General features: G+C 40.8%; 3 long non-coding RNA genes across 3 annotated transcripts; 2 read left to right on the forward strand and 1 right to left on the reverse strand.

Annotated features, from left to right (window-relative positions):
- Positions 1-23,220: 23,220 nt before the first annotated feature.
- On the reverse strand, positions 23,221-35,037 carry LOC104860711. Its single transcript, XR_002025269.2, has 5 exons — positions 34,963-35,037; positions 32,606-32,714; positions 29,268-29,430; positions 23,622-23,722; positions 23,221-23,408 (listed from the first exon to the last, which is right to left on the reverse strand). It is a non-coding gene; the product is annotated as an uncharacterized LOC104860711 (long non-coding RNA).
- A 99-nt stretch (positions 35,038-35,136) lies between these two features.
- LOC104860707 lies at positions 35,137-48,378 on the forward strand. The gene is made up of 4 exons (XR_779774.1): positions 35,137-35,231; positions 35,659-35,802; positions 45,773-46,140; positions 48,278-48,378. It is a non-coding gene; the product is annotated as an uncharacterized LOC104860707 (long non-coding RNA).
- Positions 48,379-49,170: 792 nt separating this feature from the next.
- On the forward strand, positions 49,171-51,895 carry LOC104860703. Its single transcript, XR_779773.1, has 3 exons — positions 49,171-49,306; positions 49,891-49,995; positions 51,791-51,895. It is a non-coding gene; the product is annotated as an uncharacterized LOC104860703 (long non-coding RNA).
- The last annotated feature ends 20,194 nt before the right edge of the window (positions 51,896-72,089 follow it).

Here is a 72,089-nt window from a genome sequence, read left to right on the forward strand (position 1 = left end):
TTTAATGTATTCCCTCACCCAATCCTGCTGACTATAACACCAGCCAAATACCGTGGAAAGAACTGTAGGCCCTGCCAACACCCATGCTAGCAAAAGTCAAGCAGGGAGCTGGATATCCAGCTTGGCGAAGATAGAATGAGGCACCCCAAAGCCGCAGTGAGTGGTATCAGAGAATCAGAGACCAAGTAGGGAGCTATCTGGGTCTTTTATCTCTGCCCTACCACAGCAGTATCAAGGGAGACCCCATGGGAAGCCTGGATTTGCATCCTAATTTGACAGTAATAAGTCACCCCCCCACACACACACTCACGCTCAAATGTGTCAGAAGAAGGTCAGAACTTCACCACCAGCCGGCAGTAATGAGGTTACCCCCATCTCAAGGTGTCAACTAAGGTGCATGGAGAATAGTTATTAGGTACTACTCTTCCTCACCACCAGAGAGGTATCACTGAGGCCCAGTGTAGGCTATAATTCCTAGAGCAATATCTAAAAACTAAACAAACATGCTATAAAAACTAAAGATAAAGTGAAATGGAATTTTAAAAAACTCCCAGTAACCCACAGGCAGCTTGAAAAGGCAAATGTAAAGTCAAAAACAGGAAAAAAAATAGCAAACATAAGCACTAATATGTCAATAATTACATGAAATGTAAATTATCTAGAAGCACCGAAGACAAAGGTTGGCAAAATGAATTTTAAAACACAATTTTTATATATAAAAAACTCACTTTCTATAAATAGGAACATTTAAAATAAGATAAAAAATTTAAAATGTTTAAGATTTAAAATATGATATACCTTTAAAATAAAAGATACTGCATGCAAATAATACAAAAAGTGTCTGTTTTACTATTCCATAAAAAGAAATTTGAAATAAAGAAAATTACTAGAGACATACAGAGCAATCCTAAGTATGTGCAACAAATAACATAGGTGCAAAATATTTCTTAACAATTAAACAATTTTTCTTAACAATTAACAATTATTAAACCAAACTAAGAATGCCGCAATTATAGTTGGAGACTTCAATTAAAATAAGACAGAAAATCTTCAAAGAGAGAGAACTCAACAATACCAGTAAGCAGAATCTAATCAACACTTACAGAAGATTGCACCAAACAGCAGAATACATACTTTTTCAAGTTCCAAAGAACAGGTGCTAAGATAGATCATATCTTGGGTCATAAAACACCTCAGTGAATTTAAAAGAATGGAATCACACAGAGAGTGTTCACTGACATTAATGGATTCAAACTAGCAACCAACAGCAGAAGGATAACTGGAACATGTCCTAACTTGGAAATTCAACGTTCTTTTATTTAAAAGGATTACTTCATTCAAGAATTAGTTTCTTTTTTACTTTTACATACACAAACATACATACACACATTTTACCTCTCAGATCCAGCTAATGTTGTTATCTCAGTATTTGTTATATCAGTATCAGAATCAGTATATCAGTATTAAATTCAATTAATTTTCAGACTCTACATGTTATTCTGGTCATGAGAGACTTCCCCTGGTGTATGGTAGAGTATATACACCACGATGACTTTGTCTTTTTCTGTATAGCCTCCCACTTTTCCTGAAGTGAAAATAGTTTGTTTTCTAAATACTTGCCACTAATTCACACCAACTCTGCCTCAGTTGTGTAAATTTACTGATTGTGTGTTCAGAACTTTTGGCATTATGTCAGTTTTTACTTTTTGAGGGGGAAAAAAACACCTCCAAAGCCATTTGATCTGCTTGAATCTCAACTGACTCCTTTCTAAGCCTACTGTTTTGAAATCTTTTCATCATTGTCTTAAGGATTTCCTTTATGTCTTTTGTGTTGGTGTACTTTCTAACCTGGATCCTATTGTTTCTGCTTTATTCCTTTATTTTGCTAGAGTACTACATTTGAGAGATTTCCTATTGTTATTTTCCAAACTTTCTCTTAGGTAATATTTCTTTCTATTTTCAGCTTTCAAGAGTTTTTTTTTTTCTTTTTCTTTTCTGGTACTGGGGATTGAACTCAGTAAGACAGGTGTGCAAGACAGGTATGGTGCCACTGAACTGAAACCCCAGTCCAAGAGTTTTTTTCAATAATCTGATTTCTTTCTTTTTAAAAATTAACTTTATTGGTACATTTAAGGTATACAATATAATGACATTTATCATTGGAAACTTTCACCTTTGCATAATTCATCTTGGTTCTTATTTTTTCCCCATTTCCCTGTCCTCCCTTCAACCCCTCCACCCCCCATCTACAAAGACTTTGCTTCCATTTTTTCTTTTTCTCATATTAATTCCATTTCCTTCTTTCTTTTCCCCTACCTCTCCCACTTCCCATTCCCCTTTGCACTTTTATTTCTATTTCACATTATCTATTATACCTTTTAGTTTTTATTTACACTCAGTTGCTCACACTAGAGAAACTATTCGGTATTTACACATATGTGTCCTATTTATTTCACTTAAGAGTATCGCCTCAATGTGCATACATTTAGCTATAAATGTCTCTGGTTTCTCATTCTTTGTGGCTAACAACCCACAGTGTAGGAAAAACTTTTTACCAGTTTCTCCTCAGACAAAAGTCTACTATCTAGAATATATAAAGAACTTTAAAAAATTAGACCTCCCAAATTTAAAGACCCAATCCAAAAATGGGCATGTGAAATGAACAGACATTTCTCAAAGAAGTAGAAATAGCAAATAAACATATGAAAGAATGTTCAACATCACTGGTCATTCAAGAGATGGCAAATGAAAACAACACTGAGATTCCACCTCACCCCACAAAGAATGGCTGTTATCATGAAATAACAAATGCTGATGGAGCTGTGGGGAAAGGGGAAGCCTGCTGCACTGCTAGTGGGAGTGTAGACTGGTGCAACCACTGTGGAAATCAGTATGGAGATACCTCAAAGAACTAGGATTGGAGGTCCCATTTGACCCAGCTATCCCTTTCCTGTGTATCTTCCCCAAAGAATTAAACAAATCATACCATGGTGATATATGTGCACCCATGTTCATAGCAGCACAATTCATGTTAAAACTTGGAAGCAACTCAATTACTCATCAATCAGAGGCTGGATAAAGAAAATGTGGTGCTTTTTTTTTTTTTCCTTTTTAAGAAAAAAATTCCATCTTGATTGTTTCAAAGATGCTTTTCCCTGTGAAGATATTAGTAAAAGTTATCTTTATATTTTCTTCTGCTGTATTTTCTGTTTATTTTTTTCTTTGAAATTCACTTCAGAGATTTTCTTTATATGTGCAGGAATCATTGGTTGCTCACTCAACTCTAAAAGCTGATTGGAAGTTCAATGCCTATGGATGGGCTTTCATCTACAGTGTACCCTTTTCTGATCACCTGTCCCATTTCAGCATATGGTTGTCTGTGTCCCACCAAAATTCATATGCTGAAATCTAGTCACAACATATGGTATTAGAATGTGGAGACTTGATGGGTGATTATGTCATGGAGGTTCAGCCATTGTGAAGAGCATATTAATGCTCTTTAAAAAAAGACTCCCAGCAGCAACCTTACTCTTACTCTGAAGACACACAGATATTCTAGGAAGAAGGGGCCAGATGAAGATCTGGGAGACCCAATATGTAATCAAAGAACTTGTACCCTGTCAGACAGGATAGCTAAAATGAAACTTCTTGTAAAAGCACAATTCAAACAGTTAGTTAAGAGTTTAATAAGAGCAGTTACGCTCAGAGAAGACATTAGTAAAACCAACTGTCTTTGAAGAGGAAGGACTTTGAGTCTTTCATTATTGCAACTATAGAAATGAATACCTGTGTGTGTCAGTAGGTAGGGACAATCCTCCTGACTGTGCAAAGCCCCCCATGTTTCTTTTCCTGGTCTTAGATGTCTAGTGAGAAGTTCCTTTTACTTCTCTAACATGGTAATCTAAGTTCCTACAATTTGCCTAAGACCCCAGATCATGAAGCTAAGGATCCTTAAACTCCAGGCAGTTTTAAAATTGAGTGGATGAGTAGAGGGGATGAGTAAATAAAATCCATAGTGTTATTATTCATGGTAAGTTTAAGAAAATTCACATAATCTTTGTGTGTATATTGTTTATAATGTTTAAGATTCCTTGAAATTTATCAGGCTAGAAGGTTCATTTGTTAAATTTATAAGACCTGAAGAAAATCTTGGCTAAAATGCAGACATTTGAAGGGCTTATAAAAAGAAATTGAATATGGTAAATGCATAAACAGAATTCAGGTGTTTAATGGGGTTTTGTTTCAACTTCAGTTGATTAAATATTAATCTAAAGCCACTTTGAAAGTGATTGCTCAAATTTGTTATCTTTGGATAAAGAATTATAAGACTTCTAAGTTGGATTGAAATAATAAGAAAAATTTGTTTCTTAGATATATAAACACTCCTCTTGATACGGGTATAAGCTATTGTTTCAGTGCAGCTTAGTATATCTCAATTGTGAAAAGAAAAGTACAAGCAATTCCAGGAGGTGATATTGTGTATGTTTTGCTTGTATTGAACATTATGTACTCCTTAGGGATAACATTTAACCATGGGTAGGTATTGCTGGAAAATTAACTTAATTTAGATGTAACATATATAGGGTATAATGATAGCACTTGGAGAGCAGGGCCCAGCCGAAACTTTAGTGCAGGTGAATGCAAGTGTGGATGGAGGAACAATTAGAACGTTCATTAACTGTTCCTATTTATGCTACTACCCTCAAAGCTTAATATTTAAGCGAAAGCTTTTTCTTTGATTATAGTAGCAATAAACGAAAGTATGTTTGGAATTCCCAACTAGGTTTAAATCTGAGTCTTGCATCTTACACCATGTAGCTGGAGAGAACAACCTCTTTCATGAATTAAAAATACTCGTGGGAGCTTGGCTAGGAAAAGAAGATGGACTTTCAGTTCTTGAATTCCTAGTTTAAAAAACTGGCTTTAAAAAATTGTTTTTTAAAGTACGTGACCCTGAGTTTTAATCTCTTTTGCACTCAGTATTGCGAAATGAGAATAAAAGTGCCTCTCCTTCAGAACTACAAGGAATAGAGATGGTTTAGTAAACCAGCTAGCTCAAGGCTTGAGCAAGCGAAGAATACTGTAAATAATAGCCTTGGCTTTTATTAACTCAAGAATGTAGGCCTCAACTAATTAGCCTGATAATCAGAAGAAAATACAAAATTAAGACAATGCAGTCATTGTGTAATATTCTGTACAGCATTGGACATGTATCTATTGCAAAATGTCTGTTAATGTAGAAAATAACTTTTTAATGTTTGAGATGCATATTTGGAGGAATTCATTTATCAAGAAATTAAATCAAACTAAAAAAATTTAGTTCAGCATTCTGCATAATAGGAGCCAGATTCTGATAGGCAAGAGGAAAGAATGTTTCCATTTGAATCACATAAGAAACTATAAGTCTTGAGGCCTTATCTCATCTCAGATAGGCATCCCAGCCAATGGCTATGCCTTTTTTTTTTAAAGAACATCAGGAAGTCTGTGCATTCTTGCTTTTCAATCTGTCAGCCAGTTGTGAGAAAGTGATGTCTTGGCTTATGGTATTACTTTGAAAGTTTTTCAGCTGTACACTGTGTGATTACCAATGCTTGGAAATTTAATTACAGGAGCAATGCCTTCATGGGTTTTTGCAAAGGCTAACCAGTCTTGTCAGGACAAAAAAGACTCACATGTGAGCTCAAAACTTGTATGAACATGTGGCATTTCTCTCGACCTTATTGTTAGCTCACCAGTCATTTTCTCTGCCCATATCACCCATTCCTCAACTTTAGGATGACCATAGCACTTTTTCCCAACAGCCTCTAAGGACCAAATAACTGAACACAGTTCATTAATCAGTGTGATAATATAGAGCTTTATTTAAAAATCTTTACATGACTATCACAGATCTTGTTAGCCAGCTTTCTGTCACAAATACCTGTCAACCAATTTATAAAGAAAAAAAAAGATTATTTTGGCTCACACTCCAAGACTGATTAGGCCTGTTGCTTTGGGCCTAGGGAGAGGCATTACTTCATTGTAACAACACTTGATAGACCAAAAACACTGGGGAGGTTGGGTCCTTCAATCCTCTTCAGAGGCACACCTCCCAATAACCTACAAACCTCCCACTAGGCCACACTTCTCAAAGGTTTCACTTACTCCCAATATCACCGCCATGGGAACTGAGCCTTTAATTCATGGGTGTTTGGACAACATTTAAGATACAAACTATAGCTACTATCTATAAACTATGATGTGTAATGTAAGTCTGTGTATTATAGTATCGTTATTAAAATTAGAGAAAAAGGAAACTAACAGATCTATGAATTTTTAAAGGTAACAAATGTGCATATAGTTGAAGGTTTAAGAGCAATAAATCTGAGTATAGTCCTTCATTTGTTCTGTTGTAACTGATCACGTGCTGAGTCCCAGAGACTTTGCTAAACATTTCAGGTAAAACAATAAAACATAAGTACTATTTTCATTTCCTGAGCTGGAGGAACTCATAATCCATGGCAAAAGTCAGGAGTGTAAGTAAACTAATCCATATGGCACGCACATTGATGATGATGAAGTAGACCAGTTCTCCACAGGGTTTGACAGCTGAACTGAGTGGCAGAGAATGAATAGTGGTTGACTAAGGGGAGGTAGGTTAAGAGTATACTCCAGGCCCAGAAGGAGTAAGGAAAAGCACAGGGCAAGACAAAAATGGTGCGTGCGGAGGAAGCATCAATCAATTTGTGTTGCAGAAGAGTAGGGCAGACAGTTGGGAGTGATGAGAAATGGCAGTAGGGTGTTGTCTGCTCTTGTGAGAAACATAAATTTTGTCTTAAAAATACTGAAGCATTTGGGAGAATGGGAGCAACTGTTTTTCTCCTGAGACTCTCTTCTACAAAAAATACACATTTGTACAAGGACATTTATTAAAGCGTTGTCTCAAACAACAAAATTTGAGAACTATCTGCCTATTGGTTAAAAATAGTTGAACTGTGTGACATTCCAACTGTTATTTATTGGAGAGACATTGAAAAGAACAAAGTACTTTTGTAAAGAAGGAAATGGAATGATCTCAAAGATACATTGTTAAATGAAGGGAGAAAAAAATGTAAAAACAATTTGTATGGCGTGATCTCATTTGTATAAAAAAAAAAAACCACAGGATCTTCTCTCTCCATTTCACTTATCTGTTTCTCCATGTACATCTACTTCATTATTCCTTTTTAAAAATTCTGGTTGGAAGCCTTCACTTCTCTCATCAGGACAAGAAGTCTGGCTACCAAATTTAGCAAATGTCACGTCTACATCTCTAGCCATGGAGAGAAGTTAATTCCTTTCTGGAACATTGAGCCCAAAAGCCACAGGAGAAGACTTTCAATGTGAACCAATTAACCGTCCCTGAATGGAGCGACCAAAGAAGAGAAGAGTGTATCTTGGGGGTGAAGGAGATATGTTTTTCATTTAGTATAATTTATAGGAGGCCATTGATTTAGACTGAGCTCCTACACTAGGCCCAACTTGCTGGACCAAAATGGAGTCATTCATGAGAAGGTCTGAATCACTAAGTTGCAAGTAAAGTGTTTATATTAGTATCTCAGATGTCAAGAGTGAGAGATAATAGCCAAATTCCTCAACAGCCTAGGTTTAGCTAGTGTGATAAGAAAGTTTAACCTTGGCTTTAACCTTTACAAGGAAAGTTACTCTGAAATAAGTAATGTGCTTTTTGTTCTCTGTCTCTGCTTTCCTCAGATTATGTATCCCACCTTCTCTGCTCATACCATTGGAAACATTCATTTTATTCTATATAATGAGATATTGCCTAATTCTAGAATCACAAATAACAGCCATGTAGGATCTTTAAAGTGAATTTGTTGTAATTTTGTCTATTTATATTAAGGAGTTGAAGGATGGGACACTTTTCGGGAGAAAGGAGAAGGGAGGAGGTGTTGAATAAAAGGGAGGAAATGACAGAGATTTCTATTACTAAGTACATCTCTGTGTCACTTAGCTTTCTATAGACAGAATTTGTTATTTTATTTTATTTTATTTTTAATTTTGTTTACAGTACTAGAGATTGAACCCAGGGCTATTGCCCTGGCTTACATCCCCCAACTCTTTTATATTTTATTTTGAGACAGGGTCCCACTGTCTTAGTGACTTTTCTTGTGGCTGAGATAATACCTAATACCCAAAAGTAAAAGAAGGAAAGGTTTATTTTAGCTCAAGGTTGGAGAGGTTTCAGTCCATAGTCAGCTGGCTCCAAGGCAGGGTGGCATGGCAGAGGGGCATCGCAGAGAAGAAACAGTCCACAGCAAAGCAGTGCAGGCAGAAAGCAGCCAGAAGTGAAGTAGCTACCAGCAATTGGTAACAGTAGCTTCTTTTTGTCCCTTTTATATTCTATCTAGGCTACCTGGCTTAGTGTAGGTGCCAAACCAATCAGTTGACTAATTAGTAACCACACACCCTTAATCCTAGTGTCCTCAATCCCAGCATTGCAACATGAATCAAGCCCAGCATCACACCCTCTAGATCTAGCCACCTTTGGATCTGTTTGTACCTGTGGCTGCATGAAGCTTTGGGGGGACATCTAGACACAAGCTACAACTCTAAGTTACTAACTTGCCTAGGCTGGCCTCGAACTTGTGATCCTCATTCACTCAGAGTATCTAGGATTACAGATGTGCTCTACCACACCAGCCTAGTTTATAATATTTTAATGGAAAAAATAGGGGTGCATAGGCCCTAAGTAAGTGGGATTCCAGGCACATGCCATTGTGCCTGGCTTTTGTTCTTATTTCAGAATGTACTCTTTCTACTCATTAATATTTTTTTTGCAAGACTCCGTTGTGTGACATCAGCAGCAGCTCATCTAGCTTGTGTTTACTGAGGCTCTTGATGGCACTGACACAAAACAGTCAAGTGATTGACCTTGACCATCTAAGTTTGTGCAAGTACATGTTACGATGTTCGCACAGCAATGAAATCACCTAGTGGTGCATGCCTTTCTCCTGCACGTCCTAGTCATTAAGCAATGTGTGCCAGTACTTGGTAGCTAAAAATAATCAACTGGAGACCATCGCAGGCCCAAGAGCTGTTCTGAGTAGCAAGCATTTCCAAGCTAGAATGCCACCACTGTGCTGTCAGCCCTGGTAACAGCACAGGTATTAGACTGGGTTATATGGGTAGAACCAACCCACTGAAGGCTGAGCTGGTAGGTTCCCTCCTTTCCACTGCATACAACACATCAGGAATTGATCACTCACATTTCCTAAAATCACTGATTGCAACAACTCTGTCTTAGGCCAGATTTCCTGGAAGTAGACCCCAAGACAGATTTTTGTGCCAAAGTTTTATTAACGAGTTGTATGATAAAGAATTTGCCTGGACTTTGTCCTGGGTTACTGACCAGAGCTTTAGAAAATTTTGGAATTTCCTGGGTACTAGGAGTATCTTGGTTATGCTAATGAGATGACTCAGGATAATCACCAGAAAGACCAACCAGGAGATTAGATTTAGAACTGGTCTGGACTGCAGGGAGAGGAAGAAGGCTAGAGATTGAGTTTAATTGTGTGCCCTGCAATTTAATCATTCTTGTCTAGTAATGACCACCCCCCCAGCCCTGGACTGCCGCACCCAAGTACTCTGGGATGGAAGTTCATGGAGCTTTTCTGGTTTTTAATCACTAATTGGAATGTTGGGAGAAAGAGGCACACCCTGATTTCACAGGGAGGAAGCACAGATCTTGCCTTGTGCATCTCTTTGGCTGGTCCTCCCTTCCTGTATCTTTTACAATAAAACTGCAGTAATGTGTAGCATGATTCTCTGAATCCCGAAAGTCATTTTAATGAACTGTCAAACCCAAAGGAGGCATAGGAACTCTCAAAGCTGTGTCCAGTGTTCAGAAGTGCAAGTGACCTAGAGATCTCTGAGAGCTGGCATCTGAAATGAGGGGAGTCTTGTCTTTAACTAGGCACATACTCTTTTGAAATAAAACTTTTCCAGTTATTTGCATGCTACTGTACTTCATTTGTTCTGACTGCCACAGTTTTTCTCTTTGTGTGATTATGCCACAGTTCATTCATCTCTTCTCTTACTGTTAACAGTTGGGGTTATTTCTATGTTTTTGCTAAATCATGCTGTGATGAACATCGTTGATGTCCCCTGTACCTGTGCAAGAATTGTTCTTCTGTGTAAATCTAGGATGGATTGTTGGCTTATAAATAGATTAACATTCACCTTCGGAGATAATGCCAAACTGTTTTCACATTTACAGTCCCACCAGCAATGTAAAAGCAAGCCTGTGGATAGTGCCTTTAGTTACACTGTCATGGATATCTTTGTGTCCTGAATGATTAAAAATGTTTACCTTTCATGATCTTTTGGAGATCCAGTGAATAAGGTGGATGAGGACACACTGTAATGTTTTACAATCCTGCCTTTCTGCTGGGTGGCCCTTGGCAACAGCACCCACAATATTTTTGATCACACTGTGTAAAGACACTCATAAAAGAGGACTCCAGAACTGCTCTAGGAAGTGTCAAGCACAATGGGGTGTGTGTCCAAAACAAGGGGGGATATTTCGAAGATGAATAGCAATCTGTCTTTTACTGTAATAAATTTAAACATACAATATATATATTTTGATTTTGGTACTGGGGATCAAACTCAGGACCTTGCGCTTGCAAGGCAGGTGGTGGAACCACTGGGCTTTCCCTGTCTCTACACCATATGTTTTCATCAATCTTTCTATATAGCCTTCTTTTTTTCCTGGTTATGGAGACTGAACTCAGGGCCTTTGTACTGAGCTATATCTGCAGTCAGTTTTTATTTTTTATTTGAGACTAGGCTCACTGAGTTGCTAAGTTGCCCAGGCTGGGCTCAAACAAGGATTCCCCTGCCCGTCTCCCAGAGTGCTAGAATTGCAGGTGTCTGTTACCCTTCCCAGTTATATGTATATCTTCTTAAATATGTATCTCGGTTCATGAACTCAATTCTCTCTATGATTCTGGTCGCAAACTGAAATGGACAAGAACCGAGTCAAATTTCCTATAAGGTCAATATTGAATGTAACTATTGAAATTGACACATTTCTCATCCAACTTGCTTTGTGACCAGAAAGGTGAAAGGAATTAAATTTGTGAACAGAGGTATTGCTCTGTGTGTGTGTGTGTGTGTGTGTGTGTGTGTGTGTGTGTGTGTATCTTTCTGGGTAATATTTTCTGATCTTGAATGCCAGTTAATTTTCTCTTCAACTGATTCTAATCTGCTCTTAATTATATTCATTAAACTTTGTATTTTAATTATTACAGTTTAATTTCTAGGATTTCTCTTTGGTTAATTTTCAAAACTTCTTGAGTAGTCTTTGTGAATTCTGTTCCCTGAAGACATGTACAAGTTGGACTTTTACTTTCTGAATATACTAACATATTTATTGTCTATAATGTCTAATAAATACAATACCTAACTGTTGGTCTATTTGGGTAATTTGTTATGTCTGAAAGTTCTTGCTCCTGGTAATTTCCCTCCTGGTGTACATTGTAATTCTTAGCTTTGAAATGTTCATATCCTTTGGAAATTTGGAGACAATTTTTTAAATTTTAAAATATTTTATTAGTATATATTTGTGATATATAATGAATATATTCACTGTGGGGAATCGGTATATAGGCCACAGCCTGCTGGCTGAATTGTCCATGGAGTGAGAAATGAAGGTGGGAGATTAAGAAAGACAAAGACAAAGAGATATAGGTATGGTCGGGTGAGGCTCTAACTCCTGATGGGAGAAAAAGACCACCAAGCATAGTGGTAGAGATGAGGGAAGCACAGGGAGAGGTGAAAAGGGCTGGTCTGTAACCGCAGCCAGGAGAGTAGCTAAGGCCTGCTAAGGCCTGCGGGACATCTTGCTTGATGGTTCTCTGGGGAATGGGCGGGGAGGAAGACAGTCCTCTTCTCCACCAGGAAGAGAGCCCTCTTGCTCCACCACGCCCTCTTGTCGCCTGTTCTCCCCCGGGGTCCTGCCTCATCAGTCAGTCTGTCAGAGGGAGGAAGCCCACAAGATGTGTGTTCTTGGTTCCGTGCGGGGGCCCTGCCTCATCCTCCGGAGGAGAAAAGTTAGGCCTGGCCATAGTGATCTACAGCGCAGCACTCCCAGCACCCGTAGGGTACCCTAATGCTTTTCACTTCCCCTTTCCCAGCACTGCCTCCCATCTTCCTGCATCCCTAGATCCCTTAAGCCTAGGATGACGGTGCATTCCTCCAGAAAATTAATATGCAAAAACCCATAAAATCATATGCAAAAAAAGCTTTTTTTCTTACTAGAGATTAAAACTAGGGGTGCTTTACTATTGAGCTATACCCTCAATTGATCCGTTTTCTTGGAAACAGTCTCACTAATCTGCCCAAGCTGGCCCCAGATTTGTGATCCTTCTGCCTCAGCCTTTTTAGTACCTCCAATAATCTTCATATAAATAAACAGAACAAGTAAAAAGATAGGATCCATAGATTGTCAATAGATTCTAAAGTGAAAAAGTTAATTATCTATGATAGTAATATAACCAAGAAAAGAAAAATATTTAGGGGTAAAAACCAAGAATCATGCAGGCACTATAAGAAGGTACATGTTCAAATGCTTTTTTTTTTTTTTTTTTTTTTTTGGTACCAGGGATTGAACTCAGGTCCTTGTGCTTGCAAGGCAGGCCACCAAACCGCTGAGCTAAATCCTCAGCCCATGTTCAAAAGCTTTTGAGAGAAAAAATTGTTTAAAGGCTTGAACAGTAATAAAGCATAGTATATGTAGACTGGGAAGATTAGTGTCATAAGAGATGGTACCTCAAATCAGTGAGGACAAGATGGATTATTAATAAATAGCATTGAGACATCTGGGTAGACATGTGCAAGAAAAATGAATTCATTACATGCCTTACACTTTACACTAAAATAAATTCAATATCACTCAAACACTTCAAGGTAAACAGTGAAGTCATGAAATTGCTATAAGAAACAAATTAATTTTCCACCTTGGAACAGGGAAGTCATTATAAACATAATGTGAAAATCTGACATTTAATATATTTGACAACATAAAAAGGGAATATTATTTTATGTGAATCAAAAAGACAATGATTACATGAAAAAAATTACAATTCATATAAGAGCCAAAGAAGTAACTTCTTGCATATATTAAAAAGTTCTTGGGCTGGGGATTTAGCTCAGCGGTTCGGTGGCCTGCCTTGAAAGTGCAAGGACCCGAGTTCAATCCCTGGTACAAAAAAAAAAAAAAAAAAAAAGGTCTTGGCCAGGCACGGTGGTGCACACCTGTAATCTCAGCATTTGGGCAGGCTGAGGCAGGAGGAGCACAAGTTCAAGTTCTACATGGGCAGTTTAGAGAGATTCTATCTCCAAATAAAAAATAAAAACAGCCAGGAATGCAGCCCTGGGTTCAATCTCCAGTACAACGAAAAGAAGGGAAGGAAGGAAAGTGGCATTTAAACAAGGAGAATGGAAGGGAAAGAATGGAAACAAAGCTTTTCTAAACGGAAGAAATAAAGGGCGAAGGGAGAGGAGGGCAATGGGAAAAACAGAGAAATGAAGACATTTTGCACAGGTACAAATTCCCTGTGATGAAGGTGATCAACATGTGTGGCAAATATGTACTAATAAAAAAAAAAAGCTGACAAAATTTATTTATTGTTTAAAAGCTCTTCCAAATAAAAAGGAAAAATATGATAACCAAAATGAAAATAGAACTATATTAAACACACAGTTCATACAAAAAGGAAATACAGATGATAGTTGGACCTAAGAATGGGTGATCATTTCGCTCATGATAAGAGACATTTAAAAACACATTAAAATAATACTTTCACCTTATTAAATAGAGGAAAAGTTTTTTTAAAAAAGGAAAAATATTAGCAAGGGTCAAATACAGATTATCTGTGGATGAGTAAATCACTGTAACACCTCTGTGTGGCAATTTGGCAATATCTATCAGTAGTTTCACTTTTTGATATAGAAATTCAACTCTAGGAATTTATCCCACAGGTAAACTCACACCTGTATGAAATGATGCACATACACTTTTAGTCACTGTGTCTTCCAGGTTTGGATGTGGTTGGCCCCCAAGGGTTCATGTGTTGGAGGTGTGGTCCTCAGTATGGCCACGTGAGAGGTGGAGGGACCTCTAAGAAATGAGGCTGAGTGAGAGGGTGCTAGGTTTTGCTGGTGGTGCTGCCTTGGAACGGATTACACTAGTTGCATGAGTTAGTTCTCAGGAAAGCAGGTTGCTAAAACTACAAGTCTGACTGCTGGGAGGCAGCTCAGGTCTCCTGTCCTACAGTGCGATCCCTTCCTCCGAGGTAGCATCTGCCAATAAACATTCAGCAGCAGCCTAACCAATGGAACTGAGTGGTCTCAGGCATTCAGGGACTTAAATAAACCACTTTCTGCCTAAGTATCCTTCTTCAGGAATTTCATTATAGTGAAGAAAAAGACTAATTAATGTAGTATCCTTGTTAATTGTAGTAAAACACTGAAAAGTGACGAAGTGCACGCATAAAATGGAACATCATGAAGGTATAAAAAGGAAACTCTATTAATACACAGATGTTCGAAATTATTACATAAGAAAAACAAGGTACAGATTTAGGATATGGAATGTGAACCTTTAGGATCAAAACTGGGGATGAATGTATATGCATATTTTCTCATTTTCCATATAATACCTCTGGAAGAGAACAAGAAACTGGTAATGTTAAAAAGAAACTACATGTCCAAAGGACAGAGGTGTGGAAGGGATATTTGTTGTTTTCCTTTAAACTTCTAAATTTGACTATGACTATGTGACTACTTATTCTGGAAATATGTTGACTTTTCAAAAATCCCAACTACAGCTTTGAAAAAGCTAAAAATATTTTCTAAGGTGATTAAAAAAAAAAAAACTCTGCCCACCATTACTGTGTTGTGATTTTTTATGCAGGGAGAAGGTGGAATACAATGTGGCCTATCTCAAAGTCTAAAATTAAACATCAGCTTTTCAGCTGATTAGAATCCAATTTCAAAGGAAAATTCTGTTATATGGTTCCATCTGGTTGGCATGGGCTCCAAAGCCTGAACAAAACCACCCTTGCAGTAGCTTGTAGAGAGAGTTCTTAAGGGTGCTAAAGGAAGAAGGGCAGCAGGTAGGGCTAGGCCTAAAATGTTTGGTAGAGAACCCTGGTTTCCTAAGGTGACTGAGTCCTGGACTGTTAGTGTTACTGTCACCTTGATCTCTTACTTGTCTTTGTCTTTTCCAGAATCTTGCTAAAAACACTCTTAAGTGTATTAGAACATCGACTTGTGTGTGTGTGTGTTGTATAAGTCAAGTGCTCAACCCCTGAGCTATAGCCCCAACCCTAGGACCATGCTGAATTATTAAACAGAATCTTTGTATTCCAGTATGAGGGATTGAACCCAGGAAGTTACATTCCTAGACCATTTATTTATTTTTTAAAATTTTTAAAATTTTGAGACAGTGCTCAAACTCATGATTCTTCTGCGTCAACCTCCCTACATGCTTGGATTACAGGTGTGCGCTACTGGCCTCGCTGAACAGAATCGTTATAGTAAGGATGTTTAGAAGGTGAGATGAAGTTCTGCCTTAAGTTTTCCCATTTTGGCAGTCTACTTTGTGAAAATAGCCCCAAGGAACTACAGCTCCCATAATTCACAAATCCTTGTATCAACCATCCCATATAGGATCTAGGCTGGACTGTGATTCACCTAAACTACAAAACTCTTCAGAAGTGAGAATGTAGTGGGTTCTGGGCCTTAACGATGCCTGACCAATCCCTCTTTGTACTTTTGGAGCAGAGACATCAGGCAAGCTGTTTGGCTGTCCTATTAGAGGAACTACTTGTACTGATGACCACCTGGGCAGGCCTGTGAGTGGAGAGGCCCCAAGGCTAGTGGTCGGGAGTGACCCTTCTATCCCACAAGCCTGGTAGAATCTTCAGGAGAACTCTAGCCCCCTGCTGCCCATCAACTGAATCTGCATGAACAGCCATGAGAGGACCAGAACTACTCAGCGGAACAGCCTACCCATAGCTGTGTGAAAATCATAAAACCAGTGATTGCTCCTAAACCTCATGCTTTCTGATGTAGGCATTCACTGGTGGGGCTCCGGGAGCTTTCAAAACCCTCCGCCTATTTGCCCTACAAATTGTCTGATGAGGCCCAAACATAGCTCAGTCAGCCAAATAACCTGGGAGGAAAAGCAGAGGCCAACCTAATTATGGTTTTAAAGGGAAAGGAAAAGAATTATCAAGTAGGAAATGGAATCTGCCTGTGAATATTAAATTAATGAAAAAAATTGAGGCCTTTTTAAAAACGCCAGAATGGTACTCCTGAATCACACCCTTGGAACCAATGCTTCTTCAGCCTATGAGCTTCACATTGTTGAATTGTTTGATTTTATGATAGTGGCTCATCACTCCTGGACATGTGGGATGAGTATAATTGACTTCTATAATGTGTTTCTAGTCATTCTTGTGCTTATTACAGTTTTCCTAACTTCCAGCTCTTTTTAAATTTATGTGGGCAGCTTGCATCATAAAATAATTTTCTATTCTGATTTTTAAGTATCTTCTGAGTGGAATGACTCACCCCTTAATTTCTTTTAGGCTAGCTTAAAGGTATAACTTTATTGCGTGGACTTTGAAATTAATTTAACATTAACTATTTGGTATCTCCTAAGGGTCTTCAATTGAGGTGAGACTTGATGCCTTGGGTGATATATTCTTCCCTGATTTGGCAGGGCTTTTCCATTCAATTTGAAATGCACATTTAGCCCACCCAAAACATAACATTGGATTTCTCCCTTATAGATGTATCTCCCTAACTGAAATGCCACAAATAAAGTAAAATAAACACAAAGAGGACTTGCCACAAAACAAAAATATTTGCAGCGGCTTCAGAAGCTTTAGTGATCACTTAAGGTTCACTGTCCTCTGATTCACTCTTAACCCTGCTAGCAAATCTACTTCTGCTATTCTATTCACTTGCTGCCATTTGTCCCCTCCAAAAGCCCTATTGAAATTCAATCATCTTGGTGGCAGTGCTGGATGACAGGACCTTTAAAGGTGAATAGGTCATTAGGAGAGATGAATGCTTCTCATGAGAGTGGATCACTATAAAGTGAGGCTACCCTTTGTGTTTAGCCTTTGCCACAGTTCCTGCCTGCCCTTCCCCCTTTTGCAGCACTAAGATGCACCTGCCCTCTTAGACTTCCAGCCTCCAGAACCATGAGCTAACTAAATTTCTCTCCTTTATAAATTACCTAGTCTCAGGTGTTCTCTTATAGCAACAGAAAGCATACTAAGACATCACTTTGCTCCACTGGCCTTCAAACATCAGCTGAATCTGAGGCTAATCCTTTAGGAGGTCTCCTCCCTCCTCCTCTACTGTGCATCCTTATCTCTTTCCTTCCAAACTTTCGGCCTATATCTGACACCTGAGTTTGCCTCCTTCCAGGTTTAATGCAAGATCTGGTTCTTTAATCTGAATTTTGGACACTGGCCTCCTGGGCAGCTTCTAGCTTAGCTTATTCCACATCCTGGAATCCCCCACTGTCAGTGTTAGAGAATGCCTGTACTCATTTACACCTTCCAGGTCACTCCTGCACACTCTGTGAAGCAGGTTCCCCCCAGTCGATAGAGGGTGGAGAATTGGAGAAGACTTTATCAGAGTCCTTCTTCATGTGGGGAGAGGATAAAAAGAGCATGTCATTTCTAAGTACTTCAAGACTGACTAGAAAAGAAAGGAAATTAAACCTTGATGTTGGGGAGAAAAAGTTCTACTTAACTATAGTTAGTTATACATACTCTAGACTCATCAAAAATTTTTTAGCCATTGCAGGCCTTTCTATCCTAATCTACCCTAGTCTACCTATACCTATCCACATCAATGCTGCCAGGTGCCAAACAGCCCAGTACAGCCACAGCCTCAGTTCTGTTGTTCAGCAGGTGTCTATCGAATACTGACAAGGTTGATTCCAACCACATTCAGACACAGTCTCTGCCCTTTAAGAGCTTGAAGCTTGAAGAGGGACAAATATAACAAATAACTATAATGGCAGTCATGAGGGAGAATTATTGGAGCATGAGGGAGGGGAAGGGTGGGTAAGGGAGAGGAGACCAGTGAAAGCTTCACAGGAGGTCTGTTTGAACTGTACCTTAAAGAATGAGCAGGGATCTTTTAGGGAGAAGAAAGTTGGCTAAATATCCTTACTGGGGCATGGAGGTTGGAAGATACCTGTAGGTTATGGAAAGAAGAGTTGCTCAGTGTTGCTTAAGCCACCAGAAAAGGAAGACACAGAAGTAGAAGAAGCTGAAGGACAGGATAAAACCAGAATAAGCAGTGTTTAAGTAGATTGGGCTTCGTGTTTGGGCAATGTGGGAGAGGAGATTTAAGGATTTTAAGCAGAACAATGACAAAATCAGGTCTGGGTTTTATAAGGTATGTAAGTGGTAATATGGGGCAGAGGTTAGTTGGTTGGGTAGAGTGGAGCAGAAAAGGAAACTGACATTAGAGGCACGAAGAAGAACTTGGAAACTTATTGCCTTGGCTCTGTTGAGCAGTGATGAGAGGCTAAACCTGGTGATGGTGTTGAAAGTGATGGGAGGAACAGAGATCAGAGAAAACTTGCAGCAGAAATGGAAAGGCAGGGTGTTGATTTTGTATGGAGTAAATGGCAGATGGTGCAATAGGGCATGATGTCATTTCACCTGTCCTCTGTACAATGCTTTGCATCTCTCAGATACGCTGATGTGAATTGTTGTTTTGGGTTTCTTTTTGGAACAAGCTCAAATGTAAGGATAAGTTGCAAATACAGAGCAAAGAGCTTTTCTCCCAGATCACTTGTAAATTGTCAACATAGTTTCTCAAGCAATCCTTAACACCAGTGCTACGTTTTCTACAACAAAGGTATGCTCCAACATAAGCACAGTATGACCAACAAAGTCAGGAAGTCAACACAGATACATTACCTCCCTTTAATCTTCAGATAGAATTCAATTTTTTCTAATTCCTTCATAATATCATTTATAGGGCATTCTAGAAGCATATCTTGCCATCATGTCTCTTAAATTTCCTTTAGTGAAAAAGAAACTGACTTTCTTTCATGACCACGGGGGCTTCTGGAGATTTTAGATTAGTTACTGTATAGAATGTCCTTTGATGGACTCTGACTAGTGGAGAAGGGAGTTCATCCTTTATTATTAGATTTAGGTTGTACATCTTTGACTAGACTACCAGGGAAGTGATGCTGTGGAGTTCCAGTTGCACACTATAGGATGGTGAAGCTTTCCAACTTACCCCATCATTGGTGATACTCATTATGATCGCTTCATTAAGATGGTATCTATCAAGTGCTGACACTATAGTCTCTTTTCTTCTTTATAATCCATAAATACTTTGTGAAGAGGTAATTTGATGCAATATGAAAACCCCATTTCTCATCAAACCTTTACTCATTTCTGCGTATCCTTCTGGACCAATGGTTTCCAATTTCATTCATTGTGCTATAATTGGTGACTGTCATTATGTGTTTCCATGTTCAAATTGTCTCAAATATAGCCAGTAGGAGCTCCTTCAAGCTAGAATTCATATTGCCATTATTCTGGGAACACTGCCTCACTTTCTTTCATAAAAATGGACCTTGCATTCTCTCTGCTCCAGCCTCAGGATCAGGAATTTCTCCAGTGAGTACTAGATTCCTTCACTGAGACATGGTATTTTGAAGCCAACCTAGGGTACTAAGTATTCTTATTGACACTGGGGTGTTGATGATCTTGGATCTTTTGATAGAGCTAGGGACCCTTGTCCCCACACATTCTTACATCTATATTTGTTTTCATACCTATCTGAAAACAATTCTAACCTAATCCAACATGCCAGGGGCTCTTCTAATTGTCTCTTTCAAAACTAGCAATTCCCTTCTCCAACAGTAGGAACTGGCTCTCATTTTCTTTACTATATTTATTCATTTCATCTATCTTTTTGTATGTAGTTCATTTCCTATAATTAGGATCACCCATGTCACCACTCTCCTAATGGATATTGAGCTCCTCCTTGTGCTTCTCAAGCTCTGACTCCTCTGAAGAACCAGCCCACCATACCCCTGCCCCACCACTCTTGGTCCTTTAGCCCTTTAGGCTCCTGTTGGCCCCTCCTGATCCTACTGGCTTCTGTATGAAGCCTCCTACGAGGATTCTGTCTTCATTCCCTTTGTGTTTCAGGGAAGGTAAGGGAATAGGGACAGGAAGAAATAGGGGAAGGGAGAAAAGGGGAGAGGGAAAGGTGGAGAAATGAAAAATACAGGAGGAGTAGCATAGTGCTTGGATTCATACAACAATCCTGCTTGGTGATTGTGGACAGTATTATTCTCCTTTTTAAAGATGGGGAATTTGGTGTAGAAATATTAATGTCTTACTCTGTCTCATGTCTGATGGAGCGGTAGAACTAAGAATCACTCCTAAGTCTTTTAAACCTAAGTCCATTTCTCTAACTGACACGTGACATTGTCTGTGTTCTCATGATCTCCCGGAGGCATGTAAATATTCTAAGACAAGAAAATGGATTACTTGGTTGTAAGAAATGTAGCTGTAATTAAAAATGTGCTTTGGTTGCTAATTGACAGATAGTCCTGATGGTCCCTGGACATTCCTTGAAAGAAACACACTGGGTTGGGTACAACCCATGGGAGGTGCTATGGTTTGGATCTTAAGTATCTCCTAGAGGTCCATATAAGAAAGACGTGGTCCCCAGTGTGATGCTAATGGGAGATGGTAGAACCTTTTAAGAGAAGGGCTTAGTAGGCAGTCTTCTGGTCACTGGGTTATGCCCTCAAAGTGGACAGAGGGAGCCCAGTATCTTCTTTTTCTTTTTCACTTTCTAGCCACATGACGAGTAGTTTTGCTCCTGTATATGCTCCTACCATAATGTGCTACATTGTCACTGTCCTAAAAACAATAGGGCCAATAGATCATGCAATGAAACTTTCAAGACTCTAAGACCGTAACCCCAAATGACCCTTTATTCTTTATGTTGACTATGTCAGGTATTTCTCATAGTAGTGGAAAGATGACTACACTCTATTTTCTTCATCAAAGGAGAAGATGAGCTCTTCTTTGTTTCTCCAACAGAGAATTCTTTTCCTTAAGATTGGCCTTCAGCAAGGGCTGCCATTCAAGATCTTTTCTACAATTTTCAGGGTACTAGTTTGAGCTCTGGAGGCCTAGAATACTACTATTTAAAGTGTGATGCTACGAACATCACAAAGCTTCTTAGAAATGCAAACTCTTGAGCCCCACCGCTATCATCTGTGACTGCGTCTTCTGGGATGGAGCCCAGACTTTCCAGGTAATTCATGTACTCACCTCCAGAGCTCTAGGATGCTGCCTGGTGTTGTACATTTCTGCTAAATTCTCAAGTGATGGTGATGAGAAAATCTGGGTCTGTACCATGAGAATCTGCATTTTATCAAATATAACAAACATCTACTGATGTTTGACAAGCACTGCTGTAGAACTCTCTCTTCTGAGTTGCCAACATAACCCCTGAGACAAGTCAGAGAGCAAAATACCTCAATGCACTGAATTGCTATTGCATGAGTGAAATTAAATAGGAGCCTAAAGTAATTATCTTTGCCAGGCTGGTTTGCGCCATACATTAATTTTGGATAAGACTTTAAGAATGTCATACTTTGCATATAATGTTCTCTCTGCCAGAAATGATTTTTCTCTCCATTCTTTGACTACACTACCATAACACTGGAGTGGGAGATAATTTCTCAGGCAATATTCACTGATTGATAACCGGGCCAGGTCCCTGTGATGTGTTTGTTTCACCATAAGTTGATATTTTATATGAATTCATGTCTATCTCTGATTTCAGAAGCTGCATAGGGGCAGGCACCTTGTCTCACTTTACTTTTAGGTTGAATCATCCGCTACAATGCCTGGCCATGACCACCTCCACCTGGCATTGGTGCCCTTGTGGAAATCCTCCCCAATTCCTCCTGAATGAAGTGACGCACTTCTGACAAACAGAACAGGACAAAAGTGACCAGCAATTGCTTTTGAGACTAGGTTACGAACAGCTTGTGGGTTTTTTTCTCATTAAGTTTATTGGTACTTTTCTAGGTATAGAGTACAGTTATATTCATCCTTGAGACCTTGTACCTTTACATGACGGGTCTTGGTTTGTTTTATTTGCATGTCTTCTGCTTTCTCTCTTGGCTTCCTGAACCAATACAGCTGCCATGTTGCGAGCTGCCCTTTGAAGAGGTCCATATGGCAAAGAGCCCATGTCCCAGCCAGTGAGGAGCTGAGCCTGCCAGGAACCAGGTGTGTGAGCCTGGAGTAGGTCAGCCTTCAGATGACCCTTTGGATGAGTCAGCAACCTCAGCCAATTCCTGCACACTGGCTTTGGGAGAGATCCTCAGCCAGGACCCCCCAGACAAACTACACTCAGATGTCTGACCCATAGAAACTATGATGTAATAAATGTGTCTTCTCTGAAGCCACTATTTTTTGAGGTAATTTATTATACAGAGATAAAAAACTAGTACAAATTAAATAAACAGTGCATGTCAGATGGTTCATCCATCCTAGCTTTTACCCCCCTATGTACCCCTTATTATCTCTGCTTTATAAATTAGCATATGGGTGATCAAAGAGACTAAGCAATTTGCCCTGGTCAGAGACAGTAAATGACAGAGGCATGATTTGAACTCAGATCTGTCTAGCATCAAAGTTGAGCTCTTTTCAGCAAGCCATAGTTTAGCCTCAAAATTTAAGACAGATTCTACTTTATACACTCATTACTGAGGCTGATAAGGGCAAAATAAAACTTTCTAGTTTTTCACCTTATACAGTATAAATCATTCTGAACTTTTCTAAGTACTTTTAGTTCACCCTTTCCATGAATCATTCACAAAGAAACTACACATTGAATTGTGATCTTCTCCTAACTCCTACTACCACCCGCCTGGGATCCATTCTCCCAAACTATCCAGCCACATGTTGGGCTGGGCCACTATCATTTCTCAGATTTACCACCATGACTCACTGCAGAGAATGCAATTCTTTGGGGAGTGGTATAGAAATTGGGAGACTAGAAGAAGGCATGAGTCGTGTATCACATATTTGATTTTATTGTTTATGTGATTAGCTTTCTTTAATGACCAGAGGAGTCATGGGCTGAGGGAGGTGACCAAAGAGATAAACAGTGAAGTAAATCAGGTCCCAAGTAATGATGCCCTTGAAATTTCACAGCAGAAATTGTACCTATACAGGGTGAGCATTTTGATGTAATTCTAGACTATGTACAAATAGCAATGTGGAAACTTCTCCTCCATCTCTTTGTCTTGCGATCCAGTAATGGGGGAACCTCTGGGAAAGGAGGGAAAGGGAGACCTGCTGGTCACAAGCAGCTGCCACGCATGTGACAATTATTTGACACAGTGATCTTTAAAATTCATGCCCCCGACCCATTGTATGATAAATCCACATTTTTGATGTCTGTTCCAGATTCCCAAGTAAATTGTGTTTAAAGAAATTCCCCATATCCACGGCTTCATGCCTCCACCCCAACACTGCATATACCTCGGCATTCTGTACATGTGGATGGACGGAACTGAGAGTACGCATTCTCAGAACTGGGACATGGCTCAATGGTAGGGCACATGGCTCACACGCATGAGGTCCTGCACACACAAAATAAAAGAATATGCATTCTCCATAGCTTAGGTTGCTTCAAAAAGAATGGAAAAGTCAGTAAGGGGAAAAAATGAGAATAAAGACTTGTCATGTAGAGGTACAAGATCCCAACAATGAATGTAACTGTACTGTATCCCTAAAATGCACCAATAAACTCAATTAAAGATGAAAAAAAAAACAAGAATGGAAAAGTCAGAAATGTCCTGAATAAAATTATAAGCAAAAACCAGTAAATTATGCCTATCTGTTAAATTACCTAAAGTAGAAAATTTCCTGTCCAACTTTGATAAAATTCCAGACTTACAAAGTATAGAAGTTGTCCCTGGCAAGTTTCTTTATCCCCACTCTCTAAGTTTGTTCTGTTCCTGTGAATTGCTCTTCTAGTTAATACCCTCTTGGCACTTCGTTTATTTTCCTCCTTTGATTGCTTCTGAATGTACTGTAATCCTCTTTTCTGGTTATTATCCCTTTTACTACAGGTAAATCAACTGTATCCAGTCTTAGGACAGATGCAACATGAAAGAGGGAAGTTACAATTGCTTTATCTGATGCTGTCACTCATGTCTGGGTTTGAGAGGCAGACATTTTAAAAAGCCTAAGGGCTCTGGCATATCTAGGAAACAGATGGGAAACAAATGAAACATTGATGAATTTGCAGGTTCCAGTTCTTTGATATTTGTCTGCCTGGGTGTGGGTGGGACAGAGAGATGTAAGGGAATAATGAGGATATGGACAGAGAAAGGTTTGCAATTTTTCACATTCTTCTTTGGATATGGGTTAAAGGGAAGGATGTGCGGGGGAGGCATTTATCTTTTGCTTTGTAGTGTGACATTTTCCTAAGTCACTGCACTACTTGGAATTTAAAATTATAATCAGGGGTCCCTAACGGATAACTCTGTAATTATGCAGCAATTCATTCAACAAATACACATTAATACTGATTACATTAGGCTTGAATAGAACTTCATGGCCAAATAACTGAGAAAAGATTCCACCAAGAAGGGCCTTGTGCTCTTTCCAAGACTTAAATCTCCCCTAGTCAGCATCTTTGATATTTAAACTAGTCAAGCAAATGACCCCAGGTCCACAGGGGACCTGTGAAATCGAAACAGGGGACCAACAAGGGTTCACATTAGAAATACACATTTTCCCTAGGTCTGGGCACAGTGGGGAATACTTTATAAAGAATTTAAGAAGAGTGAGGTGGTACTCACACTCTGGGAAGCTGAGGCAGGAGGATTGTAAGTTCTGTCCCAGGCTGGGGAATTTAACAGTGTAATGAGACTTTGTCTGAAAATAAAAATTCTTGAAGGGCTGGTGATACAGCTCAGTGCAAAGGCCTTGGGTTTTATCCTCAGGACTTCCCCACAAAGAGTTAAAAGAGAAAACCCACCCATGTATTCGTTCACTCACTAAGCCCTCATTAAACCCTTCCTGTGCGCAGGGCACTTTCATGGGCCCCGCGAACACAGAGGGCCTGGGTTGAGCTTCTGCCTTGGAGCGGCTGCTTGTCGACGACGGAGCACGACTATTGCCAATGCTTCCCTGAGCACCTGCTGAAGAGAAGCCCTGACCGGCAAAAGCCAGCTTGACTTTGAATAGCCTGAATTCTGCCAAGGAGTTCAGCTCCATTCACTTGTCCATTTTTGAACATGATGAAAATTTCCTGGTAGCTTGCTATTACACCTTTACTGAAAGAGAATCGACATGCACTACAGCTCCCCTATGAAATAGACTCCCGCCCCTGCCCAAAGTCTGACAAGTCAACCTTGCTACTGGAAACATAAACCCACAGCTGGAAGGGATAGGCAATGAAGACATGAAGCCATAGTGTGACGCACAGAAACCTGACCTGTGTGCTCCAGGATGAGCATCTCCCAGATAGAGTCAAACAGTCAGTTCTGGAATGTGTATTCGTAGGGTGCTATTTTTATGGTATGGTGAAGTAGATTCTGTATACTTCATCTAAAACATTTTCAGTTCAGATGGGGATACGAATAAATGTATTAAAATAGCATCTCGGAATGGTAAGCCACTGGGTTGAATTTACCAGGAAAGAGTCTTTAGGAGGGGTGATCTTAAACCTGGATGTTAGCTCACATGTGCATGGATGCAGGCATGGATGAGGTTCCAATTATTCATCCATACAGTGCATACAACACATACAGATTGCTGGGGTTTATGCACATGGTCTGCTTCTCATACATGATTTAAAACAGAGTGAGTTACGGGAAGGGGCAAGTGCAACAGATGCAGCTGACCTGACTCAGCACCCTTCAGTCATGTTATCGTGCTCTGCAGGAGCCTGACGGGAGGTGCTGGAGACCTGGTGCAACATTCCACACCCCTGTACATTATTCCCCTAGCACCCACGCCGTCTTCCTTTCACAGGCACTAGCCTACTCACTCAGAACATACTATCACCCTTATAAACTTTGATACTTTTTCCTTACCTCAATTCTTTCTTTGTCACATGCAAGAACTTAGAAACCTGTCCCAGACCCCATCTGTATGTAATTAGATAACCCCACAAAGCTCTGTGTACTCATTGGTGGGGCTTCTCAGAGGTGGCTGGATCTAGAGTGTGTGAAAATGGATTAAGAGTGTGTGATAACTGAATTGGTTTGGCGTAGTTCTGGGTGTGGATAGTGGAGGCCGCACCCCAGGTGTGGGTGATGTCAGTCAATAGGTTTGTAGCCTGGATGGAACATAAAAGGAAAGATGCAAGGCAGGCTTTGTTGCCTGCCTGCCATGGGCTGTTTCTCCTCTGCGATGACCCTCTGCGATGCCATCTTGCCTTGGAGTCAGCCAACTATGGAATGAAATCTCTACAGAAATGAACCTCTTGTTCTTTAACTTGTGAATGTGAGGTATTTTGTCTCAGCAATGAGAAGTGTAACTAAGACACCCATGATAATAGGCCTATACCCAACATTAGCAACATTACTTGTTCTTGGTCAAATTAATTTTTATGTTTTCTCATGTTGTGAGTTCTCTGAGATCTACATGCTGGTCACAGGTTATTGCCTATGCCTCGTACTGCGTCCTCGTTGACTCATCATCCTGCTCTGGCTGTCTTGACTATGTCTTTATGTCCACACCAGTACTTCTCGGAGTGCAGACCAGATATCATGGGAACCTCTTTAGGAGGTCTACAAGGTCAAAACAACTTCCATAATACTAAGGCATTGTTTGTCTTTTTCATTCTCATCCTCTTACAAGTTCAGCACTTTCCAAAGCAGCTGAATAAATCACAGCAGAATGAATACAGAAGATCTGAGAATCTAATATCTCCTATCAAGCCTGACATAAAAGAGATTTGTAGATATGTAAAACAATGCCATGCTTCTCATTGTCTTTTTATCTTAAATATAGTTATTTCTCATAGAATATATTATCTATATTAACACAAAATAAGTTTGTTATTTTTATTTTAAAGGGATTTATTATCCATATTTTAAATTTCTCAGTTTTAATTCCTAATAAAGTTAATATCAGTAGATGTAATACACATAAACAAATCTCTCTGGAATTCTCATTTGTTTTTGAAATATATAAAGGGGCCCTAAGATCAAAAAGCAAGAGGAGTGCTATGCTACCCCTGCCACATGAGAGACCTAAGGCCCAGGACAGCAGTGTCCCCTGGAGATTGCCCGGGGCTGACATCCTTGAGGAGCTGGTGCTCTACCAAATGGGGACTTTGGAAGGGACTTTCTGGAATAACTTCCATATGAGTTATAGAGACAGAAAGCTGTAAAACACAGAAGGAGTGAGCAGGCATTTGAGAAGAACTGGAGAGCAAAATTGTGAATTAAGAGAAGGAAACTGGAAAGGGAGGAGGCTACCCTGTGACTCTTACTCTGCTTTAGACCTAAAATACCCTACATCAACTTTAACTGGTTTATCTTTAGCACAATTTCTGATGCAATATGACATTAGGGTGTAGAAAAGGCTTCACAACCTTTGGAAATATTATCACAAAGCATGAATTCTTTAATCTAGTAAAGAACATATAATAATACAATTAGAGATGAAAGATGAATACAAGTTATATAGTGAGTTTATACATTGTTTGAGATGAGTCCCACCTTGGATATACTTTTAAATGACCTAGTGAGTCCTACAAATCTAGATACCCATGGCCTGGGGGTAGAACCAAAGATGAGCATGTCTTAAACCCCAGCCCCCAAATGATTCCACTGTGCAACCAAGATCAAGAATCACAACACAAGTAGGTGGGATCAGAAATGCAAGTTATAAAATGAAAAAATGTAAATAATGTGTTCGTAAATGGGGAGGGGAGGAGGGGGTGAAGGGAGGGCAGGGACAAGGGGAAAAAATGAGAACCAAGATCTGTCATGTAAAGGTACAAGATCCCAATAATGAATTAACTGTACTGTATACCTAAAATGTACCAATACACTCAATAAAAGAAAAAAAATGCAAGTTATACCCAGAAGTAGCCAGGGACTAGTCTTGCATGAAGGAAATGGAAGCTGTACAGATCACAGAAAAGCAGAAGACAGCCCTTCCAACTTCAGCTCCAGGCCTTAGCAGGCCATCTTGTCCCCTGGGAATCCTCTGGAGTCTCTTTCCTCCCAGCTGATCCCTTACCTGGCCGCCCACAGAAGGCTCTTAGACAGTGAAATGAGAGAGAACTTCACAATTTTCTCTCCAGCTCCTCAGCTCAACAGTTTTGGTCATAGAGCCGACTGCTAAATCTTTTCACATTGAAAAGTTATACTTTGACATGCTTATTTTTCTTCCCCTGTCTGACTCACAGGATGAGTCATAAGGAAGCTTGATAATCTCCCATGGACTAAGGGAGCAAGGGCACACAGAGAGGGCTCCCTTCTTGATGAAGGTTAGGCTAAGCCTGAGCTTGAACTAAGAGCTGCGCTGTCTGTCCCCATTCCAGTTCTGCATTCTGCCTCATTGAATTTTTTTGTACTGGGAATCGAACTCAGGACCTTGCCCTTGTGAGGTAGGCAGTGGAACCACTGAGCCCAAGTCCACATCCAGTCCAATGACTTATTTTTAAATCTCCACCCCAGCATCTGTCTTGAACGATGGTGGGGAATCTATAAACACCAGACACTGGAGATTGGAGGTGGGGTATCCACTGATTTCTCTGTCATCTCTGTCTCCTTAGGTACTTCAGAAAAGAAAACACTTAAAAGGTGGAAAAGCTTTTGAGTGAGGCATCATGCCCCCTAGAAGAGAATGATCCCAAAAGCCAAGAGTCTTCCCTATACAGAACTCTGGAGCAAGCATGCATCTTGAACCCTTAAAAAGAACTGTAGCCTGTAGGTAGGGCAAAGGTGCAAACAACTAGGAGTTTTACACTGTTTCTGTTCCCTGGAATTTGCAACAGTGAATATAAAGTTCCCACCCATCTCTCCTGCTCCAGCTCTCAGAGGTTGCTCAAGCTGCAATAACCCCATCCATAGACAGGTAAAAAATTGAGCGGGGTAAGTTGGCAAAGGTCTCCGCCGTCCCTCCCCTGTGCTGTAGGAACCACATCCAACCTACCCGGACCTGACAGAGGGAAGGAGGAATGCACAAACCATCCACCATTCTCTTAACCATTTGTTGGATGCATATCACAGTTGTGGAGTCCAGATGATCATGCTTCAATTTCTGAGCAGCTCACAACACACAATGTGGAGGTCAAAGTTAGGGATCTGTCCAGGGGCTGTGGGTAGAGAAAGGAGGGGAGTTAATGTGACTCCAGAGAGGCAAGGGGGTTCCTGAGAGGCTGAGCTTATACATGATTTATAAAATGAAAAGCTTGTGTGGGGAATGTTAAAGAGGCCATGGAGGTAAAGCCCTCAAGTGTTGGTTTAGAGTTTTGCTGCATTTTTTTTCTCGAATTCCCTGAGAGACCTCTCATCCTTTCTACAATGTGAGAACACAGCAGGAAGGTATCATCATCTAAGAACCAGAAAATGGCCACATCAGGTATAGATTCTGCTACTACCAGGTCTTAGACTCCTCAACTCTTAGAACTGTGAAAATAAATATCTGCTGTGCATATGATATTTTATTATAATAGCCCAAATGAACTAAGACAGACAGTCTCTGTTAACACCACACTTTGGAATTTGAGACTTTCACTTATTACACACATACACACACACACACACACACACATGCATACACGGGCTCGCATTTTCTCAAAATGATTCAGTGAATATGGCTGCATCAATACTTAGGGATGGTATTACGTTGACTATGTAAACATTTTTAATTGATCCCTTTACTGCATTATATTTGTTCTAAAATTGTTTTTAGTGATCCTAGAGTTAATAACTCTTCATATTCTTTTCTTGCTCAGTTATCACCATTGTATTCCAAAATTCTATCTGAAGTTAAAAAGCTCTTGAGGCCTTCAAACGTACCCACTATTAGTTTTATTTTTCCCAAAAGATGTCCTTCTAGAGACCGCAGCCCCAACTATGTGGTTGCTTTCTGGAAAGCAGTCCCTCTCCCCGGCATCTCAGATGTTTCCTTGTTGTTGTCAGCATCGGGGTATGGCTGTGTTGGGAGGGGGAGTGGTGCTGGGCACCATGGTGAAATATATTCTACTTTCAGCTGCACTGAAATGTTCACACCAACCAATCAATCATGCTTTCTCCCAGACCCCCTCTCTCTGCCAACCAAAATTCCTTAAATATGTAGCTACAAGAATGCAGCTCAGGATGTGTATTCTATTTTATAGAATGAAGCATCACTTGGCTTTAGAATCCAAATAAATCCAATTGAGATTTTTTTTTTTTTAAGGAATGCAGTCTTAGTATCTGGTCACAAAGCACTTCATCTCCGTAGGAGTTGGAAATCGGCATTCCCAATTTACAGAAGGAAGAGTGGAGACCTAGGAAATATTAATATTTTGCTGAAAAATCCCAGACAGCAAAGACAAGTCTTATTCCTAGGGCTGATCTTTGTTTTCCACATGTAGTACCCAGGAAATTCTTTTCCTGCTGATCCTTGGCAATGTGATAGACTAGGTTTGTATATCACCATAAAACAGTGCCATATATGGCCTCTTGCTGGAAAAGGGGGGCGCTGCTGGGCCGGGGATTTAGCTCAGTGGTGCTGCCACCTGCCTTGCAGGCACAAGGGTTTTGGTCCCCGGACCAAGAAAAAAAAAACAAACAAAAAAAGGGTCTACCTAAGCTTATGTTCCCAGTACAGATGGCCATTCTCCATTTGCCGGTTTTACTTTCACAATTTACTTTTTTATAGGCATCTTACTCCTCAATGAGAAGGAATCATGTGGTCATATTATTTTTATAGCCATGAATATTGGAAGCCTGCAACAAAATCCCCATGACTTCCACCCACCACCTCCCTGCCCAGCTCTTGGCTGTGTCAGCAACAGCAGCAACATTCTCTGAGTGGGGCGGTAAAAGCTGGGTCAGAACCATTTAGGAAACAGCGCTCTTCCCTTTGTTTTCAGCAAGTCAGCAATAAACACATTTCAGACATCTTGGCTTCTCTCAGTACTTATAAAGCTCAAATTCAATATTGCTGTTGTTGAAGTTCCTCGTTTCATGGTCAGGCCTCAGCTTTGATAGAACAGAAATAGTATCAGTGTTGACTCCAGTAGCGCCAACACCTGGTACAGAACGAAGCATAAGCACCAGCTATCTTTACGTCTGTGTGCTGAAAAGTAAAGATCGGAGTGCGGCGGCAAGTTTGTTCTGGAAATGTGGAATACTTAAGGGGCAAGAAGTTGGGTTTACTGTGAGATTTCTTAGTACATGGAATTTTCATTGCACTGAGAACCTTGCGCACAGAAGCATTCAATAAATAGTTGTAATATGCATTTGAATGCAGTGGCTTGCCCTCAACTACATTTTGTTTCTTGTGTTTTCAGTTATTTGTGGTCAACCACAGTCTGAAATATTAAATGGAAAACTGCAGAAATAAAAAGCTTATAAGTTTTGAATAACACCATTTTGAGTATTGAGATAAAACCTCATACTTCTGGGGATATGAGTCACCCCTCGGTTCAGTGTATCCATGCTGTATATGCTACGCACCCATTAATCACTTGATAGATGAATTATCAGATCAACTATCACAGTATCACAGTGCTTGTATTCAAGTAATTTGTATTTATTTAATAATGGCTCCCAAACACAAGAGTAGTAATGGTGGCAATTTGGGTATGCCAAAGAGAAGCTGTAAAATGCTCCTTCTGGAGTCACTTTACATCATTAGAAGAAGGGTAAGCACAATAGAATAAGATATTTTGAAAGACCATATTCATATAACTTTTACTAAGTATATTACAATTATTCTATTTTATTGCTCTTTTCCTCCTTTCTCCCCCCGCCCCGCCTTTCTTTTTTTTTTTTTTTTTTTTTTTTTTTTTTTTTTTTTTTTTTTTTTGTACCAGAGATAGAATTTAGGACTTTGCACTTTTATTGTTATTTTTTCAATGTGCTTAATTTATAAATTAATGTCATCATAGGTTTGTATGTATAGAAAAAACACAAGATATGTAGGATTTGGCATTATCTGCAGTTTCAAGCATCCACTGTGAGTCTGGGAACATATCTTTCGCAGATAAGGGGCAACTATTTCACCAACTGCTCTGTCCTGATGCATATGTGCATGCTTGTGTGTGTAAACGTGAATGTGTGTGTGTTCCACTCAGTCTAAGAAACAAAGCAAAAGCATCAGACAGAGCACTGTGATACTGAGTCCCACCTCTGGTTGGAGCTCAGAGTAAAAGTTATGGTACTGGTTTGTACCCCTCAGATCTAGAGCCATTGCTGCGGTCACCATAGCATCCACTTAGGAAACATCTAAGGGTCAAGAACAGTCAAAAGAGAATCCTAAAGAGAGTCGCCACTCACCAAAAGATTCACATCAAAGCACAGGGAAAGTGGATCCTCTCTCAGTTTTGTAATACCAGCATATCTTTATTCAACTCTTCACCTGGCTCTGTCTTCTTCTGTTAAATATCTGGAGAAAAGTAGAAAACATCCTTTGCTGCCCCACACAGGTCAGAGACCTCACTGTGCCTTGGAAGCACTTATCACAGTTATAATTAGAGAAGTAATTAGATGTCAACTTCCTCCTCTCTCTGCTTTATGGCTATAGTCTTAATGTTATATCATTGTCAGAGGACCAAATAACAAATGGTCCCTTCACATCTAAAAATCTCTATGGTACACAGGAGCAAAAATTCAGAGTAGAAACATGTAGAGAGTACATTTTCCTGTTATGCTGAGGTCAGACATCTTCCTCTGTGCCGCTGTTTTAAAATCCAAAAACCCATATAATGAGTGTGAGTGAGAGGCTGTGCACTTCAGAGAGCAACTAGGACTTTTCCAGACACATATGTGCACTTAATGTGTGTGATGACATTTGGTGGCCATGATGACTAAGTCTCTCTTTAGTGCTCATTGAGATGGTTATAGATTTCTGTTTAGAGTATATTTAGCTGTGATGACACCAGCAGACCCCAGAATAATAGATAACTCAAAGAAGCCTCTGTCATCCAAAGAACTGAGTGGCTCCTAATTAGTTTGCTGTTCGGAACTGCCCAAATTGAGTAAGACACCATCCAGTGCATTCCTGCCCTGCTCTCTACTGCAGTGCTTCCCAACTTTTCCAGCCTCTGTCATCCCCCTGGCTTGAAATCCTGTAGATCGCTGTGCTTAACAGTATGCTTAAGCAGGCTTCCATTTGTTCAGAGAAATACGTGTTGTACAGCACCTGAAAAGTGCAGGCTTTGTGCTAGATATCTGCGAATACTCCCAAATACAGCTTTCCTTGTTATTTCACAGATGAATGTCATTTGCCCTCGCAGCTCATAGAGGGATGAGAGTGGAGTAAAGAAGGGGTCAAGGTTTGCCTCTTATAAAATGTAACCCCCAATACACTCAGTTCAGTGTTCAATGGAAAAAACAGAGAACAAAATCTAGTAAACGATGACACACACCAGAGACAAACTATAGAATAAAGTTGGGGATAGAGCACTGGGAGCACTTGCTTCATCCATGGCCCCTTTGAGGGATCATTCTTTGTACCACTTAACTGGTCTCAACTGAATACACCAGGAAGAACACTTTGCTTAAGGAGTGCTTAGTGGCCTACGTGGCATTCCAAGAAAAGGTGACCTCTGCCCAAGAATAGCACTCATCCCAGATGCTGATAGGCCAGACTAGTCAGTGTGGGTTCGGCCTATATGAGAGGAATGTCACTAAACACTTAGTGGGTGATGCCTTTGTCACTTACAGAAGCAGAGACTAAGTACAATGCTGGCTTGCTGGCAGCAGTGGACACTCTCAAGTGGGCAGAGGAGTTCCAGGTTGCTAGAAATACACTGCATAGTGAGTGAACATCTAGTTTCCCATAAGGCTTGCTGAAACTGATTTTTGTAATTTCTTTACTTCCCCATGGAATCGTATTTGTTCCTTGCATCCTGGTACAGCCAAGCGAATGCAGTTGAAAACTAGAAATGTCCTCCCTCACAGAGGAACCTGTCACCTACACTTAGAGTTCCGGCTCAGGAGTCCTGGGAGAACATCTAACATTACCCACAAAAGTGGCACCTTGATAATTATGAGGCTTTTGATTCACCCTATTGTCAAACAGCTGACTATATCTTTGTTGTGGTAGAGAGGGGTGAGTTTTTGAGTTTAACTCATGAAAATATTGAATCTATACTCTTCTATGATTCCTATCAAATTATGTTCTCTCTCATCTCAATGAAAACTCTCCTAGCGCCATAGGATAAGCCAGATCATACAGTGATCAGAGCAAAGAGATAAGAGGTAAAATAATATAAAAAATGGCTGGAATCTCAAGATTTGTGGAGGGTGCCATGGGGGAAGGGGAGAGAAGATTTTTGCGTCACAAGTAGCAGAAGCTTCTTTAAATGCCAAGCAATAACAATTAGAATAGCAGATGCTTAGAGCCACAGGAGTGTTATTGACGGGGGCTTCCTCTTCAAAGTCAGAAGCAAGAAAAGACAGAGAAACTTCTCAGCATCTGGTATGCTGCTGGTCCTCACCAAAGGAAGAGACCCTTCTAGTAGGAAAAGACATGGGAATTTCTAGGAGGAAAGATATCTAAATATGACATCGTCTTAGTCTGTCTTCTATTGCTATAACAAAATGCTCGACAGTAGGTAATTTATAAAGAACAGAGATTTAATTGCTCATAGTTCTGTACACTGGGAAGTACAAACACATGGCACTGGTACCTTTTTGGTGTCTGCTGAGGACTCTCTTGCAGGAAATGCCATGATAGAGAGCATCACACGAAGAAACAGAGAAAGTGAGCCCAAGACAGCTAGTTGTGACAACAGAACCCCTCCCTTGGTTACCTATTAATCCTTTCTCAAGGGCTGAGCCAATCACCTCTCAAAGATCCCACCTCTTGCCATGTGTGATGGTGCACGCCTGTGACCCAGGAACAAAGAGGCTGGAGTGGGAGGATGACCATGAGTTCGAAACCAGCCTCTGCTACGTAGTGAGTACAAGGCCAACCTGGACTACATAGGAAGACCCCATCTCAGACAAACCAACAAAAGAAATCCTACCTCTCAATACCAATAACATGTGAATTTGGGAATTAAGTTTCCAACACATGCGATTTGGCACTATAGTACACACACACAAAATTGGCCAAATTTACTGTAGTCCCGTCTGGCCAGGAGTTTATCACTTTCTTAGTAAGGACTAAATGAAGATGAGCATTAGAGCCCTATAAGAGGTGCTCTGTACCTCTATATATGCAGCTCTTTGCATCCATGACTCTGCAGCAAGTTGTATGGGAGGGGTCTCCACTTTCTTCTCTATTGTCTTTCTTGTCGTTGTTAGGGAGCTCCAATTAAATCATTTTGCTCCCCACAAAAATGATTTTATTCTCAACTAATTCACCACATATACTTTTACAGAAGCAAGGCCCCAGCACCAAGATTACAACAATGTATTTTCTAATTCAGTGCTTGCCACTGAAATGATCAGACTTTGTGTGAAATTCCTCCAGCAGAGACAGTAACTGTGCTGTGTGAGCATCATGCATGACCTTCTGATTTCAGGTAGGAAGATGAAGTATGCAGTGTGACTGGATGGATAAATGTCATCCAGAGGTGGCATCTGAATGGCACACACGCTGTACAACCCTCTCCCTATCCAAAGCCACCCTTGTCATCCATTAGTTGCTTCCTCCCAAAAGTAGTTAGGAAAATCATATCTGGAGAAGTATAAGAATGTATTCGCTATATGTTCTCCGGAATAAATGTTTGGAATGTCACGGATGTTTAGAAACTGATGTGAATGAACCAGTGACCCTGCTCGAACTAAAACAATAGTGCAAATATGCATGGTTGCTCATTGTGAAATAGCTGAGGATGAAAATTACAGTGGATGTGTACATTTTTAAAAGTTGTTACCACAAAAGACACATTGCAATCATTCCTCTCCAGAATACCCCCTCCTTGCTTCAAGCACACTGGTCCCAGCATTCTTGTGCTTTCCCGAAGCAGTTCTGGAAGACCTCTTTCATGAGTGTCCTTGGCTGGGCTGTCACGGTTGCCGTGGAGTTCTGATTTGATTCAAAATGTTTACTTTCCACGGTCATTTCAACTTTGGGGAACAGCAAGGAATCAGGTGGTGCTAAATATCATGGAAAGAGTGGCCCAGGACCCACTGCAGTATTTTTATGAGCCTGCCCTTCCACTGGATGGCACACGGCAGCAGCTGTCACTGTATTTTTTTAAAATTATACTTTGTAAAGATACTCACTCAGTCATGAAAAAGGACTTCCAGGGCTGCTTCGGAAAGTGGCGTGAATGATGGGATGAGCATATTCAAAGTGAGGAGGAATAGTCTGAGGGGAGTTAATGGCAGCATATGTTTTAGTTAATAAATTTAAACATTGTGATCACATATTATATATAGTGGAGTACATATGGAATATATATAGGAGACGATGTATACAGAGCTAAAGCACTCTTCCAGGTACAAAGAAATGCTCTTTAATATGAGATCGATTCAGTTTCACTTGTCATCTTGCTTCTAATATTCGGAAGGGGCAGACCAGAGAAGCAGCCCCAAGCGAAGCCATTTGCTAGATGCGTTCTCCTCTGAGGGTACCACACGGAGCACGGCAGCAGTGAGTCAGAAACCAGAGCAGGAAGGAAATGGTGTTAGCGGGCGAGTGGGGAGGCCTCTGGGAGAAATGAGTTGGCAGCCCCTCAAGATCCTGTGCGGGGCGATGCTCTGAGGGAGGAGGGGTAGGGCCTCGGAGCGCAGGTCAAGCGATGAATGCACAGCAGAGACTTCCACATTCCTCACGTAGCTTGGGACAGCAGTTCTTGAGCCTGGACTCCCACTGTTATTGTCAAACTCTTTTAGAAGACAAAGACAGGAAAAAAATCCTGCGGCACCATTTTTCAAGCTGAACTGGTCTTTATTGATGTAGCTCTTGGCTAGTCCTGTCTTTGTGTATAGGAAGAAATAAAAGCCCAAGGAAGTCAAGCAGTTTAGCAAAATTAGAACTGGAATTAAGACCCAAGAGATCTGACCTCAGTCCAGGAAGTTTTCTTTTATTCCACCTTGCGTTTCTGTAGACAATAGCCTTGAAAATCTTTCAGCAGGTTCCTCACAGCTCAAAAGCCTCATGATGGACTTCCTGGGTCATTGAGTTGTCACCAACTTGAGAAATCTCCTTTGTGTGGAGTTCTTCTTGGCAATGCCCTTTTTAGAATCTCGGTCGATGTCCATCATGAATCACTAATGTCTGGAAGTGTGGTAGTGGATACCGACAGAGTTTAAGAAACAAATGGGCTGACACAGAAGATAGGAATAGCATGCTGACACCTCTTCCTTGAGTGGGTATTAGGCCTGAATTATTATAGCAGGAAGTGCTCTGTGAGGATGGAAAGAGAGGTGTGATTACTCACGTCAATGTTAAAATGGCCATTTTTCATAAAGGGATTAATCACAGGCCATGAAACTTGATATAAAATACTTTCCTCTTCCCCATGAGTTTTCACCCTCAGCAACAGAATTTCTTATACATCATTATGTGGTCTCTGCTAGAAATTAAAAACAGAAAATCTCTAGCCCAGAGTGTGCTGAAGTCCCTGGAAGGACTGGAATGTCTCTCCAGCGGGACAGGGGCATAGCTGGGACATGGACGATCCCTTTGAGAATGGACAACCTTTTGAGAATGAGTGCCCTTCAGGTTTTGTGCTAAGATGCCTCACTTGCCTCCCCCTGGCCTCCCCCCGCATGCATCTCCTGTTGACCTCCAAGGGTCCTGTATGGATGGAAGGAGGTAGGGCGGGTCACGGTTGGGATGACAGAGCAGGACATTTCAGACAGCAAAGCATAATGAGACCATGCGGGGGAACCTAACACTCACACACTCAGGGTTCTGCTCTTTTGGCAATAGACATGTGGGCTAGAAGAACATCCACTGGTCTGCAGCTGGTAGATAAAAAGATGGAGACCATAGGAGAATGCTTAGGCCAGGCTGTGGAGGCTTTGGGTTGATGTCCCAGATGTGGATGAAGCCAGATGAAACAAGGGGCAGAACAGTACTGGTGAGGAGCAAAACTGAATCCCCGAGGCAGGACTCCAGGCATTAGGAACAGAGTTGTGGAAGTCAGAGAAGGATTTGCAGCCAGGCTGTCCCTGTTAAGCCAGAAGAGCTCCACACATAGGACTTCTCTTATCCTTCTTATGAGGTCTGAGTGTGACAGCAGAAGGAGAAGGAGATTCAAAGATTATGACTCATATTATTCCTTTCTTTTGTTTTCTTCCTCCCCAGTTGGTACTCTTGCATTGCTTTCAACAAGAATACCTGAAACCTTTGTTGCATATTAGAAGATACCCAGTTTAAATGACGCTTAGTTGGAGCAGATGTGATATAGGAGCAATAAATTAATTATCTGTAACTGTAACCTGGTGTTCATGAATGGGCTTCAGTGTATCTGTGAGTCTTCTGAACTTATATGCAAAATAGTATACATTTGGTTATATTGATAGAGGCGAATTCATCAAACTATGAGTTGGTGGCATAGAAAACTATGACCTCAAAAGTGTCTAAGCATCTCACTTATAAGGAGGACTTGGTACAGTGAGATGGGGTGGGATTTGAGCTGCTTATTAGCAAGGACTTCATCTTGCCTCAGTGTATCTCCAAAACATATTTGTTACTCAAGGACTATTTGTAAAGTGAATGGGTGACTAAGATTTAGCCCCTGACTATCTAAAACTCTCCAAGTCTGCTAGTGGACAATATACCAGTCTCCCAGGAAAGAGCTTCCTGCACTACCCACTAGGTCAGAAAAGGGCTTATGGGGCAAGAGGAAGTAATAATTGAGATGAGGCTTAAAAGACTGTTGCCAGTGAAACTCCTGGAGAAGACAACAGAGAAGCCAAGATGTGTGGCCTGTGGGAAGTACAGGGAAGTTAGTATGGTGGACATGGGCCCACATATATGTCTGCTATAAAGAAAATGGGTCAACACAGTATAACAGAGGATGAATCTAGAGAGTAAATAATCAGTCAATAAATACCATGAGATTATCAATACTATATTACTCATTGCAATAAGGATAATGACCACTAGTGAGGAGTCTAGGAAATCCCCTAAAGTTGCCTGCTTGGGAGACAGGGTGGATGGTTTTTACCCAAAATAATGCCGTCCCATTCCCAAAGTTCTCCTGATACAGCTCACGCCTTTCAAACCTCCTCCCTCTGTCAGGACAGTCCCTCTCACTGGGAGATAGGCAGGTAAGGAGTTAGTGTTTGGAATGCTCTTAGAACACGGTAACCACATGTTCATTAAATAAATAAGGGAAGGTGTATTTATTACATACCATGTGCCACACACCGTTTTAGGTGCCAATTTAATTGGTTTACAATAACCCTGAAAGTTAGGTTCAAATTCTTACTTTATATCTATGGAAACAAGTTCTCAGAGATTAAGTAACTTGTTCAAAGTTACTAATAAGTGACTGAGTGGGGACTTAAACCTGGATCCACCCCAACCTGGGCTGTTTCCATCTGGGACAACTGCTTCCCTCAGAGTGGGCTAGAATTGTACACCCTTCTGTGTGGCATCTGAGTGTTGGTGAAAGCAGAGGGTCCCCCTCTTGGTGCAGAGCAGCCCCTGGGAGTTGGCACAGCAGTTGTTTGCCCTATGCATGGTGGGCCACAGTCCAATGGGTAAGGTCTATAAACTCGCACAGCCAGGCTCAGCTCTAGGCCATTGATGCTCCTCACAATTTGGTGAGAACATGATTTTATCTTAATCCAAATGCCAAAAGAGAAGCACTCAAAAGCAAAAGTATTACTGGGGGAAGTTTAAATAGCTTAACTTTGCAGGATTTCCTAAGGATCTTTGTCCTAATTTTCTTTTCCCCCAGAAATTTCAAGATAGGTGAAGACACCTTCATTTTATATTTTGTAATATCCTTTAAGAAAAAATCCTGGATATTTTGACATATTTAAGAAGAAATAAGTGGCAGTAATTGGAAAGAAAAACCTAGTTCTGAAGTTTGCTGTCTTATTAACTAGCAATACAACTAGAGGCAACTCACTTTATGCCTCAGTTTACCCATCTGTAGAACAAAAGATTTGAGGAATAATATTTGATAAATGATCAATCTTTAAAATTGTGTGAGTCAGTGGAGGAAAATTGAGTTTCCTGTGGTAAATATTTCTTTCTCCCAGACTCCTTTCTCCTGTAGAGGCACCTCCTACTGCCTCCTTGGCAAGAATATTTCCTGTTCTCCAAGCCCACATGCTTCTGCCTACAGTAACTTCCCAGAACTTTCAAGCACCAGTGCATTTCCTTCATAGCACCTACCACAATGCTTCATTATATATTTATAGGTTTTTGTTTTATACAAACTATGTCTCCCACAAGACTGCAAGTTCCATGAGAACAGCTCCTATGCCTGCTTTGTTTAGCAGTGCATATCAGGGTCCTAGTGTGTTGTCTGGAACATAAAAGCCTTTTAATTAATGCCTGTAGAATAAAGGAATCTGTTGTTTTACCCTTTTTGATCATTATAGAAGTGATCATTGTTTATGGGCTACTACAGTTAGACATTGTTTGGGTACCCTGCATGTACTTAGCCCCACAAGCCCATGTATACTGCAGATGAAGATACTGAGGTTTGAAGAGGTCATGGAGTTAGCACATTCTAGAACCTACATGCTGACCACCTCTGACTCATTCAGTCTACAGTATCATACTTTTATGCCCTCCATGACTTTGAGCATTGGAACGGACACAGAGTAGGATGAATCAAGTGCCCATGTGAAACATCCAACCAATGGTAGGGGGAGGTTAGTGTTTATGACTCATGGGGCTAATAATCTGAAGCTCCAGTGCTCAGAGCAGATCCTGAAGTCTGGAGAGAGAATTATTTGGTAGACTAGAAAACCTCATTCCACAAGGAGATTCAGTTTCATGTCTGTAGGGAGTTTAACAGACATCCTTTCTTCCACTGTATGAGGGCATGACTTCAAATTTTTCTCAAACTGCACATTTCTAATTAGAATACTTTATGTGGCTTGCCAAGCTCCTGAGAACTAAAAGGATACTTGTGCCTGGGGAACAGTTTTAAGGACTGATCCCTTCATATGTGCATTTAAGAAAAACCCACACAAACATAGAGAGCAACTGAAATTAAACCCATGAGAAACTCCTTTTATTCAGTTTCAAATACCTATAGGGTGACTTGGCAGCTATAGGGTAGAGAAAGAACAGAAACAAAAGCAAATGCCAATGGGTGTAATTTTGGATGCTTTATCCTGAGGGAATCCTTCTGGGAATCTAGAGCTGAGGAAGATTTCTGAGACTGTCATGTTTAAGACTCCCTTATGTATGTGGGACAGTAAGGCTAGAAGTCATGGCAAAGTCAAGCAAGGTCAATCCAAGTGAATTATGAGTAGGAAAGGAGAAAGGGGAAGGCATAATTGCGTCCTACAGCTGTACCCTTCAAGAGCTCTTACTTAAGCCCTTGCTAGAAATTTGCTGGTGGTAGGTGTTAGGGACCTGATGCCGTCATCGCAGGCTGTATTCTCTTGGTTCTTAAAACGACCTCATGCTCTTATCTTTAGTTTCTCTCCGCCAAGGCCACAGTGGTCCAGAGGGGTCAAACCTGTTTCTGCAGGACTGAACCCATAAACGTCAACCTGGCCTGTTCTGGCCTGTGGTAGGTTAAAAGTAGCCCACTCCATATAAATAAGCAATAGCCCAGCCCCAAAACAATAAAAGGACCTTCCTTTCTTTGTTCTTCTCTCTCTGATGCTATAATAAAAATATTAAAAAATAAATTTTGTAACTTTTCTACTTAACTATAATTGTATATTTTATATGTGGTCCAAGAAGATGCCTCTTTGCTCAGTGTAGCCTGGAAAGCCAAAAGGCTGGAACATACATAAATAAGCAATAGCCCAGCCCCAAAACAATAAAAGGACCTTCCTTTCTTTGTTCTTCTCTCTCTGATGCTATAATAAAAATATTAAAAAATAAATTTTGTAACTTTTCTACTTAACTATAATTGTATATTTTATATGTGGTCCAAGAAGATGCCTCTTTGCTCAGTGTAGCCTGGAAAGCCAAAAGGCTGGAACATACATACGATAGGTAAGGGCCAGATCCCAGACCAGCTAATCCTCCAGGGCAACAGTCCCCGCCCTAAACAGTCTTGAGCCAGCCATTTTTCACCAGCTATTCCCCTCCATCTCCTCCAGGGCCTTTGTTGAGGTCTGCGTCTGTCCAAAGCCCTCCCCTGCTGGTGGGTCTCTCATTCTGCAGAGTTAGGCCCCAAGGCTGGCCAGGTGGAAAGGCCTTGTCCTGCTGGTAACACTCCCAGGTGGCTATGGTTAAGGCTCTTCAGCTCATTTATGTCCCTGCATTTCTGTCCTTTCACCTACACAGTGTAAATGCTGTCTCTGAAACTTTCTCACAGACCAACTGAGAAAAGGAAAGTTTTAAAAATTAGCACACAACATTTTATGGATGTGATATTTCGATACTAATTCTAGCAGCTCACACTTCTGTATGTACTCCATACATACTTATCAAGACAATAAAGATCCTCTTCTCTGACATTTGCCTCAAAATGGACAAATACCCATGACAGATGGCCAGATGGCAAGAGATGTGACAGTGACTTCACTTTGACCATCCTGCTATTTCATTGCTAAAAAAGTTTAATTCCCTTCTGCTAACAAGTTAAGGTCTTTTCTCATAGATACAAGTCTGTTTCCTTCTGGTTCTTTTAGGATATACAAAATGATCATGAAGGATGTAATTCACAAAATGTCTTCCTTAGCTTGAAGACAGTCCTAATAATACTTTCTTGTTTGCTGATCTGTAAGCAAACAAACAAAAAATCCAATTATTGTGATTCCTAGAGATTATTCATTAATTTTACTTTATGTCCCAAGTATTGTTGATTTATTTCACTAGCTAAAAGTCTAAGTATTTGCAACAATTTGTGTGTGTGTGTGTGTGTGTGTGTGTGTCTGTGTGTGTCTGTGTGCAAGGCAACACTGTTTTCTTAGAACTCTTTTACTATCACTCCATTTAACAGCAGTTCTGGACTTAAGGTAGATATGACCACTTGCTTCAAGACGCTCCTAAAAATTTCTTTGCCATGTAGTTTCCCTTGTTGCCATAGTAATAGTTATTTATACTATGGCTAAATAAATTCCTAATATGGCTAAGATTCTACAACAGCAAACAAGGAACACTGAACTCTCATGTTTCCCACTGACTTCAATGGATGGTTCTGACAGTTAATCTCCATGCTGGAAACTGTGGTACCAGCCTATAAGAGGCTTACAGTGTCTGTCCTCAAGGCAAATGGTTATATAGTGAAGCAGTAGTCACACTGGGGCGGTGCTGCTAAGAACAAATCATGCTTATGTAATTAATATATCTTGGCAGGGAAGCCTCATAATTCTCTACTCATAATACATTTTTCTCAGTCCACTCTCTCTATGCTGTTCTGGAAATCAAACCAACATTCTTTATTTTTAGTCCATCCAAAATTTTACTCATTTCAGGCATGTGGGCATGGAGCTATCTTTAGAACCATCAACCAAATGCTTTGGAAACACAGATTATTAGGGCCTGGGTAATTCTCTGGATGATTTGAATGGATTGGATTTTTGTTTAGCCTGGAAGCCCCAATATATAAAACTGAGCTGGAATGGGGGACTTGAAGTTTCTCCCACTTGGTCTCCCTTGTTATATGCTCTTCAGGAATTATTGTGTAATCTTATGTTCCCAAAGAGCAACTTGGAAACCACGAATTCAGACCAACCCTGTCATTTTGCAGATGAATCAAGGGAGGTCCTCAGGTAAAAGTGACTTACTCTAACTCCCAGTGGTCACTGGCAAAGTCAGGAGCAGAATTCAGGTTTCTTGGCTCCAAATTATTTCACCTATATCCCCAAATATTTCTTATATATCTTAAGTTGGCCACAAGGAATTATTTGTTTAGATCTTTCTATGGGAATACACAGAAAATAGTAACTAAGCATAAAAATAAAGAAAATAAAAATCTCTTTTACCTGAATAGTGTTGTTTTTCTTCACCAATCTTTCTTCCAATCTAGGGGAAAAATAAATAAATTAAAGTGCATTCTTCATGTGATGAGCTGCTTATAAGAAATAAACTTCCAGGCTTAGTGGCTATGATTATAACAAATCACTCTTTGTTTTAGCCCATTAGCCAAGAAAGTTCAGCTGAGAACCATGACTGGGTGAGAAAGTTTGCCTACTGAAGGAACAAGAAAATCAGCTGGCTGAACTGTAATTAGGCAGTGGTATTCTTCCTTGGCCAAGAGGGAAGCCTGCGTAAGAATTATCTCCTAGAAGTTAGTCCACTGCAGTTGGTCATGGTGCACTATATTGAGGGACACTCACCCTGCCGTTCTCTGCTTGTGTGGGCTGGAGTGAGTTGTATAACTTCTCTGGGCCTTTGAAGCTCTTCTCTCTTCTGAGCACACGGCAGAGCACTGTGGCAGTCACTAGACATGATAATCCATTGGCTCCTCAGGTGGGTGTATCCCCGATCAATCCCTCCCTCTTCTAGTCTCAGTTCTTCTTAAAGAGTCAGTGTAGCCTTACTCATATTTTTTTCCATATGTATTTTGTGCATTGAATAATCATCTTCCTAATTAGATATTAATTTGGGGGGTGAATAACTATATCTTTGTACTTCTAACATATATTTTGCTGGCTCTCAGCTCTTGCCCTTTCAAAGAATCTTCCCCTTATATTTCCAGAAGCCCTGGGTGGATGCTTAACATGTTGCCATACAATTTGTTCAACTATTATCTCTGCTTCAGGACACTCGAGACGTAACCGTGTCCCTTTGACAACTGCCTGTCATCACTGCTACTAAAACAGGGCCTTACTTTCTTCTCATTTTCACTTACTAACTGCAGAAAATGATGACAGTAACTACCTATGTTTTCTGCCCTTCTCTGATGTGTGTATGTGTGTGTGTTTCCAATCCTACTCTTTTCTTTTTTCCTCTATCATTTCTTCAGTCTCCATGTCAGTGGATGTTTAGGTAAGATTATGAGTGCACTAAAGAAGGTATAAATATCATCTAGAGCTAAAGGCACTGGCCAATTAGACTTTGAGTCTTCTCTTTTGGACAGCAAGGAAGAGCATTTTCATTTGCACAAGGGGTAGTTACATTACCAGAGGTAGGAACATGTTCTTGAAACTTTTCTTATTTAAAAGTTTAATTAAGGAAAGAGGGGCATTGAATAATAAAAGAAGTAGAATATTGCTCACTTAACACCCATTCCAATCCCTTAGCTTGCTTTCCTACAGAATGAGAAGCTAAGATTAGACTTTTCAAATCCCCAAATCCCCTTTCAGATTGGGTGCTTGCTTTAGATGTGTGTAGTATAAGTCCTGAAATTAAGTTTCAGTAATATGTGCTATCTTGACATCTGGTAGAATTGGGAGAGCTTCCCATAGCCTAATCACAAGCCCCTGTCCCCTCTGCTCTAGTGAATGAAGTCCTCCAGCCAAACAGCTCTCTTTAATATTGGATCCTGGACTTCCGTTCCAGCCAGCACATGGAATTTTCAGATAAGTCAATCACCCCCCGCCCAGGATGGGAGTCACCTTCTTCATATAACAGTGCCTATTTTCTCTGTCCTGGAGAGCTCTTCATGGAGTGTGGTGTCTTTTTCTGCTGCACTGTGAGTCCAGGTGACCCATAAACTGCTGTGGAAATCCTGTGTCCAGTGCTGGGTGTTGTGCATGTGGCCATCTCTAGAGCAGAAATCCCAACCTCACCAGCTGGCCAGAGAGGAAGTGAATAAAACATATATTTCTACCAGATAGAGTGACCTGTGCGAGATCTTGAAGCAGAGGTGAGTGGCATGGGACTAGCTGCGTGGATAGTACACAGATAAAAGCTTCTGTCCTCCTAGTTTGGCTACAGAGGACATTCTGGTGTTTATTCAGGGTAGTAGGAGCCAGCAGCACTCACATTTCCACTAGATCAGTCCAGCACTGGGTTTTTTTCTCCTGACTCATTTGTATTTGCTGCCCTTTTCCTGGCTAGGTAGAATTGTGGAATGGTTTTCTGGATCTCTAAATTTTCTCTAAACTGTTTTAAACTATTCTCTCCATAGGCCTGGGGATTTAGCTCAGTGGTTCCACTGCCTGCCTCACAAGGACCCAAGTTCAATCCCCTCAATCCCCGGTACCAAAACAAACAAACAAACAACAAACAAACTATTCTCTCCTTAAACTACCTAAAATAGGTTCTAATGTTTGCAACTAAGAACTAGATGATACAAGTAGGTTGACAACACAAGATTTTATTTTTCTCACAAAATATAACATCTGGAAGCAGTCTTGAGACATTCATTGGTTTGACAGAGCACCAGTTTGCCAGACTCTTCAGATTGATCTGCAATGTACTTGTCCTCTCATGATCTTTGAAAAGTTTATTGCTCTATCTTCAGTCTCTTGTCTATGTCCAAGCAGGAAGAAGAAAGTAACAGGGGTTGGTGTGTGGGGGGACCTAGATCCACTTGGTTTTGCTGGGTAACAAACAGATCCTAGAATCTAGTGGCTTAAAACAGCACCATCCTGTCAGCTGAGTTGTTTGCTTCAGCTCACGTGATTTTTGTTGGTCTCTCTCATGGATCTGCAGGCACCTGGCATGTTGGCTGACGGTTGTATGTTTCTGAGATGAGCAAGAGAAGGCAAGCTTTAGCCTGAAATCACATTTGGTCCATAACTTGCTTGTTACAGTGCCACTGGCTAAGCAAGAGGTTGAGAAATAGCCTCTGCCTTTTGAGTGGGAGAAATGGCAAAGTCAATTCCAAAAGCACAGTGGGAAGAACCTGTGGCCATTATTGAAGTCTACCATAAAGATTCAAAAATGGGCCGGGGATTTAGCTCAGTAGTTCGGTGGCCTGCCTTGCAAGCGCAAGGACCCGAGTTCAATCCCCAGTACCAAAAAAAAAAAAAGATTCAAAAAAATCAAGTGAGCAAACTTTTCCCAGAAATGCCTAGCAGAATTGTACTTTCTCATTGCTCCTAGCCCTTGGTGTTCCATTCACCCCTAACAGCCAGGGAGAATATGAATGGAGTACTTTGTTCTGCTTCTTTATGTGCATGTTTTGTTTTATTTGAGCTGTTCCTCATCCCTGTAGCAAAATTGTAGTGCAGTGAGTTATAGGAGAGATGCAAGTTAGGAACTGGGTTGGGGTAGATGATGTGTCTGCCATATATAAACTGAGGAGCTATAACAGGTCCACTTTTGTGAAATTGCATTTCATTCTCTCTTCCATGGAAGACTGAAAGGGGGGCAGATACCATAGTCTCTTCTTGCCACTCAGTGGCAAAGCTTGAAACTATGCAAATTCTCCTTTGTGTCTCTAGTAGCTGGTTCACCAGACGGGCTTAGTCACCACAAGTTCGGTGTCTCTGCTCTCCCAAACACACACGACACGCCTCTCTCTTCTACTTCCAGCCCAGGATAGTCACTGGGAGTCACAGGGAGCCCATACGAGGCCTTGTTGGAAAAATAAGCTGTCATTGCCACTCAGTCCTGTTTATTGCACAGGCCTGAGGCTGGTTACAGTGAATCTCGTATATTCTTATCACTCCTGAGATACAAATCACTTAAAGCCAGCAACACACACATCTCATGCACACCTGATGATCTAGAGGATCTATATTCCTCAGGACAAGAATCCAGCCTCTTTCTTTGTGTACCCTTTGTTTGTGTGTAAAAAATTGAAATGTTCTCAAAGTCTGGAGACAAACTTCTGAGTGAACTACCTCTGAACTTGCAAGATTCTTTTCTTCCCCCTTGGTTAAATCTCAACAGAGCTAAAGATGATCATAATTTTCATGAACACACACTAAAGGTTTTGTTGCCTATTGAGCAAAGTAGCTGCTTCCTATTGCAAAAGAACTGATTCCTAGTCTCATTGCGCTGGCCTTTTCATTAAAATTTCCATTATCCTCTTCCTTGCAATACAATTATAGATGAAATTTTCCTGACCACGTTTCTTGGGCAAAATCACTTGTGATTCAAATTATGTGAATGGGATATGGAGGGAAATCCACACTTCTCCAAATGTGGATTATCTAGGTAAGAAAAAAATACTAACTTTTTAGTCCTAGACCTCATACTCATTTCAGATTAGCATTATTAATTTCACTGGCCATAACAGGATCAGAAAAGAAATCTGGGATGAAACAGAATCACGGTAATGGAGGTGGTGGTACCTATAGATATACTTGCCTGGCGCCTGTTTGTTAAGAACCAGACCCTGGCCCCAGTGTCTTTATATTATCTGAGTGGCGCGCAGTACTCCAGACTTTGGTACGCCATGTCGGGGCACTGCAGTGATAGGCCTGACACAGAATGAAGGTGCTGTTCTAGCTCCGTCATGTGCTGGGTGACCTTGGCCAAGGACTTTATGCTTTGTGAGCCTCAGTTTTCTTATCTGGAAACAAATATTAACCCAGTACTAATGATGCCTTTCTCATCTTCCTATCAACAGGACAGCAATCGAATGTATTTGAAAGTGCTTTGTACACTGGAAATCTCTATTCCAACAAATTGCTATACAAGAAAAATCAATTACCAAAGGTCATACAAAATAATTTGGTGTGTGAATCAGGCACCTTCAGGAAAACTAGAGCACAGTCTTCAGTTTTGTTCTCCCCACTCTTCAGAGAATGGTGCCTGCCCTGTGCTCCTCACCTGTACCTGGGAAACAAGGAAAGGCAAACATTAAGTCTTTCACTTCCTATGCCCATAGCCACATTTTAGTGCTTACTCTGAGCCAAATATACCACCCCTGCATCATCTCACATAATCCTTGAAACAGAACTTTTGTCCCTGTTATACAGGTAAAGTACTGAAGCTCAGAGAAGTTTCATAAAGTGCCATGGTCATAAGACAAGTAAGCAGAGGTCAGTTCTTGTTTGTCTGGCCCCAGAGTCTGCGTTCTTAACCACCATGAGGTATTTCTACTGGGGAAGACCAGCAACTACCTCTCCTGAAATGTAGGTATCTCTGAAGTTAAAGAATTTCTGCAAGTCCGATTTATCCTGCCTCCCAAAAACTAAGCTACTTGTTTATCATTTGTTTTGAAATCAAAGCTCCTAGGGAATTTTTTAAAAGTTATCTTTATGTGGCCCCATTTTTGCAGACATTTATTGAGTGCTTAGTGGGTAGTAAGCATAAATTCTGTGTGTACATTGGATAAATAAATCTATTAAATCTTCATGACTATCTATCAGCTAGATATTGTTATTATCCCCACTTGAAGGATGATAAAACTGGGGCATGGAATATGTTATAGAATTTATCTAAGGTACTGTAGTGCTATGTGATGTAAACAAGTTCAAACCCAGCCAGGCTGATTTCCGAGCATGTGCTATTACATTCTATACATAGAAAATAATTGGAAAGAATGCACACTATCTCATTAGTGGTTACATCTAGGGCATCTGATTTGGGTAAGAAATATAAAGGAGAAGACTTTTACTCTATTTTGTCTATAGTTAAGTACTCTTCAAGTTCTTATGATGTACAAATATTTTGTAATTTAAAAATACATATCTGTTTAAATTTCTTTTGCTCACAGTATAGTTTGGACATTTATTAGAGATTAATTATTCATAATGATGGGACTGACATTCCAAGAGATTCCAGAAATTTAAAAAAGATGCCCAAGATCCCAATGATGAAGGTAACTGTACCGTATACCTAAAATGTACCGATAAACTCAATGAGAAAAAAAAAAAGATGCCCAGAGCAGCCTGGTCACGGTGCATCTGGAGTCCAAATCCATCAGCAGGCCCAGGTCCTCCATCTCATCTGTTCCCCACCCCGTCCCAGAGCCTGGCTGGCAGATAGGAAGAGCAGGGGCTCTGTGCTGTGGTATATGGATTTGTATCTGTTCTGAACCTGAGGGCAAATGGGAAAATGTAAATTTTGGCAGCTGCTTTTGAGGGCACTGGCCTCACGGGATTGATTCAGCCCCAGACTCACCCTGGGCGTGATTTCCCCACATCCGCTGTGATTTATTGACAAGAGCTGCTGCTGCTCCTGAAGCTGAAGGAATTGCCTGGCATGATTTTAAACAAAGCCACACGGGTCAAAGTGATGCCCTGAACCATCGTTTCCTCACACCACCAGCCTGGCCAGGGTCATGTTTTTCTCTCCATTCTCTCTCATGTTTAAAGATGCCGGGAAAACAGATCACCTCCCAGTGTCTCCCACCGTCCCTCTCTCAGTCCCAAACAAAGGCAAGTCTCTGTCTCCCCACTCTCAGCTCAGGTAGCAGAGAATTCAGGACATTTCCACAATTCCTTTTCCAGTGTTACATGATATTACCTTAGATATATACTGCATGTAAATTTCAAATTAACCTACTGTTCCAAATGTCATAAAACTTAAAGACATTTTAGACAGACTCTTGAAATCTCAAGATATACTATCGTCGTCATCATCATCATCATCATCATCATCATCATCATCATCGTCATCATCGTCATTTTAAGGTAGCTACAGTACGGCTACCTGTCTAGGTTAGAGGATGAAAGCCAGTTTGGTTCCAGTGGGGACAAAGGTTTCTCTGAACTTCACTAAATGTTCTATAAATAATCTTGTCTGGTAGATCAAACCCTGGTTGTTATGTCTCATTCAGCCTGGTGGCAGTGGTGATCATCACAGTGACAATTATATTCAGGACAGTCACCATCTTCTGGAAGCATGTTAGGTGCCAGGCACAGTGCTGCAAACTTCTAACCATGATCTGCCAATCTCTATAGCAATCTTGCAGACTTAAATGGTGATTATTCCCATTTCCCAGATGAGGAAAAAGGGGTCCTGGGAAATCGAGACCTCGCAAATAAGTCACACAATTTGTAGAGGGACCAGAATGAAGTTTACCTTCATGCTACATAGAATTTAAAATCAAATATTTAGGGAAACAGACTAATCTCACTTTTAGAATTCAAGGTCTCACACTGTCTGGCTCTTTCTGACACCCTTCCTAGCGTGGAGCACCTTGGCGTGTCCACCAAAGCTTCCTGGCTCTCCTCACATGGCTCCTTTACTTTGTACTGGGGAACATACTCAGCTTTGACATACTAGCACCACATCCTCCAAGAAGCCACACTGCTCTCTCTCCCACCCGCCCAGCCTCAGACACACGCACCCCATAAAACTGACCATGAGTTTCTCTGTCCCACTATTTTCTGTATGAGGGTTCATTACAGAGCCTATGATGCTTTACAGTTGGTATTTCCTTTTACGCCTCTTTTGATGCTGCACTGTCAACCCTTTCAAGGCTACACTGTGTCAGCTTCATCTTCTCATAGCCTAGACTACTGCCTAGTGACTAGTAGGTGTTCAATTAAGATTTGATGCATACATAGATGGCTAGGTGGAGGGATACAGAAAAGGAAAATTTCTAAAGCTTAAAGGAGTAAACATGTAGACCATCAACACTGTAAAGTGTATTTTCTGTATTTTTTGAGAACACTCAATCCTGACCTAGACAAGAAGAAAAAATGGAATGAAATTTCTAAGATAACGTGACATGTAGTAATGAATAAGCAACCAGGTCAAGCAACAGAATTCACAGGATGTGTAAGTAATCTGTAAGACAGGTGAGACATCAAGTTAATAAAGCATGTATTACTAAACATATATAGAAAAGGCCAGAAGGAGCAACAAATATTCATGAATCTCTAAATATAAATAAAAATACGAGCCACTCCATATTCATGAGGCTTGAAATAGGACATCCATTAATGATACTCCTTCTGGTGGCATGTGTCCTCTGTGACTAAAATCCATTGCTCTTCATCACGCTAATTAGAAAACTACAGCTGTTGATCAGGGCCTTCCACTGTGTCTCTCTGTATTACAGCAAGCTCCTTGTGGCACTAGGCACTTTCTAGCTGCAGAATCTCTTGCTTCAGCCTCCTCCCTTTCCTGTGTGAACCCACCCCCATCAGTGGGGAAGGGAGATGCAGCAGGAAGAGAGACAGAACCAGGAACATTACGTAACTGAGAACCAGATGATGTGGTCCCTCCACTCCACCTTCACCCTGTTTTAAGTGTGTGTTCACACCTCTTCTGTACCCTCTTGCTTCTTACTGTGTGTTGTAAGAAATTTTAAAAACTGTGTGTTGCAAGGCTATTAGTTTGATCTGAGATCCTCCTTTCATGAACTCTGGGATAGCTTGCCTGGTTTTGGGTTTGTTGGCTACCACTACATCAAGAAAACATTCCTGTGACAAATAGTGTTTGTCACTAAAACCTGTATCAAATAAACACCGTTCCTTTTCACTAGAGCCTCTCTCCTTAGTAAGCCATGGATACTGTCTTCTTTAATTAGTATAAGAAGAGAGACAATTATAAGCACTAGAGACCTCCCTCTCCAGAGGTCACAGCAGAAATACTGAAGTTGTTGAGGTGCTAAAAATTCTTAGTACATAATGCAGGCTGGAGTTATGGCCCTATTTTGTATGCAAAACATTTATGACAAATCTTCACAGAAAATTGCCTGGCAAAGATTCTTTAGGATTAGCTGACACAAATGGGAGAGGGTCTGAGTCTTTTCTTCAAGAATGAGTACGTAATTTGATTTTTTCTCAATTTCAGAGCAACATAAGGCCATGCTGATGCATCCTTGTAGAATTCCACAGCTATACCCTATCCAGCTTGTTTGAATTCCTGTGTGTGCAGACCAATAAATAGTTACTATCTCACTGAGTGGGGTATTGGCTATCTGAGTTAATTCTTAGTGTGTGATTTATTCAGACTTTCATTCTTGTCTATTGGCCATCAAAAGTATTACAAGTTCTGTTTGTTGCTGATGGCTTCACATAGTTCAAATTATGTATAAAAAGGCTCTCCCTCCTGAGTCACATTTAAATTTTATTTAGGTTGAGATCTAAGATTTTTTTCCTTTCCTTGAGCAACATCTATGCTAAATAAATCTTTAGAGCCAATAGTAATTTTCTCTACTTCCATCAAATGGTCCCGTTAAAATGCATTTGAGTGTCACATTGTAATTGTGCTTGTGAATATTTAAAAGCTCCTCATAACCAAGATTTGTCTGTTCACTTGTAGCCAGGAAGAAAAATAAATAAATAAATAAATAAATAAAGAAGTCTCTACTTCTAATACTGGGATGATATTTAATCTCACTAGAACAGTGCCACGACATCCACTACTTGGAGGCTGTATAATGCTAGAAAAATAGCTCTCTGGGGCCTTAGGAATGGATGATGTGTCTGTAATCCCATAAAGCTGATTATTGGTGCTGCATAACAGAGTCAAGATTCAGTTTTATATTATGTCTGTGGACATAAATAGCACTTGGTGCTACTTGGGACTTTTTATCCTCAGGCATCCATGGGCCTGACGAAGACTATAAAAAAACCTCTGTTTGGAGGGTTTTGACTTTGGTCTCATGGTTCTCTGTTTACAACCCATTTAAGATTCCTGCAGCTGGGAAGAAAGCCTACAGTGCATAGCACCCTGTAGCTGGCTGCTAATGAAATGTGGAGCCCCAGTAGGGTGGCTCCTCCACAAACCTCAGGAAAAAAGACTGAGGTTGAAGGATGGATCAAATCACCCTGGATCAGAGATAGAGAGCCCACCTGTTAGGTGTTCACCAGGTGAGCAGCTTCCAGGCAAAAGACTGGATCCTCTGGCCTCCAAGACTGCTGGTACCTGGTACCCAGAGGCTGAGCTGGTACCTTTGCATGGACTATGGGTCACATGACTGATTCTGTTCCTCACTTTCCCTTTCTCATCATCTGCTCACTAAGATCAAGGAATCTTTCTCTCTACCCTTAGAAATCAGTCTTAAAGTCAAAATATGCTGATAGAGGCAGCCTTTTATCTTTATGTCCCATTAAGATACTGATGGTTGACACCAAATACTTTCCAGGAGCTGGCTTTGCAGGGGCACACTGGTCTGTGGGAGGAAAGGAAAACAGAAGTGAAAGTTGGGGTCCTCAGAAGAGCTTAGAAATACTTAATGCTGTTCTTTTCATTCAGAGATTTTGGGGTGTATATGTGGATAGTGTGGGGAGAGGGAAGGTCTAGGGGACCACTGGGTATTCTTATTCTTTCCTATATCAAATGCTCTGCTTATGCTATACATTTTAGAGCCTCTTTTTGACTCTGCTTTCTTTGTCCTCCAAATGAGGTCGTTTTTTAAATCACCTCCTATGCACAATGTGAAGCCATTTCCCCCGGGACTGCCTTTGCCCCCCACGTCATGTCCTTCCTCCTCTGGGATTTCACTTGTGTTGCGGACTGATGGCTGAGAGTTTACCTTGTTTGTACAGAGGCTGACATGACTTCTCAGGAAGTGGGTTGAACCTCAGATCACCCTTCTAATAATGTGGGGATGGGAATAAATGAGGCTCCCTCCACTGTTCTAGGCAGGAAGGGCGGGTCTGAGGTTTTCACTGAGCTGAGCCTATAGCTGTATTTCACAAGCACAGGAAGGGTAGGAAATAGGGCACCCAATTTCTACCAGTTGTTTAGAAAAATGTGACTTCCTATCCTTTTACATTAAGCTTTTAAAAAATCACCCCTTCACCAGATCTGGCACAGAAAATTTTCAGGTCTCCTAGATCTTTATATATCTTTCCCCACTATGTGTCATTCTTTCTCTCTGAAGCACTTCTTGATCCTTTTCAGATATTTATTACCCTGTCTTATCTTGTCTAGTTGTGCTTGCCAAATACAACTTGAAACGTGTGGTGTGAAATTATAAATTACCGAGAAAGCTTCAGCTCTCACCTCTCCTAGGGCATTGCATTTTTAAAATGATCAAAGGTTTCAATTAAAGGAATTAATCTCACACTGAGGGATTTTAACAACTAATCCAGAAGAAGCACATTCAAGGGGAGGTACCATGAGGGTTCCCAACATCCCTGAAATCTCATACTTAGAAGGTGACCTAGAAAAAGAGACTGAAGTCTTGGCGGGATTATTCATGACTCCCTACAACTTCTGTGATGTTTCTGACATGTAGCCACTTGCAGCCTTCCCTTTCCTAAAGAAGCCAGCTAATACAATCTCCCAGGCATTCTCCATTTGGTTTTAATCAACAGTTTGAAAATAAAAAAATTCTCCATCTTGCTAACCAGGCCAACCCATTAATAGACATTCCTAAAAATCAGTAAGTTATCGCTTTTGCTCTGCTCACTAATCCTTAGCGCTCTCCATAGAGCCTTGTGGGTGAAATGATGTCCTTTCTTTTATATGACAGCTTTTCACGGCACTGGGAACAATAGTCACATCCTCCCGCCCAAGTTTTTGCTTCTACAAATTGGGAGTTACTCTATGTTTTATCTCTAGATGTCTACCAAGTACCTCATTTTCAGAAGATGATGCGATTATAGGGACGCTATAGCTGACTGCCTACAGTGAGGTGATGTCTGCTTGGAAGACGCAAGGCACTGGGGATGGGGGAAGGGCACAACTTCCTCTCTCAGCGCCTTTCTTCTCTTTCTGCTCCCGGCCACCACTCTGTGGACAGAGTCCTTCTGCTAGACCCTTCTAGCATGTCTTCCAGCCTTGGATCTGGTCAACAAAGTACTGAAACCATGAGGCCAAGTAAACTTCTCTTCATTTAAGTTGTGAGCGTCAGGTACCGTGTCTCAGGGATGAGGACGTAATTTAAATCGTAGCAGAGAGAACTGAGCTAAAACTCACAGCAATGATGATTTAAAACTATGGACACAAATTCTTTAATGTATCTCTTATAAGATGAATCTGTGTTTCCTCCCCTTGAATCTGGGTGGTTTGTGACCGCTTTGACCAACAGACGATGGAAACACGACAGCCACGTTCCTTCTGTATTGCTGGCTAGAACATGTGCTATTAGAAATTCAAACTGCCACAGAAGAAATCTAACTATCCTAGTCCATTGTTCTGTAAGAAAGTCCCGGCAGACAGCCCCACCGAGCCCCACCTTCAGGTAAATCTAGCCTTCCTGTGAACCTAGCCCAGGTTTTGATATGGTAGTGAAGAGGCCTCCAGTTGATTCCAGCCCAGACATCCGAGTCAGCCCTCGGCCACCCTGTCCTACCAAATGAAGCTCTAGAAATTGTAAAGTAATCTAACGCTAGTGACTGTAAACTAAAAACATCATCCTTGCTGTGTGGTGTCCAAATTCTTACTAAAAACATCATTCTTGCTGTGTGGTGTCCAAATTCTTGATTCATGAAAAGCCATGAATACAACAGAATGATTATTATTTTACAACTTTAGTTTTGTGTTTTTTTATTGCGTAGCAAGAGATAACTACAAGGAGCTACCCTTAAATCACCTGACCTGTGGCTGCTTCTGCCAAAGAGTAAGATTAACATTAAATTCTCTCAACTTTTAAATGTGGCTATGAAATTTATCTATCTTGTATTAAAGTGACAATTTCCTCCAGAGTACCAGGGAAAAGCAGAAATCTCATAAACGGCAGGAAGTAATCCCAGAAATAGACAGGACATCAAAACCAGTGCCAAAAGAATTCAAGACACTAGATGTTGTCTTAGGTCATGTGGCTTTATGTTATACACCCAATGCAAACTGTTAATTTGGGCACATTTATTCACATAACAAAGACTTGAATCTTTAGTCCATAATCAGTATTAATTATGCCACCCCAAGCCTTGTATCTTTAGAGTGAGGGAAGCCAACTTGGATGTGAAATCTGAATACATCCTACAGTCTCCTGTGTTCTCAAATGCAAGTGATGGTGATAGCCTCCCCCCAGAAAAAAGATTTTGGTAAGAATGAGAAATCAAGCTCGAAACCACTCAGCACAACCAGGTGCTCCCTACTGCTTTGCTTGTGTATTTGAGCACCTTCCTTTTACGTCTTCATCTCAGCTGTTGGAAAGAGACACTGGACAGGAAAGGGCTCTGGAGAGGTGGACTACTGGTGGCCACCCTTGAGCCAGTGAATCTGCTCTGGATTCAATGACTGAACTAGTTTCGAATCTGAGCTCCACAGAAGCAAGGATCTTAGTCTGCTTTGTGTACTGATATCCTGTGTGCTTAGAACAGGGTTTGTTAAGCGAGTGAGTGTAATTCTGTGAGAGGATCTCTCCTCAGCCCCATGTTCTGGACCCCTTATCATGCACCTGGGCAATCCATACCATGCTGTCTTCTGGCCCAAGGCTTGCCCTGCCCCCTTAGCCAAGAGACTCAGTTCACAGAGGTACAGAGGATGAAGGGTCACATAAAGTGTTCAGGAAACTGACAGCTCTTTCTGCTATGCCTGTTTTCCACTTTCCAATTACCAAGATGTTTAAACCATAACATGAATAGCCACATTAAAGCCACTTGTTATATGCAAAGCAGGGGCATAGCACATTGATAATTAAGGCCTCCCTCTGTGACAACCTACATGCTGAAAGTATAATTAAGGGTAAGTATCTCTTAGTTTGCTAGCCATTGTTATTGGGCTTAAATATACATTCAGCAAGATATTAGTGTGATTCTATTGTGTCCTGAGGACCTGTTGTTTTAATCAATGGAGTAGGAGTTTTCCAGCCTGTATCATGCTGGGAAATGAATTGATGGTGTAATTGGTGTGTGTGTGTGTGTGTGTGTGTGTGTGTGTGTGTGTGTATGTTCTTCTAAGTCTGGGAAACTCAGATCTTGCACACTATCAGGACTATAAAAAGAGCCTTCTGGTACTATTTTCTGGTTCACATTGGTCATAGAAGGAAGTTTTTCTTCTCATTGGATTTGCTGTGAAGAGGCGATTTCTCTTTCTGCTGCATGCAAAACAATAAATGCTCATGAATCCTAGTCTTTTCCGCATTTGGTTCCATGAAACAGGAACTTACAATTTAAAATACTTTTTTAAAGGACCTTTCTATGTCTACAGCCCTAAGCTAGTGCTATGTTGAAATAGCATGTTTTCTATTTCAGTCAGCATTGTACATAGGCACATATAGGTACTTAGCTTTCTATCTCATTAAAAGGAGACGGGAAAGCAAGGGTGGTCAGAGTGGGGAGGGTTGACCCCCGGTATCTTACTCTGGCTTCTCTTGGCATAGGGGAATAGTGAGTTTCCAGAAAGGAAGGGAGGCTTCCCCCATCTTTTTTCAAACTAGTGTTGTTTGCTTTGCAACTCAGATGCTCCAGAACTTCCTTGTAGGAGGAACTCTGCAGGTCATCGGGAGTGTTTTGAAGCTGCTATTGCATAGCAAGCACCTGGTGTGTACTTGAATCATTTGTTTTGGGTGACTTGTTGGGCAGAGAAGTAACAAACAATATGAAGGAGTTTGAGAGTACCACTTAATACAGCTAGCTACTGTATATTCCCTGCTGGCAGGAGGATAATGGCCCAAATCACATCCTTGGGAACCTCCATTCCCAGCACCTGGCACTCAGTGGGGGCTCAGTCCACATTTGTGGAAAGAATGATGCCTCGCCTGAGTAAAGAGGTAGCATTGCCCATCATGCGGTGACTTCAGAGAAGCAGAGGCAAATTGTCTCTATGCTCCTTGGGAGTGCTGTTGCCTTGAGAGCTTGGAGGGAAAAACATTTGGAGATACATAGACCATGCTATTGGTGAAAAGTATGAAGAAAATGTGAGGATTTGTTCATAAAATCTTTTCCTGTGCCAATGTCTTGCAGCCTTCTGGTAACTTATCTTCCAGTAAGTTTAGTGTTTCTGTTTTAATATTTAGATCTTTAATCCACTTGGATTTTAATTTAGTGCATGGTGAAAGATAAGGGTCCAATCTTAATCTTTGGCAGGTTGAGATCCAGTTTTTCCAACACCATTTATTGGAGAGGCTATCTTTCCTCCACTGAGGATGGTCAGCTCCTTTGTCAAAAATGAGGTAGCTGAGTACATCTGGAATTGTTTTTGTGTCTTCCAATCTGTTCCACTGATCCTCAGGTCTGTTTCTTTGCCAGTACCATGCTGTATTTATCACAGTGGCTTTGTAGTATAGTTTCAAATTGGGAGTTGTTATACCCGCTGCCATGTGTCTATTGCCTAGGATGGCTTTTGCTATTCTAGGTCTCTTATGGTTTCAAATGAATTTTTGGATTCTTTTTTTTTAGTTCTGTGAAATATAGTTTTGGAATTTCAATTGGCATTGCATTGAGTATGTATAGCTCAGTAGCATGGGAACTAACAGAAAGAATCAACATGTGGGATCTCATCTTATTAAAAAGCTTCTGCACTGCAAAAGAAACCATCAACAGAACTAAGAGACAATCTACAATGTAGGGAAAAAATTTTTACCAGCTGCTCCTCAGACAAAGGACTATTATCTAGAATATATAAAGAACTCACAGTGGTTCGGTGGCCTGCCTTGCAAGCACAAGGATCCAAGTTCAATCCCTGGTACCAAAAAAATAAAATAAAAAAATAAAGAACTCAAAACAATCAGCCCCCCAAATATAAAGACCCAATTCAAAAATGGGCATCTGAAATGAACAGAAACTTCTCAGACAAAGAAGTAAAAGCAGCAAGTAAATATATGAAAAAATGTTCCACATCACTGGTCATTTGAGAGATGCAGATGAAAACACTGAGATTCCACCTCACCCCACAAAGAATGGCTGCTATCAAGAAATCATACAATAACAAATGTTGGAGGGGTTGTGGGGAGAACGGAACCCTTCTCCATTGTTGGTGGGAGTGCAGACTGGTGCAACCACTATGGAAATTAATATGGAGATACCTCAAAGAGTGGGACTAGAGGTTCCATTTGACCCAGCCATCCCTCTGCTGGGTATCTTTCCAAAAGAACTAAAAGAATCATATCACAGTGATGCATGCGCACCCATGTTTATAGCGGCACAGTTTGTAATAGCTAAAACTTGGAAACAGCCCATTTGCCCATCATTTGGAAACTCGATAAAGAAGATATGGTTTTTCTATAAAATGGAATATTACTCAGCCATAAAGAATGAGAAATTAGATTCATTCATAGGAAAATGGATACGTATTGAGGATATACTCCTAAGTGAAATAAATAAGTCACACATGTGTAAATACCGAATAGTTTCTCTGGTGTGAATAAACTATAATAGTACATAAGATCCTAATGAGATAATTGACAATGTGAAATAGGAAGAAAAGGTCTAAAGGTGTAGGGAAGGTGAGATGGATACGGGAAGGGTAATAAGGGAAAAGAAAAATGTGAGTAAATGAAAAGATGGAAATAAGGTGGTTGTAAATGGGGAGGGGAGGAGGGGTGAAGGGAGGGCAGGGACAAGGGGAAAAAATGAGAGCCAAGATCTGTCATGTAAAGGTACAAGGTCCTAACAATGAATGTAACTGTACTCTATACCTAAAGTGTACCAATAAGCTCAATTAAAAATAAATAAAATAAAACTGTAACATAAAAAAAATGTGAGGAGAGAAATGGCTGATATAATTGATCTCAACAGGCATTGCAAAAGGGAAATACATCAGATTCAGAAACCACAAAAAAATGACAAGATGCTCAAAGAACTCACAACTTTCAGGAAATGATCATTAAAGATTTTTTCCATAGGTGAACCTCACATTCATTGCATTCATCAAACAACTCTATATTCCTGGGTATTTCAAATGCTTAGCCAAAGCTCCAGGAGGCTGAGAAATCCTCTAAATGTTGCCTCGTGAAAGTCAGAAGGGTGGCCTGGAAAGACAGAGAGAAGGCTTCTCACTGGTTCCAGCCAGCTATCTCCAAGGCTATTATCTGGTCTTAACTATTAAATGTTTCCACAATGCTCCACATCTTAAGGAGCCCTCTTTAAATACTATGTTAGTCAGCTTTCCCTTGCTAGAATACATACCCGAGATAACTTACAAGGAGCAAAGATTGATTTGGGTTCACAGTTTTAGAGGGTTCAGTACATGATTGATTGGCATAACTGCTTAAGGCCTGTGGTGACACTCCATGATGGAGAAACTCATTCACTTTATTATTGGTAATTTTAAAAGAGAGGAGGGAGATACCAAGAACCTGTGGTCCTCTTTAAGAGTATTCCCCCCATTGACCCAAGATTTCCCACTAGGACCCAACTCTTAACGGTTTTGCCATCTCCTCATGGGATTATGCTATGATCCAAGATTTTCATATTTAAACAATAAGAGGTACATTGCCTACTAATGGAGAGCAGTTCTTAGGGTCTATCAGGGATTCATGTAAGTGAATAGACTACTCCTTAGAAAATCAGAGCTATGTAATGGTAGAGAGCTCCAAAAGAACACATAAGGGAGCCCTAGCTTATAGAGGACGTGGTTTCTCACCTGAGGAATAAGTGGGCAGGACTTTCAGGGACTTTGCAGAGAGAGAGTGTATAAGTGAAAAGAGAAAAGAGGAAAGGAAAGAATGTGTTTTCCTGTAAAAGAAACATCATGTGCACAAACTTGGATGTGGAGAGACTTTGTGAATCTATCAATCTCTTTCCAGAAAAGTCTGAAGGTAGTTCACAAGGTTACAAACCTAGGGAGAAGAGGGGTGGGGGAGATTAAGAAGAAATAATAACAAAGGTTTTAAGTGGAGCCAGAAATGAGATTTTAAAACTATATAGCATAATGATATATATGCATGTTTACAAGGGAGCCACCAGGTTGACTCTGAGTTTTCTAGAAGCTAATCCTGAAAGGAGAGGCAAGTTACATTTCCAAATTAGATTTTGTCAGAGCAAGGGCAACCATTGGACCAGAAAGGCCTCCAGGGCCTCACTAAACTGGCTGGGATTCTCGGCACTAAGAAGCCCTGAAGGCATCCGCATAGAGGAAAGTCCTGTCTGTCACCCCAAAGTCCTTTTCATGAAAACAGTTCAGCCAGAGGCCATGCAGCATCACCCAGTACCCCCACTCCTGTCCACTGGCCTGATCCCAGGGAAGATCTTAAAATAGCCAAAACAACAGAAGGACCACTTACCCTTCAAACAACTGTCCCTGGGCTAGCTTCTTTGTGCCAAGTTGGGAGCACATTAGTTAAGAATAAGTTACACACTATACTTCCATACAAATACTTGGAAACCAGCTCTTCTGTGCTTTCAGTTAGATGCAGACCTCTGTACCTCAGCATGCAATTAAGAAGAGAATAGTGTGCATCTGGGATGGGGAAAAAAACCATCTCCCTTCTCCCGTCTCCCCGCTCTCTTCTGCCAAGATCTACCTCACTCTCCTCTTGTCTAGGGAAACTTTGCACCTTTCCACACCAAAATTACTGCTCCATCCCCTACACGCTCAGTATATTTTATCCCTTTAAATATACATATCACCTTCAGCTTGGTATCGTGAATCTGCAGGGCTTGCCTCTCTTGACGTGCCATGCATAATGCCATCCTCATAATCATGCTGCATAAAATTTCATCCAGTGAAAGAAATACCCAGTAAACCTCCATGCTGAAAATAACCTGCTCTTCAGTGAACTCCCCTTTTATTTATTTATTTATTTATTTATTTATTTATTTTTTGAACTCCCCTTTTATGACACGTGAACTCAGAAGGTGTACGCGGTGCCCTTTAATTGTCTTTGCACTGTGGTTGGTATATCATCTTCTATGGCCTGCACGAGACCTTCTGCAACCTCCTCATCTACAATGTGAGGTCGTGGGTAAAGGTCATATCCTTTGAGGAAATGTATGAGCAGATGGGACAAGGAACTGTAAAAAAATGTAATGCAGGAAGCAGTCTTGACCTTTGACCTTGACACAGACTGGATTAGAGATGCTTACAAGGCCTGATGATGTGGTTTAAAAAAAAAAAAGATACTAAGGCAAACATTTTCCCAGCCATTCCATAGTAGGTAAGAGAAATAGCATGACACATTTTAAGTTGTGAGTTGTATCGTCTCATTCAATAATTATAATAATCTATGCATTGTTTATCACTGTGTTACAGACATGGGCACTTGGCCTAAAAATAGTTATGCAAAGCTGTCAAGGTATCATAATAGTTTGCAGAACAAGGTGAGACTTCAAACCCAGGCCTTTTCCAGTTGAGGGGTCAGATCCCAGTTTGACCAGTGGGTAGAGACAGAACATGACATGTGACAATTCAGCCTCAGTTTCCTCATCTAAAAACAGAGGCACAATATAGTACTTATAGGTTTGCTTTGAGAACAAAATGAGAAAATATACATAAAGCTTTTGGCACAGTAAAAACAGAAAATGCACATTTAAAAAGTTGTTTTTGTTTTGTTTTGTTTTGGTATCAAACTGAGGACCTTGTGCTTGTGAGGTAGGTGGCAGCACCACTGGGCTAAATCCCCGGCCCAAACTTTTGTTTTTGATATGAGTGAGCTCTGCTATCTACTTCAACAAGTAAACCTGTATGTATTCAAAGTGAGCTATTTTAGCAAAACAAAACAAAACAAAAAAACCCGTGAAATCCAAATTCATCAGTATCTTAGGAAGTACACAATTTTCAAGGGCTGCTGCAACAAAGTCCCATAGACTAGGCAGCTATACAAAAGAAATTTGTGTTCTTGAAATTCTGGAGGCCAGAAGTCTGAGTCTAAGAGTTCTTCTGATGCCTCTTTGGTTGAAGATAGCATCCTCTCCTTATACCCTTCCATGAGCTTCCTTCTGTACATGTCTACACTGAACTTCCTTCTTCTGTAAAAACACCAGTCGCATTGAATTGGGGTTCAACTTATTGACCTCACTTTAATTTAATTACCTCATCGTCATATGCAGCCACACTCGGTACCAAAGGTTAAGCTTCAACACATGAATTTTTGGGGAGAGGAGAGGGACTCATATCACATCAGAGAGTCTCAGTAAAAATATTTCCAGAAATATTCCATGTTTTAAACTTCTCTGTTGATTATTTTCTTTTTTCTTTGTCTTTTTTTTTTTTTTTTTTTTTTTTTTTTTTTTTTTTTTTGGTTTTTTGAGACAGAGTCTCACTCTGTAGTTGGGATTGACCTGGAATTCACCATGTAGCCCAGGCTGGTCTCAAACTCAGGGATCCTCCTCCCTCAGCCTCCACACATACACACACACACACACACACACACACACACACACACATACACACACACACACACACACACACACACACACACAGATAAGACAGAGAAAGAGCGCTGGGCATGGTGGCACACACCTGTAATCCTAGCACTCGGGAGGCTGAGTACCAATCAAGAATTTTTGTCTTTTGATGAAGAAAACAACTTCATCAGAGGCCGTGCTCATTCAAGAGACCCTGTTTCCTAAGAGCTCATCAAAGAAATGCATATTACACAGTGATATCTTGGTTCATATATGTTTCTATTTGCAAACAATTTGGTTACACTTCACGAACTCTGCATCAGGTGACAAACATGACTACAGCCATCTTCCTTGCACAAACACAAACTGCCATCTTCCCTGCTCTGGTACATGTTTCTGGCTTCCTCCAGTTGAGATCGCAGTCACAGACAGGCCTGTGTACACTGATCTAAAGCTTTTTTGTGTGCATTTTAGCACATAGATTGCTGTACAGTATTATTCAATCCAGCAGGTTCCAAAGAAAGTATAAGCAAGCATAGTAGTAAAGAGAACGTGCAGAGCAGTAATGAAGGTGACAAGAATGTATAGAGTGGAAATGAAGGAGACAAGAAAGTGCAGAGCAAGAATGGTTAAGATTTTAAATAAAATCACCATTGAGTCGAAGAAGGAATTTGTAAAACAAACAAACAAACCAAAAAGCATGAGCATGGTATTCTTGTAACTGACCTGGCCTTGGAGTACAAGATGGCAAAGTAAAAAACTCTCAGCTATTTTGAAGGATAAAGATACCATCAGATGAATTGATGTGGCAAAAGGAGTAATGATGTTAACCAAGCAGGTGGAAAAACTTTTGTTAGTGTGGTTGAAAAAGAACAGCTGGCAGGTGATAGCATTAGGGGGGCTACGAGCTGTGAAAAAGCTAGGAAATTGCACAGTGATTTGCTGCAAGAAAACCCCTCTACAAGTACAACAGCTTATGAATTTAAAGCCAGTAGAGGGCGGTTTGATAAATTCCACGGGAGAAGTGATATCCAGTGTGAAAGGGCATGGTGAAGCTTCCAGTTCTGACAAGGCCTCTGGAGAAGCCTGCAAGAAAGAATTTGCGGAATCCGTGAAGACGGAAGTAGACATTGCTCAACAAGTGTTTCACTGCTGTGAAACGGGGCTCTTCTGGAAGAAGATGCCAAACAGAACCAATATCATGACCGGGCAAAAGCTGCTGCCAGGGCACAAGCCCATGAAGGACAGATCGACCCTTTTGCTGTGTGCAAATGCAAGCACTGACCTGAAGATGAAGCCACCACTGGTGCGCCATCCCCAGGCCCCGTGTGAATTGAAGGAACAGAGTGTGAACAAGGCCAGACTGCCTGTTGGGTGGAGGTCCAGTGTGAAAGCCTGAGTCACAAGGCAACTGTTCATGGACTGGCTGCACAAGGTGTTCACCCCTACCATTAAGAAATATCTTTCTTTAGCCCTTTTCTTCCTGTTTCACATTGTCAATTATGCCATTAGGATCTTATATACAAGTATAGTTTTTCACAGCAGAGAAACTATTCAGTATTTACACATGTGTGACTTATTTATTTCACTTGCGCATGACCTCAATATGCATCCATTTTTCTATGAATGACTGTAATTTATCATTCTTTATGGCTGAGTAGTATTCCAAAGTAGTATTCCAAAGGGCTAAAGGTATAGGGGAAGTGGGAAGGGTAGGGGAAAGGAAATAAGGGAAAAGAAAAAATCCAAGAAAATGAAAAAATGGAAATAAAGATTTTGTAAATAGGGAAGGGTGGAGGGGATAAAGGGAGGGCAGGGGTATGGGGAAAAAATGAGGATCAAGATCTGTCATGTAAAGGTACAAGATTCCAATGATGAATGTAACTGTACTGTATACCTAAAATGTACCAATAAACTCAATGAGAAAAAAATAAAAGAAATATCTTTCTGACAACCAACTGCCTGAAACATTTCAGCTGTCCTTCCACAGATGGACAATGCCTAGCACACCCTCCAGCCTTGGTGGATGACATGGACACTGGGTAGGACTTCATAAAGGTCAAGCTCTCCCCCCGTAACATGACACCTCTGCTTCAGCCATGGACCAGCAAGTGATCTGCAACTTCAAGAAGCTGTATACAAAGGTGATCTTCACCAAGGTGTTTTAATGGCACTGAAGAGATGGCCTCAATGCTGAAAATGTTCTGGATGAAATATTTCGATGTCCTCCATTGCATCAAGCTCATGGACAAAGCCTGGGAAAACATCACATACCAGACCTTAAACTCAGCCTGGAGGAAACTGACCAGAACGTGACTTTGAAGGGTCTGGTGCACAGCTAGTGGAAGAGACCATGCACATGGGCAGGAGTACGGGTCTGGATGTCAGTGGTGCCAACACAGAGGAACTCACTGAGGACCACACGGAGGAGTTGATGATGGAAGAGCTTGCTGAGCTCCAGGTTGGCACAGAAGGCGCTTGCTGAGGAGCCTTCCACTGAGGAAGAGGTGGACTGGGAGGAGGTTAGCAGTGCTGTGATGAAACCATTATGGAAAAGTGGAGTGAATGCCAGGAATTTTTTTTTTTTGAGAAGCACCACCCTGACATAACTGTAATGAATAGAGTGTTGAATCTGATGAATGATAATGTGGTGTCTTACTTCTGCAAGGTTATGCAGCACAGGAAAGACCAAATGATAGTAGATAGATTTTTCTTCATAGTTGACCCTGCAGCTAGGAGATAAGAGAAGAACCACTTAAAGGAGATCACCCCAATGTCCTTATGGAGGGGGACTCTCCCTCCCCACCCACCTTTCTGTTCTCTGCACCAGAAGTTGCTTCAAATAAGGATAGGGCTTTCTCTCTTCATACTTTGTTGTGTTGTGTTGTACTTTGTTTCATGTTTTGTAGTTGAAAAAACACATATGGTTCAGAATGCATTAATCTTATTTACATTGAACCTTATGGGAAAATTTGATTGGGTTCGCAACCAAAATAAGTTTGTAACCACATTCATAGGGGTCAGAATGGGTTAACTTTATTTACATTGAATCTTACAGGGAAATTTGATTGGTTCTTGATCAATTTACTTTGTGACCAGAATCATGGAACAAATTATGTTCGTGAACCAAGTATCACTGTACTCAAAACTTGGAAGTGTGATATCAGATCTTGCCTCTCTTACTACCATATGTATAATTTTGAGTGAATTATTTAACCTTTCTGTCTACCTTCCCTTGCTTACTAAGAGAAAAAAGTTTTCTCAGGCTATTACAAGGTATAATTAAGACTAGCTCTCAGTGAAATCTCCTGGAGGAAAGTAGGAGTTTATGGGATGTTAGATGAAAGTGGATAGCAATGTGGAATCTGTAGTTCACCAAGAATTGGATAAATCCTTTCACAGAAGATAGTTTGTAGGATTCTGAGATGTTGCCTGCTATAATAACTAAATTTTTGCCCATGGGCTTTAAATATCACTTGGTAAAAAACAAGAGCAGTTTTGTTGGTAGTATATCCATCCTAGGGGCTTCCTTCCACAGAACTCTTGAGTTTCATTCAAAGTTCCATTCAACATAAAGTTAGGGTGCCCAGGGAGCTGTGATGTCACCCACCATTTGACAACTGTATGCTAGAAAATGTCTTCAGAGCACAGGGTTCCACACTGGACTTCCTTGGAGAGAATCTGCTGCTAAGATTCTAAAAAACTGTCCCCATGAAAACTCTGAGGTGAACCAACAATCAGCTTCCACCGTGTAGGGGGTGTGTCACAGTAGCCCATCTGAGATGAATTGGCTAAGGTGCTGGCCCTCTTGTGTTTTGTGCTGTGCAGAGGATTCCCACCACCTCGATGAAGACATACTGCCATGTCTGTGGTCTTGTACCTAGGCCACCTTCTCCTCTGATAGTGGGAGACCTGATGTGTTGGACATTTAGATTTGCTGTGATATTTCTTGCTTATTTATACACTAAGGACTCTGACTCGCAGTACCTTCCTGAGCAATGCAGCTGAAGCCTGCAAATTCCAGAGTCTGTACTGAATGTCTGTGCCAAGGGCAGCCCCTCAAGCCTCAGTCTTGTGAACAAAGCTTCTGGTAAAGTGTTTCTTGCAAGAAGATGAGGAAAGGGAACGCATGGCACCTGATCGCCATCCCAGCCCTGTGGGCCTGGTGTGAGCCCTACAGATGATTGCTTTGACCAACTCAGGGCCAGCAGAGGCAATGATACAAATGCTGTGCCATCCTATTTCTACTTTGCAGTTCCAAAAGCAGCAATCGTTCAATTACTCTTCATATACCTGCTTACATGCCAAGTGTCAGCAGGGAACAAGACAAAGTCCTGACCTCACTAAGATTGCATTATAGCAGGGGAGACAAACCATGGACACAAAAAAAGAGAAGATAGATACTGTATGCTCAGATAATGATCAGTGTTATGAAGAGAAGAAAGGGGAAACATGGGTTATAGGATGATGGTAGCAGCCATTAATTCATACCAAGTGATTGTGGAAAGGCCTCTGAGAGAAGGTGTCATGAGAACCAAGCCCTGACGAATCTGAGAGAGGTGCTGTGATAATTGAGGCTAGCACTGCAGGCAGAAAGACTGGCAAGTGCAGAGACCCTGCTACCTTGTTTGCTGTGTTTAAAGGATGTAGAGAAGCTGGCAAGACTCAAGTAATGAGTAGAGTGGGGTCAGAAAAGCAGGCAGAGCTCTCTCACATGGGCCTTAGAGGCCACGGCAAGGAGACTGGATATTATTCTTAACCTGGAAAGTTTTGAGCTAATGTGATCTGATTTCTGCTTTTAAAAAGACTGCTTTGGCTGTGTAGGGAAGAGATGTTGGGAGATAAGGGTAGGAGCAGGGAACCCTGTGAGACGGTATAGCAGTAGCCTAGTTTACAATTGGGGCTGGCAATAGAGGTAGTGAGAGGTGGTTGGATTCAGGATGTTTTGGGAAGGTTTCTGGATGTATTGGATTTCAAGAAAAACTGGTGGGGTAAGGAAATAAAGGAACTAAAGGTGAACCAGATATTGACCTAAGACAAACTGAATGAACAGTGATGCTGGGTGCCCAAATGGTAGACGGGAGTGGCGGAAATTGGGGAGGGAGAAGAATCAGGGGTTCTGTTTGGAACTTGAGTTTGGCATCATTTCAGACATCTAAGAGGAGATGGCAAATAAACTTTTTAGAGCACAAACCTGGGTCGGGAGAGGAGGTCAGAATTAGAGACTTGAATTCACAGCTCCTTTGCTTTACAAGGTCTGATGGGATCACCTAGTGAAGGGTCTGGCCCTTAGCCTCTTGCAGAGATGATTTTTTTATTGTTTGGTCCTTGGGATTGAATCCAGGGACTTCATACTGTGCTACACTTCCAGCTCTATTCCCTTTTCATTTTTATTTTTAAGACAAGGTCTTGCTAAGTTGCCCAGGGTGGGCTTCAACCTGTGATTCTCCTGCTTCAGTCTCCCAGAGTGCTGGGATCACCTCAGCCTACTTTTGATAACAAAGTTTTAAGAGAACACAGACGTAACCATTTGTTTGCATATTGTCTATGCTTTTGTACTTTATCTGCAAAGTTGAGTAATTGCAGCAAAGCCTCAGATATTTACTATCTGACCTAGGGAGAGTATGGTCAGGGAAGTCAAGGGGGTCACTGGAAAGGCAGGGCCCCAGCAATGGCAGGAAACACCAGAGAGTGTGGAACTCTGAAGCCAACCACGCAGGGGAGGTCACCTGCAGGGTTCATGGGGGACAGGAGACAGCCCTGGCAAGTCAATGACCAGGCGAGCTTACCAGACCACAGAAGACAGTGCCACGAGCACAGCTTTCTTCATAAAGTCCATGTGACACCCCCTGCGGGGGGCTCAGGGTGCCTCCTGGTGCTCTGGAGGACTGGAGCACAAGTCTAGCTCTTGGGCAAAGAACAGAAAGAATGAAAATGTTAATATTAGGGAACCCTATTCATTGGGTAAGGCTAGGAGAAGGGTTTGAAGAATAACAGCTTGATGTTTTTTTCTTTAGTTTGGCCTTCAAGAAGTTTGGGGCCAAACAGACAGACCTCCTCTAGCAACTACAAAGGACTGTGTGTTGCGCATTGCAGAATGCTACTCCTGCCCTAGGTTTATTACAATATTATCTTATTTCTTCCTTCAATCAAATTTCTTCATCAATTTTTATTCTTTTGTTGTGTACACATGTGCTTTATAAACTACATCACATCTTTTATCACATAGGGAGGATGCATGCTCCCTAAACACACACATCCAATATACACATCTATCATAATTATTTGCAATCGCTTCTCGGCCTTTTGGCTAAGATCAAGTGTAATAATTATTTGCAAACTTCCTCCCTCTCCCTGCATGATTTTTCAGTGGCTTTCTAGATCTTGGTTTATAGAAGAATTTAGAGTACTGCCCTCTCTGTATCCAAAGCTGAATTTTTTCAAACTCATATTTGATTCTTCCTTCCCCTTACTTTACTTATTAAGCTATTGAACAGATTAAGCCAATTCTAAACTTTCTACTCCTGAAATGACTCCCCCTTTTCATTCCTGTCCCCTTCACCCATTTCTGATTCATAACACCCTCATAATTAACGCTATTATTTACTTTCTTTAAAACACATACATAATGTATTTTTCCTAAAAATAAATGAAAACGACCAAAAATTTAATAGAAAAATGAGTGAATGATTCTTTAAGAAATAAAAGAAATGGATACAAAACAGCTCTTCAGAAGAGATGCTCAATGAAATAATTGAAAGTAAAACAGTGAAATAAAAATTTTCACACAAACAGTGACACTAGGTCATCAGGACTGTTGAGGCCCCATCAGATACCGATAGTAAGAAAAATTGGTGCAATTTTGGAGGGCATTTTGGCAAGATTTATCAAATGACAAATGCCTATACCCTTTGACTTAGCAATTCTACTTTATATATAATATGTCCATAAATTTTTGTATATAAATATTTGTACATAAATATGGGTGAGATGATGTTAACATTTACATAGCATTTTAAAGGAAAATATTGGAAATAATCCAAATGCTTCACTGAGAGTATTTTACAATAAATGACAGTAAATACATCAATGAAACACACTGTGCAGCTGTTATTTGAAAAAGGTAAATAATGAAGCTGTTTAAAAACATATAAATTAGATTCCTAAGTTCCCAAAACCTAGAATGCTTAAGCTTCCCCTCCTTGTATTTACTGCCACGTATACTGACTATCCCTAAAAAGAGGTCTTAAGAAGCAGCAAATGCAACAGATGACACCTGTGCCCTCGGGAGGGTGGGAATCAGAGACAGGAGGGAGATTATGCCTTGAACACTCTTCTGTGACTTTCAGATTTTAATCTCTGTATGTTTCAACAACTAAAAAACATGAAAATACAATTGTGGCATTCCTGTAACACACAAATATGGTTACACACACACACACACACACACACACACACACACACACACGCTTCCACTGGATCCTCATGGTCTTCTAGATAAAACACAAATTATGTAGTGTCTCATCAAGCCCCTTCCAGGAGGATCTCAGCTAACTTCCCAGGGAATCTGTCAACTGTGTAACCCGCTGCCCATCCCGAACTTCTCACTGTCTCTGCGATGCTGGCAGAAGGTGGGTAATGAGGAGCCATGGAGAGAATGGAGACAATAATTAGACCAGCTTGAGTTTCAGCTCTTTCCTCTTAACCAACAGGCCTGTACCCTTCACTCTCTGAACCCCAGTTTCTTCATATGTAAAATGGAATATATGTAAATTAGATATTAGGAAGAATCAGGCCTACTTGTTCAGAAACTTGGAAAGGTGACCCTTGTGAC

Source organism: Fukomys damarensis, unplaced genomic scaffold (assembly GCF_012274545.1).
Source record: "Fukomys damarensis isolate Sample0158 unplaced genomic scaffold, DMR_v1.0_HiC HiC_scaffold_18, whole genome shotgun sequence".
In the NCBI taxonomy this organism is placed as follows: domain Eukaryota; kingdom Metazoa; phylum Chordata; class Mammalia; order Rodentia; family Bathyergidae; genus Fukomys; species Fukomys damarensis.